At 41.6% G+C, this 72089-nt stretch overlaps 2 pseudogenes across 1 annotated transcript; both read right to left on the bottom strand.

The window, feature by feature from the left end:
• Positions 1-27308: 27308 nt before the first annotated feature.
• LOC128573449 (uncharacterized) lies at positions 27309-61345 on the bottom strand (annotated as a pseudogene). Its single transcript, XR_008376475.1, has 7 exons — positions 61249-61345; positions 52990-53185; positions 37653-37738; positions 37276-37571; positions 28667-28698; positions 27768-27865; positions 27309-27499 (listed from the first exon to the last, which is right to left on the bottom strand). The product of XR_008376475.1 is annotated as an uncharacterized LOC128573449 (transcript).
• A 10681-nt stretch (positions 61346-72026) lies between these two features.
• Positions 72027-72089, bottom strand: part of LOC128573448 (immunoglobulin heavy variable 5-51-like) — a 456-nt pseudogene continuing 393 nt past the window's right edge.

Genomic DNA, 72089 nt, shown 5'->3' with positions numbered 1-72089 from the left:
AGAACACATGGTATAACTAATCCACATGAACAATCAAAGAGCAACAAAAAAAAAACATCAACAGAGGCAATCATAAAAGTCAGTAGTAGTATATTTTGGGGTTTTAAGTCTTTTTTCTTGTATAATCTTAAGAAAACTGCATAATGCAGTAATTATAAATCTATCATAGTTGCTGTACAATGTATAAAAATATTATTTGTGACAATAACAACCTGAAGAGGTGACAGAACAATATATAAGAATTTTTGTCTACTATTGAAAATAAGTTGATGTTAATCTGATTTAGACTGTTACAAATTAAAATGTAAATTGTAAGCAGAAGTACAATTACTAAGACATAAATAATATTGAGTTTTAAAAAAGGGAATTAGGGTGGCGCCTGTGGCTCAAGGAGTAGGGCGCCGGTCCCGTATGCCGGAGGTGGTGGGTTCAAACCCAGCCCCGGCCAAAAACCACACACACACACACACACAAAGGGAATTAATGTGGTTCATTGGAAAATATTTATTTAACATAAAAAAAGACAGCAAGGGAAAAATAAAAAAAACAAAAAAATGCATGAGATAAAAAAAAAAATTAAAAATGGCAGAAAGGAGTACTTTCTTATCAGTAATTACAGCAAATGTAAATGGAATAAACTCTAAAATTAAAAAGCAGAGATTGGCAGAGTGGGTAAAAAACAAGATTCAACTATATCCTGTTTGCAAGAAATTCACTTTCAATGCAAAGAATAATGTAGGTTGAAAGGGAGAGAATAAGAAAACATATTTCAACAAATAGTAACCAAGAAAGCTGGCATGGTAATACTAATGTCAGATAAAAAATAGATTTAAAGAAAAAAATTGTTAAAAGAGAAAAAGTAGTGTATATATAATAATAAAATGTCAATCACTTCAGACAATATAATAATTATAAACATATACGAACCTAATTATAGGACCCCAACATATATTGAACAATAACAGAATTGTGGAGAAATTGCAAACAGAAATATAGTTCAGTAATAATAGTAGACCTTAATACTCCAGTTACAATAATAGAAAGAACAACTGAACAGAAGATCAGCAAGACAATAGAAGCCTAGAGTAATATTGTAAACAAGTTATACCCAATAGGCATATACAGAACACCCCACTCAAGAAAAGAATACACATTCTCCTCAAATGCAAATGAAACATTACCCAGGATTGGTTATATGTTTGGCCAGTAAACATATTTCAATGAATTTTAAAAGATTGAGGTAACACAAAGTTTCATCACTGACCAAAATGGAACAAAATTAGAAATCAGTAGCAAAAAAAAAAATCTGAAAAATTCACGAATACATGGAAATTAATCAACTCAAAAAAGAAATCACACAAAAAGAAATTAGAAAGTACTTTTAGGTGAATAAAAACAAAACACATGATATTAAATCTTACATAAAGGCAGAAAAACCAGTGGCCAGAGGAAACATATGGCTATAAATATCTTATTTAAAAGTCAATAGCCCAACTTTCCCTGTAAGAAATAGATAAAAATTAGTTAAATCCAAAGCAATAGGAAGGGAAGAAATAAAAATTATAGTGAAAATAACAAATAGAGACTAGAAGAGTAGAGGGAATTAACAAAACTAAAGTTGGTTCTTTGAGAAGACCAATAAAATTGAGAAACCTTTAGTTCAATGACCAACGAAAAAACCTGGAGACTCAAATTACTAAAACTAGGAATAAAAGTAGGAATATTACTATTGACCTTACATAATTGAAAAGGATTTTAAGCCAATACCATGAACAACTGTATTCTAACAACTTAGACAACTTGGCAGGGGGAGGGGGAAAATGTACAAAGTCCCTGAAAAGCACAAACTGCCAAAATTGACTCAAGAAGAAGTATAAAATGTGAATAATTCTGTAAGAAGTGCAAAGACAGAATCAAGGAACTAGCAACCAGAAGGTATTAGTGAAGGCATTATCTCATTGTGTAGATTGATGCCATTAGCTTCCTGACATACCCAAGAGCATAGGCATGTTGGGTAAAGTGATCAAGGGATGAAGAAGAAACTTTCTCAACATATAGCACAATGGAGTGTGATTCTAGAATGTTCTGGTGAAGTCTTAACAGAGGCTACAATTAGATTGAGGAAATATGGAGATGCAATAGTTGATGAGATTAAGGTAAAAATTTGGATAAAAATTAAAATGTTTGAGTCTAAAAGTTTCATCATGATAGATAGTATGTCTTGCTGGGGGACACCTCCCTATCTAATATTGTAATATAAAATCCATGTAGTACTTTGGCCATTAGTAATTTGACATGCTAAATTGAAAGCTTCAGAATTGCCTGAGCCCCCACGTGTTGTTAATTTGAAACATCATTGAATAGATGATGGTAAAAAAAAGAGATTGCCACTTTAATTAATGACATGTTATAAGTACAGTAGTGGTGTCCACAAACTTCAAAAGTAGCCTTGTGTGGCCCATAAGAAAGGTAGGTCATTTTCCTACCTTTCTTATGGGCCCCAGATGGGGCTTGGAGCTGGCAATGCTGGTGACAAGGTGGACCCCACCCTGACCCTTCCCACTCTCCCTTGACCAGACCTGGGCAATCTTAGCCCACTCCTTTTAGTCTGATTGCCAGGAACTGAATGAATGTGGCCCCCATCAGAGCTGCCTGGGTGGGGCCTCTCCCACACACCTGCCTCCTGCCTTTCCCACACCAAGTGTGGACTTTCTGGGGCATGGAAACAAGAATTTGAGGGGGAGCAGCGTTTTTATTTTTGAGACCAAAAGACTCTCTTTCTATTTTTCCCAATCAGATTGAACAGGAAACTGTGATGTAAGGACTTCCCTGGGAGCCATGGTGGGGTCTGCCTGGCTGTTGCCACTCACAGCTCTAGCACTGCCTCCCCAGACCCCAAATTCCAGCAAACCCCACCATTTGTTTCCCCAACCATTCCAATTCTGATCATTTCCATCATTATTAAAGAAAAAGGGAATGTGTTGGTGCTTAGGGGCAAGGTCCCCAGATAGAAACTTGAGGCAATGTAAGATCTAGGCACCAAAGAAGGCTGCTGGGTGTGGCCGTAGCTGCAGTGTCTTCTTCTGGGCCAGTCCTGTTCTCTGCTGGCTCCTGCTCCCCCCTGTAGCCCTGGCAGATAGTTCCCATTGGCACTCTGCTCCGAGAACCCCTGTTCTCTGAACCCCAGACGAGCTGACTGGATGGACTTGTGGGCAAAGCCTCCACTCCCACCACTCATGGTCACTTTGCTTGAGGACTGAGCTCCAAGCTCACTGCACCTTGCGACTGGGCGAGCCTGTCTCCATACCCCCCAGGAGAGAATGTGGCAAGACGTGGTCCCTGAGGAAGCTGTAGTTGCTTATGATTAGGGTGTGCAGTTGTCATGTGGTCAAATGAATCACCTGTAACACAAGTGTCACCAGTTCATTTTGCAGAGGCATAAACTCAGAAGAGGGGCAGTAGTGATTGCCCTCCCTTTCCCAGGGACAGGGAATTTGCAGAGTTGCCATCTGCTTCCAGAACCTCCAAAGTGCTTGGAAACTGGTAGCCATCCTGTCTTGCCAACTGTTGGAATTATCTTCTGCTCTAATAAACTACTTGTATACAGAAATAGCCCAAGAATGCATTACAATGGGACATCCCCAGTTGCACGCAGGCTGACTGCTTGCCAATTCTACCACGTGAGATGAGAAATGCAGGTGGGAGGTGCGGAAGGGTGGCAAACACAGCTAGCCAGTGCTAGGCACATCCCCTGGGTGAGGGGACACTTTTAACTGTGACTCGCATGGCACAAAAGCATCTCACGGAACCAAAGTATTGTGCCTCATAATATTCAGGAATTTAGAAAAATTAAAAAATAAAAAAATGAGTAAAACCCTCAGAAATTAATGAAAACAAACTCAAAAAGGAAAATATCATCTTCTAGTAGCCCCGACCTCCCCTCCTACACACTCCTCTCACTATGCTCCTTTTCCTAAGGACCCACTCTGCTCATTTCTAACTCCTTACTCGAACTGTGGCTGGCTATGACCTTAATGCAGAGGAAACAAAAAGCTTGCCACCCAAGTCTCCATTCAGCACTGTGTCTGGAGGCTGCTGTGGTGGTGCCCGCAGCTGTGCCCTGGCCACTTTGCTCTGCAGCTCTGTGTGTTACTCTGTTTTCTGTGTGTGCAGCGATCTGTTAACACATTCTGGAGTTGAGCCACATGTAGGCACCTCTAATTTTTGGTGAACTACAATGAGGCCTGAGTTTAGAGAGAAGGAGAAATTAGTTTGGGTTGAGAAAGTAAAGGTCTGTCGTGCCCTGCATCAGGCTGGCTGGCCACAGGCAATGGCAAAGCCCCACAGAGTTAGGAAAGTAGAGCTCCCCGAGGACTCACAGCAGCCACATGTGTGAGGGCTGTCCTCTTCTCTGAGGCCTGAGCTCACTGTGAGACTCCACCATGCAGAAGTCCCAGGCACCAGGAGCATGGAGGTTGGAAATGACACTGGCAGGATTGACACGTCAATCACCTGCCTGTAGGACCATAGCCACGTTGATGCAGAGATGCAGCCCTAATGCTCAGACCTGGCCTTAAGGGGTTCTGGACACAATGTCCTCCTTTGCTGAGAGACTCATTTAAATTTATGCTCCTGTCTTTCCTGTTAGATCAGGACAGAACTACACATCCTCATTGCCCCTTCCTATGTCATCACTTGTGTGTATGTGCAGGTATGTGTGTGTGTGTATACCTGTGTATACATCTGCATGTATAAGTGTGTGTATACACGTGCATATATATGAGTTTATACACGTGTACATGTATAAGCCTGTATGTGTGTGTACATGCATACATGCATATATGTGTATGAATAAGTGTGTACGTGCATACATGTGTGCATGTACGGGTGTAAATGTATACCTGTGCGTGTATACATGTGTACATAAGTATATATGAAACTGTGCACTTGTATACATGTATGCATGTACATATGTTATATGTATGTGTGTACATGCATGTGTGCATGTATACAAGTGTGTATATGCATGTGCAAGTATACACATATGGTATGTGTGCATATGTATGAGTATGTACAGAGTACACGTGTGTGCATGCAGGTGCGTGCATATATACCTGTGAGTGTATTCATGTGTGCAAGTTCACAGGTGTATATTAGTATATGTGTAAGTGTGTACATATGTGTGTGTGCATATATACATATGTGTGCATATAAACTGGTGTGTGTATAGCTGGTTTTCCCTTTTCACAAATTTATCAAGAAATATTTTATTACAATAAAATAAAAAGGGTTGGGTATGGTAGCTCACAACTGTAATCCCAGCACTCTGGGAAGTGGAGTCTGGTAGATTGCCTGAGCTTAGGAGTTCCAGACCAGTCTGAGCAAGAATGAGACCTCCTCTCTAAAAATAACTAGCCATTGTGGCGGGCACCTGTAGTCCCAGCTACTTGGGAGGCTGAAGCAAGAGAATTGCTTGAGCCCAAGAGTTTGAGGTTGCTGTGAGCTGTGACGCCACAGCACTCTACCAAGGGAGACAAAGTGAGACTCTGTCTCAAAAAATAAAAAAAAAACAGGAGGCTGTCCCATGGCATGATAAATGGAATCCTCCTTTTCAGCCCTTTCTGTAACTATCCTATTCCCTCATTTGCCAGAGATCAGACTCATTCCAGACTTTGTTTTTATTTCTTGTCTTGCTTTATAGTTTCAATAAATAAATTATGAAGTAAATAGGCAATGATCACATAAGTGTGTATATGCATGCCTAATTTAATAAAACTTACATGAACACACAAAATATAAATATAATATTAGTGTATTATGTTTTATACACACACACACACACACACACACACATGCTTCATTGGGTCCCATTTCTTTACTTTTGTTGTTGCTGCGATTGCCAACAGGGTCTTCTTCCTGAATTCTTTCCCAAGGCCGATATCATTAAGAGTTTCCCCCACACTTTTCTCTCTGAAAATAGTAGACCAACACCTACAGGCCCACATGAGAGAAAAACACACTTAAATTCAAGAAGGAAGCGGGGTTCAATTAGCTCCCACCTGTTGGGATTGATGTCCGGGCATAAGGCAGGCTTCCCAGGCGAAGGACTCAACCACAATTAACCTTTGGACTTTACCTGACAAATGGAAATAATGTAACCCAATCATCTGTGCCCTCATACCAACCTGAAATAAAAAAACGAACAGTGCCTGGAAGAGATTGTGCAAGATCACAGGGTGGCGCTCAAGTATCAGGAGTGAAGCAGAAAAAACTTCAGTAAGAGATTTTGTCTGTGTAATAACAGCCATTGTATGCATGGTGAGATGATGTGTGTTGAGGTTTTGATGTGCATTTCCTTGCTGGTCAGTGATGCTGTGCATTTAAAAATGCATTTGTGGACTGCTTGTATGTGTTCTTTTGAGGAAAGTATATTCAAATTGTTTGTTGGTTTTGAAATCAGATTTTTTTTTTTTTTCCCTTGCTGTGGAGCTGTTGAGTTTCTGGTATTTTCTGGAATCCACCCCTTGCTGGATGGATAGTTGGTGAATATTTTCTCTCATTTTCTGGTCTGGCCGATGTGTGACATCTGAGCACAGAGGGCAGGAGGCAAAGACGAGGCCACAAGGAATAAAAACAGCCCGGCAGGTGAATTATTCCTAGTTGGAGCATTTCCCCTCTGCACAATACATTTGAAAGGCCCTGAAATTTAATTTTCTTTTTATATTACAAAATACCTGAGAAATAATTCCTCAAAACTATCACCCAAAGCAGGCAAAGTGAGAAGGGTTGGATCAGGATGGCAGAAATGAGGGGGTGGCTGCTGTCTCTTCAGGGACACAGACTCCCCACACTGCAATCCCAGTGCCCACAGACACACCTGGTCCCCTTGTTGATCTTTCCAGAGCTGTGAAGAAGCTTTTTAGTGTGCTGTGATCACATCTATCTGTTTTAGCTGTTGCTGCCTTTATGTATACCAACAATAACCAAGCTGAAAAAACAGTCAAGGACTCTATTCTGTTCACAGTAGTGCCAAAGAATATTAAGTATTTGGGAATTTACCTAACAAAGGACATGAAGGATCTCTATAAAGAGAACTATGAAAGTCTAAGAAAAGACATAGCTGGAGATGTTAACAAATGGAAAAACATACCATGCTCATGGCTGGGAAGAATCAACATTGTTAAAATGCTCATACTACCCAAAGCAATATAAAATTTTAACACAATCCCTATTAAAGCTCCACTGTCTTACTTTAAAGATCTCAAAAAAATAATACTTCATTTAATATGAAATCATAAAAAACCTCGATTAGCTAAGACATAACTCAGAAATAAAAACAATGCAGGAGGAATTATGCTACCAGACCTCAGACTATACTATAAATTGATAGTGATCAAAACAGCATGGTACTGGCACAAAAACAGAGAGATAGATATATGGAATAGAATAGAGAACCAAGAGATGAACCCAGCTACTTTGACAAGCCAATGAAAAACATTCAGTGGGGAAATGATTCCCTATTTAACAAATGGTGCTGGATGAACTGGCTGGCGACCTGTAGAAGACTGAAACTGGACCCACACCTCTCACCATTACCTAAGATAGACTCTCATTGGAGTAAAGATTTAAATTTGAGACAAGAAACTACAAAAATACTAGAAGAAAGTGTAGGGAAAACTCTTGAAGAAATTGGCCTGGGCAAATATTTTATGAGGAGGGCCCTCCAGGGCGATTGAAGCAACATCAAAAATACACTACTGGGACCTGATCAAACTAAAAAGCTTCTGCACAGCCAAGAACACAGTAAGAAAAGCAAGCAGACATCCCTCAGAATGGGAGAAGATATTTTCAGGTTATATCCCTTTTTTTTTGGTGTGTGTGTGTGTGTGTGTGGTTTTTGGCCGGGGCTGGGTTTGAACCCGCCACCTCCAGCATATGGGACCGGCGCCCTACTCACTGAGCCACAGGTGCCGCCCAAGCAGGTTATATCCTTGACAAAGGTTTAATAACCAGAATCCACAGAGAACTCAAACATATTAGCAAGTAAAGAACAAGTGATCCCATCTCAGGGTGGGCAAGGCACTTGAAGAGAAACTTCTCTGAAGAAGACAGGTGCATGGCTTACAGACACATGAAAAAAAAAAGCTCATCATCCTTAATCATCAGAGAATGCAAATCAAAACTACTTTGAGGCTACGCAGTGACCCGCGACCTGCGATTGTTGCCCTCCAGACCTCCGAAAGAGCTGCACCACAACCCGCGACCCACAACTGCCCAGACTTCCACTGACTGGCACCCCAACCTGCACCCACGCGGCCTCTGCACACCCTGACCAGGAACTCCTTGAGCCACGCAACCCTGGGTCCTCCCTCCTGTACCCTCCCTGCCTCCACACCAGCCCTCTTGTCTGGCCAGGGACTCTGGTAGCTGCACACCCTCTGGAGCCCTCCCTGCCTCTGCACAGAGCCCAGTCCTGGCCAGAGAGTGCTGGAGCCTTGGGCCTCTGTGCTAAAGTCACTGGGTGCCAGGCACCCCCAGAACTGTATGCACCATCCCCAGCCCTGTTGCTGGATCTGGGTGTGTTATACTCTGGAGCTGCTCCCACAACCAGAACTCCCTGGCTGGGGCAGCCCCAGAGGAGCTACACAGGGTCACTCCCTACAAAGATCCAGCAACAATAGAGTGATCCCGCTGGGGTCTAATCTTAGAGAGACACCTCCCCAACTCTGAGGATGGCCAGAGGGTCTCAAGGCTGGTTCAATATATGTAAATCAACAAATATAATTCAGCATATAAGCAAACTAAAAAATAAAGACCATATGATTCTCTCAATTGATGCAGAAAAAGCTTTTGATAATATCCAGCATCCCTTCATGATCAGAACACTTAAGAAAATTGGTATAGAAGGGACATTTCTTAAACTAATAGAGGCCATCTACAGCAAACCCACAGCCAATATCGTATTGAATGGTGTTAAATTGAAATCATTTCCACTTAGATCAGAAACTGGGCAAGGTTGCCCATTGTCTCCATTGTTCTTTAACATTGTAATGGAAGTTTTAGCCATAGCAATTAGGGAAGAAAAGGCAATCAAGGGTATCCACATAGAGTCAGAAGCGATAAGACTTTCACTCTTCACAGATGACATGATCGTATATCTGGAAAACACTAGGGTTCTACTACAAAACATTTAGAAGTGATCAAGGAATACAGCAATGTCTCAGGCTACAAAATCAACACCCATAAATTTGTAGCCTTTATATATACCAACAATAGCCAAGCCAAAAAAACAGTCAAGGACTCTATTCCTTTCACAGTAGTGCCAAAGAAGATGAAATATTTGGGAATTAATTTAACAAAAGACATGAAAGATCTCTATATGGAGAACTATGAAACTCTAAGAAAAGAAATTGCTGAAGATGTTAAAAGGAAAAACATACCATGCTCATGGCTGGGAAGAATCAACATTGTTAAAATGTCTATACTACCCAAAGCAATATATAATTTTAATGCAATTCCTATTAAAACTCCATTGTCATATTTTAAAGACCTTGAGAAAATAATACTTCGTTTTATATGGAATCAGAAAAAGCCTCAAATAGCCAAGGCATTACTCAGAAATAAAAACAAAGCAGGAGGAATCACACTACCAGACCTGACACTGTACTATAAATCCATAGTGATCAAAACAGCATGGTATTGGAACAAAAACAGAGAAGTAGATGTCTGGAACAGAATAGAGAACCAAGAGAGGAATCCAGCTACTTACCGTTATTTGATCTTTGACAAGCCAATTAAAAACAGTCAGTGGGGAAAAGATTCCCTATTTAACAAATGGTGCTGGGTGAACTGGCTGCTGATCTGTAAAAGACTGAAACTGGACCCACATCTTTCACCATTAACTAAGATAGACTCTCACGGGATAAAGGATTTAAACTTAAGACAAGAAACTATAAAAATACTTGAAGAAAGTGCAGGAAAAACTCTGAAGGAATCGGCCTGGGTGAATATTTTATGAGGAGGACTCCCCAGGCAATTGAAGCAATATTAAAAATACATTACTGGGACCTGAACAAACTAAAAAGCTTCTGCACAGCCAAGAACATAGTAAGTAAAGCAAGCAGACAACCCTCAGAATGGTAGAAAATATTTGCAGGTTACACCTCCGATAAATGTTTAATAACCAGAATCCACAGAGAACTCAAATGTATTAGCAAGAAAAGAACACGTGATCCCATGTCTGGGTGGGCAAGGGACTTGAAGAGAAAGTTCTCTAAAGAAGACAGACGCACGATCTACAAACACATGAAAAAAAGCTCATCTTCCTTAATCATCAGAGAAATGCAAATCAAAACTACTTTGAAATATCATCTAACCCCAGTAAGAGTAGCCCACATAACAAAATCCCCGAACCAGAGATGTTGGCATGGATGTGGAGAAAAGGGCACACTTCTACACTGCTGGTGGGAATGAAAACTGATACGTTCCTTTTGGGAAGATGTTTGGAGAATACTTAGGTCTCTAAAAATAGACCTGCCATTCGACCCTAAATTCCTCTACTAGGTATATATACAGAAAACCAAGAATCATGTTATAACAAAGATATTTGTACCAGAATGTTTAGTGCAATCCAATTCATAATTGCTAAGTCATGGAAGAAGCCCAAGTGCTCATCAACACATGAATGGATTAATAAATGGTGGTATATGTGCACCATGGAATATTATGCAGCCTTAAAGAGAGATGGAGGCTTTAGCTCTTTCATGTTTACATGGATGCTGCAACATATTATTCTTTGCAAAGTATCTCAAGAATGGAAAAAAAAAACTATCCAACATACTCAGTCTTACTATAAAACCAATTTATAGCTTTCTTATGAAAGCTATAACCCAATTACAGCCCAAGAAGAAGGGGACAGGGGAGAGGGAGGGCAGGGTAGGGGGGAGGATGGGTGGAGGGAGGGTAATTGGTGGGACCACACTTACAGTGCATCTTACAAGGGTACATGTGAAATTTACTAGGTGTAGAATATAAATGTCTTAACACAATAACTAAGAAAATGCCGTGAAGGCTATGTTAACCAGTTTGATGAAACAATTTAAAATTGTATATAAAACCAACACATTGTACCCCATGATTGCATTCATGTACACAGCTATGATTTAATAAAAAATTTCAATAACTGAAAAAACTGGTGACTTCATGAAACTGCTAATCAAATCAAGGAAAAAAGAACTAAGCACATAAAATAACTGAAGAAGATAAAGTTTGTATGAATTTTATTTGAAACGGCCTTTCTTTACTTCAATATTTTGTTTTTCATATTTAAGACGACTTTCTCTCGGAAGCTGCCCACAGTGGGCTACAGTTTGGTGAAGTGCACTTGTGTGAGCAGAGCAGGAACAGATGCCTTCCTTCTACTTGATTGTTCCAAAATCTGGAGAATATTCGTTGATCATCTCGTTTACTTTGTACAACAATAAATAGTTTGTGGCTATTTGCATACGTTCAGTAAAAACCTACTCTTTCATTGCAGTTAAAATACTGATCATATCACTAAGGGTTTGACTGAAATATCATACTTGAGGATGTGCACAGGGTGCCTGGTTTGGGAGCTCTCCACCTTACTGTGAGTGAGTAAAAGTTGTCAGGCCCTGGAAGGCCCAGAAATCTTAAAACTATAAATATGATCTGAATCTTGCCTTACTCTGACTTCCTGATCTCAAGGTTTTGAAATTATTTTGAACTTACTTTCTAGAAATTCATAGACTTACTTTTCCTCGGCTCTTGCTGGAATGTTGCCTCCTCCACTGGCGGCACCCTGCCCCTGCTCCCATGCTTCCTGTGCCATGCACTGTCGTCCACACCTTTGCTGGACCAATTGCCTCATCCAGACTTCACTTAATGGCTGTCATAGGAAGACAGTTCACCTGCAGTTGGGTCTTACTGTGTCAGGTGGGAAGAATGTGCAGATTCTGGCCCAAGCGAGCAGCATCTGGCCTCTGGGCAGCTTCTCTGGCTGTAGTCAGTGCCAGTGATGGCCATGGGTGTCCAGAAGGCCTGGGTCACAGAAAGCTGTGACAGCAGGCTGTCAGGCTCTATAGTGGTGTAGCTTTTGGTGTCCTTTTATCCCTTTTTTTCTCTCAATGAGGAGATGAAGCCAAGGGGAGCCCTCTCGGTATTGGGTCTGATGCCTCCGACAAGTAGCTGCAGTGGCAGCGGCTCTGGGGTGCAGGTGCTCAGACTGGCTGTGTAGCTAGGACCCTGGAATTGGTTCTTAGGAGCCTGTTATGGATCTAGGCCTGGGAGCAAATGTTTGCTCTTTGTGTTAGGGTTAAGCATATGTTCACAGAATCTGAAACCCTGAAGGACCCCCAGCAACTTAGTGTGGGGGGCCTCATGGTGCCTGTGACTCTGCTCTGTATGGCAGGGAGAATGGGGCAGGCTGCAGCTTAGGAGCCAAAGCCAACAGGGCCCTGTGGTGACTCAGGTCCCAAGGGATAAGCCACCATATAGTGGTGACTCTGGGCCTGGAATGGTGGGACTCAGCAGCACCCCAGGTCTGTGGGAGCAGGTGGAGTGGCAGTTAATTGTCCAGTGGTATAAGCAGAGCTGTTGCTTGGCACTGGGGGTTTCAGCCTCTTAGGCTCTGAGGGGGGCAGTTAAGCTCCAGAGGAATAGGGGCTATTGTTTGGTGTTTTCTTTCCCTGGAAATCAGGGCACTATGTAGACTCAGCCCTGGGATGTACGGATGCTTGGTGTGACCAGGGTGGCAGGCCCTCAGGGAGCACTGAGAGTGCGTGTGCTCTTGGTGGCCAAGCTACCATTTTCCTGGGATACAGGGAGTTTCTTCAGCTTAGGTACAGTGGTGTGTGATTGGTCTTGGTGACTGAGGCACCATTTCTGGGCAGTCACATTGCTGTTTCCAGTTGGGTACTGAGTGGTGTGACTGCTCCAGCACTGCTGCATCCCAGGCACCTGGCACGGCAGGCCTGGGGGGCCCGTGCCCTGTTTCTGTTGGCTACAGGGCAACTCCCCAGCTCTGGCAGTGCTACTAAAGAAACTTGAGGAAGGGTCATTTATAGACTGTCCTGCAGGCCGAGAGGCTCAAGGCTGTGGCCCTGGCTGCTGATGTCCATCCTGGGCCACAACTGGGCAGAGAAGATCAAAGGGGAAAGAGAAACTTGTGAACAGGATAAAACCTAAGGGTGTCCTGGGTCTGTAACAATGCCCTCTCCTGGGAAATACTCCGCCTCTGTGGGAGCTAATCAATTCCTGCCAGAGGAAGAACTGGCCACTGTCGATAAGGGATCTGCCCCATCACACAACACCCCCACTCAGCCCTCCTCTCAACTCTGCCGCCATCTGGAACCAAATTTCAACGCAAGACATTTTTAGGACAAACAAGCCACATGCAAGCTGTCGCAGGGGGCAGAGGGATTGGCTCCCCAAGCACACTTTCCCCAGGAGGCTATGGGCGTTTGCACCCTGGCCCAGAGACACAGGTCACCGCAAACGCTTGGCTGGAGGTTGAGCAGCCCCACACGTGCTATTTCTATAGGAGGTCACACTGTGCTGGAGCTCAGCCTGGGACAGGGAGCATCGGTGACTGTAAGGGTGAGGCAGCAGCTCTGTCTGGGCCTCGCTGCCGGGGGAGGCAGGATGTGGCGTTGGTTCTGACAGGGAGGGGCAGCATGCAGCAGCACCTGGGGCAGAGGGAGCTGCGGGTCAGCTTGGGGGCCTGGCACCACCAGGCCGGGGTAGGCTGGAGGGGCTAAGCCCCAGGGATGGAGGGACACCATGGCCACTCACCCCCGTGCAGGACACGCTCCAGAAGTAGTTCCAGTTGGCAGAGGGCTGAGCACTGGAGCCATGTAGCTGCAGAGGGGAGTGCCCACTGCTCCTCTGGGGAGTACAGCTATACGGGCACCAGGGCTGTCCAGTATGTATGCAAGGTCCCGATGGGGTGCTGGGATTCTGGTCCTCACCCCGACCCTGAGAGGAGAAGCTCCTTACAACTTTGTGCCCACTGTGTTGGGGTGCAGCTGGAGCTGGGCTCCTTCTGCTGCGCGGCTGTCCTGGTCTTGGCTCCTTCCGTGTCCTTTAGTTGAGTTTATCAGACTTAGCATTTTGTTTACTGTTTTGCCGTCTTTGCGCAGAAGACTGAGGCCTCATAGAAGGACCTCTTACTGCCTTGCTTTTTAATTTTAATGTGCCTGTGTCAGGATTTTGTTCTGTGGCTACCATGAGGCTTACAAAAATTCTTATAAACATAACAAGTTATTTTAAACTGATAACTTTGATAGAGGAGAAAAGAATTAAAAAGAAAAAAAAAAACTATACATTAACACCATTCCTCTATTTTGAATTTTTACTGTCATGTTTACATCTATTTATATTGCTTATCCCTTAACAAATTAATGTATTTATAATTATTTTAATAGTTTTGTCTTTTAGTCTTTATGTTAAGTATGATTACAATATTACAGTAAGCATTACAGTAGGTAGAATTTTCTGGAATACTTACATTGACCAAGTTTTATACCTTCATGAGTTTTCTTGTTACACAGAAGCATCCTTTGCTTTCTGTTTGAAGAACTCCCTTTAGCATTTCTTGCAGATCTGGTAAAGGTGGATTCACTCAGCTTTTCTTTGCGTAAAAAAGTAGCTCATTTGCCATGAGCACTGGGACTCTATCATCCTACTCTGTCATGGTCTATTTTGTGTGGTTATAACAGAATCCCCAAGAGGAGGCAATTTATAAAGAAAAGAGATTGAGTTTGCCCATCTGCAGGCTGTAAAGGTCGATGGTACAGCATGCGTCTTCCTGGCTTCTGGCATGGGCCAGGTGCTGGGCGGAAACCAGTAGGATGGCAGAAAGCTCCAGGTCAGAGCAGGTATGTCAGAAGCTAAAACTTGGCAAACAAGGATGTTAGGTAATGACAAAAGGAGAAATTCATCAAGAAGATATAATAATTATAACTGTACAGAAGATTTGAAGAAAGAGACAGGTCACAATACAACAACAGTAAAGAACTTCAATACCCCCACTTTCAACAGTGGAGATGTTATTCAGACAGGAGAGCAAAAAGGTCATGTTGGACTTGAACAACGCATTAGCTCATGCCAAACTAACAGACGTTACAGAGAGTTCCACCCAACAGCAACAGAACACACTTTCTTTTCAAGCACACAGAACATTTTCCAGGATAAATCAACGTAAGGCCACAAGACAAATCTAAACAAATAAAAAAGAAAAGTTATCATATCAAGTATGATTTCTAACTGCAGTGGTATAAAATTACAAACCAATAAAAAGAGGGAATATGGAAACTTCACAAGTATGTGGAAATTAAACATTTTCCCAAACAACCGATATGTCAATGAATAAAATTGGCATAGATGGGACATGTTTTAAATGAATAGAACCCATCCACAACAAGCCCACAGCCAATGTCTGTGAATGGAGTACTGAATGGAGTAATGAATGGAGTAAAACTGACACACTTACACCTAGAACTGGAAGCAGATAAGGATGCCCATTATCACCTCTACTATTCAACACAGTGCTGGGAGTTCTAGCCAATGCAATCAGGCAAGAAAAGAATATCAAGGGCATTCAAATGGGGAAAGAGGAGGTCAAACTTTCACTCTTTGCTGATGATATGATCTTATAGTTAGGAAAATACAAAAGACTCAATCACAAGACTCCTGGGAGTGAGCAAGAAATACAGTAATATCTTGGGATATAAAACTAATGCCCACAAATTAGCAGCCTTTATATATCCCTACAATAGTCAATCTGAGAATCAAATTAAATCAATTCCCTTCACAGTAGCTTCAAAGAAAATGAAATATCTGGGAATATACTTAAACAATGTGAAGGACCTCTACAGAGTGAACTGCAAAACCCTGAGAAAAGAAATAGCAGAAAACCAAAAAGCTACTATCCTCATGGCTGAGAGGAATAAATATTGTTAAAATGTCTATGCTACCTGAAGTGATCCACAGATTTAATGCAGTTCCCAATAAAACACCACCATCATACTTTGAAGAACTTGAAAAAAGTAATTATTCGATTCATACAGACCCAGCCCATCTCCCCACACCCTGAATAGCCAAAGCAATTCTATGAAATAAAAATAAATGTGGAGGCATCATGTTACTAGACTTCAGGTTATACTTCAAGTCTACAGTGATCAAAATAGCATGATAGTGACATGAAAATGGAGACAAAGACATATGGAACAGAATACAGAGCCTAGAGATGAACCAAGCCACATATTTGCTTGATAAACCAAAGAAAAGCACACTCTGGGAAAAAGAATTTCTATTTAACAAATGGTACTGGGAGAACTGGTTAGTCACATGTAGAAGTCTGAAACTGGATCCATACCTCTTACCACTTACAAAAATTGACTTTCCCCAGATAAAATATTTAAATTTAAGGATGGAACAATAAAAATCCTAGAAGAAAATGTGGGAAAAATTCTTGATACCTTCAGCCTGGGAAAAGATTTTATGAAGAAGACCCCTTTGGCAATTGCAGCAACACCAAAAATAAATAAATGGGACATGATCAAGCTAAAAATCTTTTTCACAGCCAAGATGGGAGATGATACTTGCATGCTATGAATCTGACAAAGGACCAATAACTAGAATGTGTACAGAACTCAAATTAATCAACAAGGAAAGAGCAAACTATCCCATTTGTAAGTGGGTAAGAGACTTGAACAGAAATTTCTCTGAAGAAGACTTGATGAATGGCCAACAAACACATGAAAAAATGCTCATCATCCATAATCACCAGAGAAATGCAAATCAAAACCACTCTGAGATATCACCTGAACCAAGAGAGAATAACCCACATAACAAAATCCCAAAGGTACAAATGTTAACATGGATGTGGAGAGAGGGAACACTTTTACAGTGTTGGTGGGATTGCAAAGTAATACATCTCTTTGGAAAGAAGTATGGAGAATCCTCAAGGAACTCAAAGTAGACCTTCCATTTGATTCTGAAATCCCATTAAAAAATAATTTTATCACAAGGACATTTACACTTAAATGTTTACTGCAGCTCAATTCACAACTGCCAAAAACATGGAAGCAACCCAAGTGCCCATCAACGCACGGATGGCTTAACAAACTGTGGCATATGTATACCATGGAGTACTATTCAGTCATAAGAAAAGATGAAGACTTTATATCTTTGGTGTTTACCTGGGTGGAGCTGAAACATATTCTTCTTAGTAAAGTATCACAAGAATGGAAAAGCAACTATCCAGTGTACTAAATACTGATATGAAACCAATAGAAAAATGAAAAACATAAGTATATTCAAGTGGAGGGGGAAGGATGGAGGAAAGCATGTGCAGCTTTGCAGCTTTGTGAAGTAGGCCATTCTCACTGGGGTTAGGTGATATCTCAGGGTGGTTTTGATTTGCAATTCTCTGATACTTAGGGATGATGAGCACTTTTTTGTATATTTTTTGGCTGTTTGGTGCTTGGGAAAAGATTCTGTTCATGTCCCTTGCCCAGTGACAGGTGGGCTTGTTGGTTCTTTTATTGTTGATGAATTTGAGCTCTCTGCACATTCTAGTTATCAAGCTTTTGTCAGACTCATAACATGCAAATATCTTTTCCCTTTCTGAAAGTTCTCCATTTGCTTTAATTTTTGTGTCCTTATCTGCACAGAAGATTTTCTTTAGATTAAATCATAGCTATGTACATTAATGCATTTATGGTGTACAATACACTGGTTTTACACACAATTTGAAATACTTTCATCAAACTGGTTAACATAGCCTTCACCACACTTTCTTAATTATTGTGTTAAGACATTTATACTCTATACTTAGTAGTTTTAACATGTACCCTTGTAAAATGCACCATAGGTGTGGTCTGACCAATTACCCTTCCTCCATCCATCCTCCCGCCTCTCTTCTCCTCTCCCCGCTCTTTCCCCATCATCTTGGGTTGTAGTTGGGTTATAGCTTTCATATGGAAGTGTGGGTACTTATGTATTGGTTTCATAGTAGAGCTGAGTACATTGGATACTTTTTCCTCCATTCCTGAGATACTTTATTAAGCTTAATTAAGTCTCATTTATTTATTTTTGTAGTTGTGATTGTAATGAAGTCTTCTTCATAAAATCTTTTCCCAGGTCAACATCATCAAGAGTTTCTCCCATGCTTTCTTCTAAGATTTTTATCATTTCTTGTCTTGGATTTAAATCTTTTATCTATTTTGAGGCAATTTTTGTAGGTGATGGAAGGGGCATATCCAGTTTCAGTCTTTTACATGTGGTTATCCAGGTCTCCCAGCACTATTTATTGAAGGAGAATTCTTTTCCTTGGGGCATACTTTTGTTTGGTTTATTGAAAATTAAATGGTGATAAGAGGCTGGTTTCATCTCTAGGCTTTCTATTCTGTTCCATTCGTCTATGTCTCTATGTTTGTGTCAATACTATGCTATTTGATCACAGTGGATTTAGAATATACCTGAAGTCTGTTAGAGTGATGACTCTGTCTTTGTTTTTATTACTAAAACTTGCCTTGGCTATATGGTTTTTTTCTGGTTCCACCCCAAATGAAAAACTATATTTTAAAGTTCTTTAAAGTATGATGCCAGTATTTTAATGGAGATTGTATTAAATCTGTAGATTTCTTTGGGCAGTATAGATATTTTAAAAATGTTGATTCTTCCCAGCCACAAGCATGGTATATATTCTTTCGTTTGTTAATGTCTTCTGCTATTTCTTTTCTTAGGGTTTTATAATTCTCTTTGTAAAAATCCTTCACCTCCTTCGTTAGGTATATTTCCAGGTTATTCATTTTCTTTGAAACTATTGTGAAGGATATTGTGTCTTTGATTTGCTTCTTAACTTGACTATTACTGGCATATACAAAGGCTACTGATTTGTGGACATTGATTTTATACCCTGAGATGTTACCTTATTTCGTGATCACCCAAGAGTCCTGTTATTGAGTCTTTTGGATTTTATAAGTTTAAGACCATATCATCAGCAAAGAGTGAGAGTTTGACCTCTTCTGCCCCCATTTGGATGCCCTTAATATCCTTTTCTTGTCTGATTGCATTAGCTACAACTTCCAGAACTATCTTGAATAGTAGTGGTAATAGAGGACATCCTTGTCTGGTTCCAGTTCTAAGTGGAAAAGCTTTCAGTTTTACTCCATTCAGTATGGCTTTTGCTGTGGGTTTGTTATAGATGTGTTCAATCAGTCTAAGAAACATGCCTCTATGCCCAGTTTCTTAAGTGTTCCTGTTAGAAATGGATGCTGAATTTTGTTGAATGCTTTTTCTGCATCTATTGAAAGGATAATATGGTCTTTGCTTTTGCTTTTATTTATGTGGTGAATTACATTTATGCATTTGCATATGTTACATGAAAGTTGTATCCCTGGGATGAAACTTATTTGATTATGATTCATAATTTTTTAAATGTATGGATATAATCTATTAGATGAGATTTTATTGAGTATTTTTGCATTGATATTCATTAGTGAAATTTGTCTGTAGTTCTCCTTCTTGCTTGTGTCCTTTTCTGGTTTTGGAATCAGGGTGATGTTTGCTTCATGAAATATGTTGGGGAAAATATCTTCCTTTTCAACCTTTATGGAATATGTTCTGCAGTATAAGTACAAGCTTGTTTTTGAAAGTTTGATAGAATTCTGCTGTGAAGCCGTTTGGTCCAGGGCTTTTTAAAAATTATTATTGTTGTGAAGTTTTTCATTGTTTCTTCAATTTGAGTGCTTGATTTAGGTCTATTCAGGAGATCAATTTCTTCCTGGTTAAGTCTTAGGAGGTTGGGTGATTCCAGGTATTGGTTCATTTTCTCAACATTGTTGAATTTCCATACATAGTTTTTGGAGTAGTCAGAAATAATCTCTTTTATCTCTGTGGTATCTATCATTATTTCCCCTTTTTCATTTCTGATTGAGGTTATTAGAGATCTTGCTTTTCTGTTTCTAGTTAATTCTTATAAAGGTTTATTAAATTTTTACCTCTTTGAAGAACGAACTTTTTGTTTTGTTATTTTTTTGAATGATTATTTTGTTTTCAATTTCATTTATTTCTGACTTAATTTTGGTTATTTTTTTTCTTCTGCTACGTTTGGGACTGGATTGCTTTTCCTTTTCCATTTCATTGAGATTATTTATTAGGTTGTTGATATGTGCTTTTCTGTTTTTTTTAATATGGGTATCTAAGGCAATACATTTCTCTCTTAGGATTGGTTTTGCAGTATCCCACAGGTTTTGGTAGCTTGTGGCTTTATTATCATTATGTTTGAGGAACTTAATAATTTTTTTCTTTATTTTTATCCTTGACCCAACCGTCATTGAGCATAAGATTGCTTAGTTTCTGTGACTTTGTGTGGGAATGAAAGTTTTTGTTGGAGTTGAGTTCCATCTTTATTGCCTTGTGGTCTGGAAAGATACAAAGTATAATTTCATTTCTTTTAATTTTGTCGAATTTTGATTTGTGTCTTAGGATATGACCAATTTTGGAGTATGATCCATGGGTTGATGAAAAGAATATATACTCATTAGCTCTGGCATGGTATGTTCTGTGTATGTCTATGTATATGTCAGTAAGCCCAATTGTTCTAGGGTCACATTTAAGTCCCTTGATTCTTTGTTTAGTTTCTGTTTAGAGGATCTGTTCATTTCTGTCAGAGGGGCTGTTAAAGTCCCCAGCTATTATTTGGTGTTGTAGAATATCATATTGTTCCAGACCAGTTAGAGGTCATTTCATAGATTTGGGAACATTAAAGTTGGGTACATATTTATTTATAATTGAAATATTCTCTTGTTTATTCTCTTGTTCTCTTTGTCTCTTTGTCTTTCTTAAGTTTTGTTGCTTTAAATCCACTTGTACCTGGAAATAAGATTGTGACCCCCTCCTTTCTTGTGATTTCCATTTGCTTGAAATGTTTTCTAACCCTTCACCCTGAGTCTTGTTTTTCCCTTGAGGTTACATATGTAACCTCAAATGGCTTGTGCTTTTTTTTATCCACCCAGCCAGCCCGAGTTTCTTCAGTGGGGAATTCAAGCCTCTTATATTTATTGACATAATTGATAAGTATGGTGAAGTTCTATGTATCTTATTTTGTGATGGTCCATTGCTTAGTTTTATCCATTTTGCCATTGTGGAAGCTAGGCTTTGTCTTTTAGTTTCTTGGTGTCTACTTTGCTGGAGATCTATTGTGTCCATGTAAAGAATGGGTTTGAGAGTATCTCCTGCAGAGCTGGTACCCTGTGGAGAATTTCCATAATGTTTGCATGTCAGTAAACTATTTGATTTCTCCATCAAATTTGAAGCTTTATTTAGCTTGATATGGAATCCTGGGATGAAAATTGTTTTGCTTACAAAGATAAAAGGTGGATGGCCACTTTCTTCTGACTTGAAAAGTTTCAGCTGAACAGTCTGCTGTCACTATGATGGATCTCTTCCTTTAAGTCAATTGATTCTTACTACTGGCAGCCTGAAAATTTTTCTGTTATTTTGACCTTGGTGAAGCACATTACAATGTGTCTTGGAATGATTTGTTTGTGTTGAGATGAACTGGAGTTTGATATCCATCTGAAAGGAATGTGTCAGAAGTTTTGGTGATGCTTGGGAAATTTTCCTTTATGATATCCTCCAGTGGGTTCTCTTACATTGGTTCATACTTCTTCCCCTTCAGGGATCCCTATAACTCATATGTTTGAATGCTTTATGAAATTCCATAATTCTCTAAGTGATTGCTCTGCTTTTATTCTCTTATTTTTGGCACTTTAAATGCCTGAGTCAGCTCAAGAGCTTCATTCTCTAGCCCTGAGATTCTTTCTTCTCCATAGTCTAATCTGTTATTGATACTTTATACTGTATCTTTAAGTTCTCTGATTGACTTCTTCAATTCTTTAAGCTCTGATGTATCCTTTCTTCCATTCATATCTTTCATTCATTTCTTGGGTCAATTTTAGATTTTCTTTTCCTGGTTTTTCACAGTCCCTTTAATTATCTTCATTGTTTTTGCCATTCATACTTTAAATTCCCTTTCAGTTATTTACATAATTTCTTTATAGGTGAAGTCCTCTGTGGTGGGTACCTCAGGATCCCTTAGTAGGGGTTTGACCTGTTCTGGTTTTTCATGTTGTCAGAATTTCTTTGCTGGTTCATCCTCATGAGTGTTTTATTCTTGTTCTCTTCCTTCCCCTATTTTTTAATCTCACTTCCTACTTCTCTTTAAGTTTCCTAGTCTCTGTGCTTAAGTGTTGGAGTGACATTTTGGTATAGGGATAAAAGGAAGAGAAGAAGAAAGAGCAAGAATAGAGTAAAAAATAAAAAGAAACAGGGTGAAAGAAAAAAATTTAAAGGAGGACAAAATGATGGAAAGAGAAAGATGGGGTAATAGGGGTGTTCAGCAGGCCCCTTGACTTACACTCACAATTTCAGAACTATGGGGGAACCAGGGGCTGAGGTCTGAATCTCCTTACTAGCCGGGGCAAAAGCAAGACTCATCTCCACCTAATACAGACGAAAATCAGCAGTATGTTGTGGTGGACACTTACCAATACAGTCATTTGAAAGGCCAAACTAGAAGAACACCCTAGACCAGGGGCTCAAGCCTTCTTGAGTCAGGTCAATGCTGTGGCTCCCCATCCCAGGCCTCAGATAAAGGCTCTGTCTTATGAATAAAATACAGAATGACATAGAAGAAAACTGACCAGAAAAAAAGAAAAAAATAATAAAGATAGATAAAGAAAATAAAAAATGAAAAAAAGAGGGCTATCTTAGGGTGTTTTCTGAGAAATTATGAGGGAAAGATGAGAAAATTAGATAAATCTCTACAAAAAGAAAGAAAAGCAGAGAGAAATAGAAAGGAAAGAAAAAACAAAGCTGAAAAGTTGTAACAGAAATGGAATCCTTGATATTAAAGAAAGTGCAAATGAAAAAAATAAAAATTTAATAACATAAACCAAAAACAAAAACAAATAAAAATCCCCCATATAGTTATATATTGCAATATATTGCCTGGACACAATGTGATGCTCTGAGAAGATAGAAAAAGAAAAAAGGAAAAAAAAGATATATCATGAAATATACTGCCTGGACACCAGGTGGTGCTTCAGGATTAGGAGGCACAACACACACACTGCTGTATTTATTGTATAAAGTCTGGCTGGAAGTCACAATCTAGTTGCAGAGGAGACTCAGTCCTGTCTTTTTGACCCATTTGTCCTCAATCAGGGAGTGATGGCTTCGCTAGCATTCAGTCCCCACAGGGTTGGAAGCATGAAACTCTTGTCAGACTTATTAGGAGATAAGCCTTGACCTTCCATACAGTGACCTTTGGCCACAAAGGAGCTTTCCTGGGGGTGTGGGAGCTGCCCAATTCACCACAGGAGTGGCTGCCTGAGTTCAGCATGTGGGCCAGAGCTGGCAAGATGCTGCTATTTGAGATGGTTATATGCTATTTGAGATGGCCAGGAAATAGCTGCTATCCTGCTATTCCTCCCAGGTGGCCCTCCCACAATTGCAGTGCTAATAACCTAACCAATAGGAGTTCCACTTCACCTGGTGATTCAACACTGGATGGCAGGCACCATTTAAATTGACTTGCTCTCTTAAGCCCTCTGAGGGCAGCTCAGAAGAGCACCCAAATCTAATAAAAAACTACAGTACAGGCTTTCACTTTCCCCATCTCTAGCCCTCTTCCAGAGGGCCAGCTGGCCTCTGTATGCGCTCATGTGCTAGCCTTCTGTGCTGGTCTTTCACTGCTCCTGACCTCTTTCTTGGCTCCTGGAGTCCCCCTGTGTCATACTGTGCCCCTAGAATGATGTTTCTAGGAGAACATTCTAGCCAGAGGTTGCTGGAGTCCTCTCTCACTTATCTCACTGAGAGTGGCTGGTACAGAGATCTCTCTAGTATGCCATTGTCAAGGGAAAAAAATCTCTTGATTTATTTATTAGATAGTTTATTGTTAGTTTTTAGGAACACTACTGACTTTTGCATGTTGATTTTGTATCCTGCAACTTGATTCATTTATTAATGCTAACAATTTTTTTGCATGGATTCTTTGTGGCTTTCTACAAATGTGTATAAGATCATATTGTCATCAAACAATGAAAAAGTGCTGAATATCAATAATTATTGAAGAAATGCAAATCAAAACTGCAATATGATATAATCCTGCCACACACGTGTCAGATAGGTTTTTTTCTTTGCATTTTTTGGCCAGGGCTGGGTTTGAACCCACCACCTCCCATATGGGGCCTGCGCCCTACTCCTTTGAGCCACAGGCACTGCCCCGTGTCAGATAGTTTTTATAAAAAAGATAAAATAGTGGCAAGTGTTGGACAAGATGTGGGGAAAAGAGCACAATGTTATAGCAATGCTGAGAATACAGATTAACACAGCTGTTATGGAAAGCTGCCTGGAGTTTCATTAAAAACTACAAATTGAATTGCCATGTTCTTTAGCAATCCTACTTCTTGGTAGTTATCCAAAATATTTAAAATCAGTATTTTTAAGAGATATTGTCACTACTATGTTCATTGCAGCATTATTTACAACATCCAAGTTATGAAATCAATCTTAGTTACCATCAACAGGTTAATGGATAAATAAAGTATAGAATATACACACTAAAAATACTATTCAGGCTTAAGAACGAAGGATAGCCTGTTGTTTGTGTAAAAGTAATAACACCTGGGACTTTTTTTCTTTTTTACATTTTAAAATTTTATTTTGTGGCATAAAATATGATATTTGATACATGTATACCTTACAGAAAGTTCAGATCAGGCTAATCAGCCTTAACCATCTCAAATATTTATCATTTCTTTCTGTTGAAAGCATTTAAAATCCCCTGTTTTAGCTACTTTGAAACACGATACATTATTATTAACTGTAGTCACCATGGTTTGCAATAGAATTCCAGAACGTAATCCTCCTATTTAACTGAGTGTTTATATCCATTGACCAAGGTCTCCTCTTCCCCATCCAGCTCCAACCTCAGCCTCTGGTCCCCACCATTCCACTCTTACTTCTCTGTTTGATATTTTTAGTTTCTACATATATGTGAGGTCCTGTGGCATTTGTCTGTGCCTGTTTTATTTTACTTTCCATGATGTCCTGCTGTGTATATATAACACTTTCTTTTGGTAAGTGAAATAAATCACACATGGGAATAAAATACCCTGTGTTCTCACTTCTCTGTGAATCTAAAAAAGTTGAGACCCATAGAAGTAGAGGGTAAAATGATGGTTACTAGAGGTAGGTGGGGGCTGACTGGGGAGATCAAAGGTTACAAAATTTTTCTTTAATTTTTGATGAGATATTCACACAGAAATATGAGGAGGCACTTAGATAAAAATAACAGATTTAAACATTGATCATGTGTTCAGGTGATCTCACCGTGAGTGCATGGTGAACTCGGATACAGGCAGGAGGTTGGCAGGACTGCAAAGTTGGTGCTCACAATGGTCTTTACACAGGACACTTTCTGTGCCTCATTCATGTTTAGCAGAGATGTGCTTTCAGAACCCTACCACACATCATTTGTTGATGTCTTACCTCAAAACCAGTACTGGAAGATATCAAATAGCATGTAATATTCCTACTTTAAGTTCTCCCATTAGTGCTCAACTCGTGGTGAACTCAACTTGGATGGCAGAGCTGACGGCACTTATATGAGCTTCTCCAGGGGCTGAGGACACAGAGAAAACACTCAGACCTCAGGAGTGGTGTGTGACTCTGGGATGTCTGGAATCAAAGGGAGCTTCTAAAATCTACTGGGGACCCTGTAGAAATGGATAAGAACTTGTGACTTGCTGGCACACTCCTACTTCACAGAGAGCTGGTGATTACAAAGGCTGAAGTCAATGCAAAAGGAGATAATAGGGAAGCAAAAGAGGGTGCCATAGCTGTGTGTGCAGCCCTAACCCAGACCATGCTCAGACACAAACATTTGCAGGACAAGTATCTGCAGGGATACACAGTGGCTGCTATGAAATATCAACACTTAGCCCTTGGTTCTAAGCAAAAAAAGGATGGAAAAATAAGGTTTTACACTTAAGTAACCTTTAGAAATTACAGTATGGCATCTTGGTGGCTTCAGATCATTTTAAACAGATGATATTTAAATTTCTCCAGGAAATTCTTGTTATAATGTAGACAGATTACTTACTGTCTTCAATCAACATTTTTTGGGGAGACTTTTTCAAAGGGATGTTTCAGTTATTTTTGTGTCATCTATAACCTGCCAATAATATAACCCAAGAAATACTATGAAGATGGAACATGGCATGGGGCCAAAGCCCCAGGAACCCTTCAGACAACTTCAGATAAATTGTATCTAGCTACCATCCTCCATTGTATTTAAATACAATGTTATTGTATTTCTATTTCTATTTTTAGGATGACTCATTCAATTGCAACGCTGCTTGATTTTGATTTTCCAACATGGTACATAACAACTTTGATATTAAGGTGACTGTGACATACACTTTGCAGGAATGTGTGTGTATCTACCTATTATACACATCTGTGTTCTGTAAGGCACTGTTGTAACTCAGATATTGCAACGTCCTTACTATCCACAATCTTCTGGAAAAGTTGAGTCAAAAGCATCCTTAAAAATTGATAAGCCTGGTGTTTAACAATGAAAGGCAGGATATCAGGAAGTTGGCTGAGCAGAGACATCAGCTGCCAGATCATCTCCGAAAAAAGAAAAAGATTTATTTATTTATTTATTTACTTATTTATTAATTTTTTACTTCAGATTGATATGTGGGTACAAACGTTTAGTTTTTATTGTAGCATTGCTAAGGTAAAGTTCAAGTTGTGACTGAGCCCTTCACCCACGGGGCTGCCGAGCACCCTCACATTGTGCACTTTAGGTAAGAACTTGCCAATCTCCCTCCCTGCTCCCTTTCCCCTCTCCCTCCTTCTCTTCCTCCTTATTTGAATATACTTGTGTTTTTCTTTCATGTGGGGATGTAGTTTATATATTGGTTTCATATTAGTATTGAGTACATTAGACACTTGCTTTGGAAGGAAAAGTTTTAGATGAAAAAGAAAACAAGCATACAAAAAAGACCATCCCATCCTCACAGATCATATATATTTTCCAGGGGGAAAGTGACAAAACCTACATGAGATTCTGTGGGAAGAAGCTGTGGAGCAGAACAAGAAGGGGCAAGGCAGTGGCAGAGGTCAGGGGCAGAGGGTGGAACCCAGAGAAGGGCAGGGGGCAGCTTCTTCCTCCCTCCCTGGCAGTCAGCAGGCTCCAAAGCCCTTCAATCATCAGGAGCCCAGTTTCTGCAGCTGGTGAACTGTGAGCTTCCTGAGGACAAGGCGGCTGCCGTCCCCCCTCTGGAGGCTGCCCTCTCCGAAGGCTGGAGCCCAGACAGCAGGTGCCACAGCTTCTCTGCCCACTGTGTGCCTTTGTCTTCTCCAAGCTGCTTCAGCCTCTCAGCCTGCATGTTGCCTGTTTCCACAAAAACATATCCCAACACTGGCCAGAATGTGAAAGCTATAGCAGGTGGGTGGGTCCTGAGGACACAGAGAAAACACTCTGCATGACCCCAGAGCCTTGACATTCAGGGTGGGCTTTCTTCTGGGAAGAGGGATAGACATGACTGGAATCTCCTCCACCCAGCCTTTTTCCCCCTCTCCCAGGAGAACTGCTTAAGCTGGGCTCTCAGGAGCTGCCACTGCCCCCCCCATGTTGAACTTCCACAAAGAGTGGGGCTCACATCTTTTCCCATAAAGACTGAGGGGTATCAGACAGCCCCTGGTCACCAGTCCTCTGCAGTACTGCTTGCCCAGCTGTTCGATCAGAGCAGCATTCACCCTACAAAGAGAGACATGAAACCCACCTGTGCAGCATGTGGGTCAGCATGCTTCTCTCTAGCATGGTCAGGGATTCATCTGCAGGACCCTGGGACAGTACCATAGGCCTAGATCCTGTACTACTAGGACTTGATAGAGTTGCTCAAGGGCTTTTCAGGGAGATTTGTAAACTAACCTCAGATGGCCAGAGAGCTCATATAGGTAGAACTAAGAGGAAAGCACAGTGTGGTCCTTCCACAGCCCAGGGGCACCCCTCCCCACAGGAAGGCCCTGCTCACAGGCCGGGGTGTTTGGGAGTATCATGGACAGGGAAGCCCCAGCCCCAGTGCTGTCATGTGGGAGCTCAGCCAGCCTGAGCTCCTAACTGCAGATGCATGAGGGAGATCATGGAGCAGGGGAGAAGAGAGAAGAGTAAAAGTTCTCCTTATAGCCAGACTGTGGATCTCAGATGGCCCTGCCCACACAAGCAGAGGTTCCAGACTCCCTGGAAGTCTGGTGTGAACTTTTCCCTGTGCTGAGATCTAGGTAAAAAATTTCTTGCAAGAAATTTAGACATTTCAGGTGTGAGCAGCTTAATGGAAACCTGTGAGATTCTTTGCAAAGAGGACATCACCCAAGACACATAGTCATCAGACAGGCCAAAGTGAACACTACAGAGAACTCCTGTGAGCTGTAAAGCAGAAACACCAAGTAACTGGGAAAGGAAAACACATCAGGCTAACTGCAGACTTCTCAACACAGACATTACAAGCCAGAAGTGATTTGGGCTTCATCTTCAGTCATTTTAAATAGAACTGTCTACCTGTCAAAAAATCTTTTAGAGAAAGAGTCTCTGTCATTTTGGATAGAGTGCAGTGGCATCATCATAGCTCACTGAAACCTCAAATTCCTATGCTCAAGTGATCCTCCTTCCTTAACCTCCTGAGTAGCTGGGACTACAGGTGCCAACCACAATCAGCTAGTTTTTTAAAATTATTATTTGTAGTAGATATTGGGTCTTATTCTTGCTCAGGCTCCCCTCAAACTCCTGACTTCAAGCAATCCTCTCACTTTGCCCTTCCAGAGTACTAGTATTTTGTATTTTCCAAAACTAAGTTTCATATATGAAGTAAAATTCTTTATACAGACAATGATGAATTTTTCCAAACTAGACCTGCCATGCAGCTTAAAACAATAACACAAGAGGTTAGACAAAGCAATAAGGTACTACCCACCAGGATTAACAGAACAGCAACCTACATAGCAATTCTATCAATCAATGTGAACTGATTGAATGTCTCACTAGAGATTCAGGCTGACTGAATGGATAAAAAATATAACCTAAGTATCTTCCATCTCTAGGAAACACATCTAACCAAGAAGGACTTATATAGACTCAAGGTGAAGGGATGGAAAAAAAATTTTCTATGACAATGGGGAGCAGGCTCAGTGGTTAGGGTGCTGGCCACATATACAGGGCTGGCTAAACAACAATGACAACTGCAATAACAACAAAAAAATAGCTGGGCATTGTGGTGGGTGCCTGTAGTCCCAGCTACTTGGGAGGCTGAGGCAAGAGAATTGCTTAAACCCAAGAGTTTGAGGTTGCTGTAAACTGTGATACTATGGCACTCTACTGAGGGTGACATGGTGAGACTCCATCTTAAAAAAAAAAAAAAAAGAAAAGAAAATGGGTAACAAAAGAAAGCATTTTCATATAAGATAAAATTTGTTTTAAATCAACAATAATAAAGACAGACAAAAAACGGTCATTATATTATAGTAAAGGGAGCAATTCAATAAAAAGACATACCAATCCTAGATATCTCTGCACCTAACACAGATGCATCCATCTTTATAAAGCAAACCCTACCAGATAATGCAAAGAGATAAAGAGTGGCATTGCAATTGTTGGGGACTTCTACACCCCACAAAGAAAGTGGATAGATCATCCAAGCTGAAAATATATAAAGAAACATGACTTAAATGGGACTCTAGAGTAAATGTACTAACAGGCATTTACATAACATTTTAGCACATAACTACTAAATATAGATTTTTCTCATCAGCATATGGCACATTCTCCAAGACTAATTACATCTTACACAACAAAACATGTCTCAACAAATTTAAAAAAAAAAAGAAAAGAAAAGAAATCATGCCATGTGTCTTCTCACACCACCATGGACTAAAACTAGAAATCAACTCCAAGAGATACACTCAATTCTCCACAAAGTCCTGGAGATTAAACAATCTGCTACTGGAAGATGATTGTATCAACAATTAAATTTAGGCAAAAATCAAAAGATTCCTCAAAACGAAGGACAAATAGGACCCAAACTACCAAAATCTATGGGATTCAGCAAATGCAGTCCTAAGGGGGAAAATTCATAGCCTTCAATGCCTTGAAGAAAAAGGCAGAAAGAGTCCAAAAGACCACCAATTAATTACCTAATGACAGATCTCAAGGAACTAGAACAAGCCAAAACCAGCAGAAGAAAAGAAATGACTAAGATCGGAGTCAAGCTAAAGGAAGTGGAAAGGAGAATAACAACAACACAGAGGATCAATGAAACAAAAATTTGGATCTTTGAAAAAATGAACAAAATTGACAGACTGCTTGTTAGATTAACCAGGAATAGTAGAGAAGGAACCCACATAAGCTCAATCGGTAATGGAATAAGAGATATTACCACCAAAATACAAAATAGTATTTGTGAATAGTATGAAAATGTCTACACACATAAACTCAAAAACATAAAGGAAATGGACACATTCCTGGAAACACACAACCTCTCAAGACTCAGTCAGGATCAAATAGAATTTCTGGACAGACCAACAATGAGAAACAAGATAGAAGCAGTATAAAAAAATCCTGCAAATAAAAAGCCCAGACTAGATGGATTCACAGATGAATTTTACTAGATGATCTACAAAGAAGAGCTCATATCCACACTGCAGAAATTATACCATGATATTGAGAAGGAGGGAAACTTACACAACTCATTCCATGAAGCCAGTGTCCCCTTGATACTAAGCCTGGAAAGGACAAAAGAAAATTATGGACCAATATCCTTCATGAATATAGCTGCAAAAATTCTCAATAAAAATAGTAGCAAACTGAATTCAACAACATCAAAAATGGCTCGATACATGGAAATCAATAAATGTGATTTCACCACATAAAAAGAAGGGAGAAAAGAAATTACAGATGACACAGACAAATGGAAGAACATATGCTTAAGGAATCAACACTGTTTAATTGTCCATACTACCCAAAGAGATTTACAGGTTCAATGTAATCTCCATCAAAATACCAATGTCATATTTCATAGGCCTAGAAAATGAATTATTCCATGCTTCATTTTGAAGCAGAAAAGGGCTTGAAGAGCCAAAATAATCTTAAGCCAACAGAATAAATTTGGAGGCATAACATTGTTGGACTTCAAAATATACTATAAGGCTACAGTAACCAAAACAGCATGGTACTGACACACAAATGGAGACATAGACCTATGCAACAGAGCACAGAGCCCACATATAAAACCATTTAAATACAAACAACTGCCCTTGGACAAAGCAGACAATAATATACACTATAGAAAAGAATCCATATTCAATAAACAGTGCTGGAAAAATTGGGCGACCATGTGCAGAAGAATGAAGGAAGACCCCTATCTCTTACCAGTCACAAAATTAATTCAAGATGGACAAAATATTTAAATGTAAGGGATGAAATCATAAATATTTTATAGACACAAATGTAGGAAAAACTGTTCTGAATATTCTAGGCAAAGAATTTATAATTAAGACCCCAAAGCAATTACAGTGACAACAAAAATAAGTAAATTGGACTTCATTAAGTTAAATTTAAAAATCTTGTACACAAGTAAGGAAATGATCAACAGAGAAACCTGTCAACCTACAGAATGGGAGAAAATATTTGCAAGCTATATGTTTAATAAAGAGCTGATAATCAAAATCTACAAATAACTCAAGCAGGTAAGCAAGATAAAAACCAGACAATCCCATTAAAAAGTGGCAAAAGACATGAAAAGAAGCTTTTCAAAAGATGAGATAGAAAAATTGTCAATAAAAATATGAAAAATGTTCAACGTCACTAATCATCAAGAAAACACAAAGTAAAACAGTAGAGATATCACCTTACCCCAGTTAGAATGGCTTTTATTAAAAAGTCCAAAAACAATAGATGCTGGCCTGGATGCAGAGAGAAAGGGTGCTTAGAGAGAGAAATGTTGGTGGAACTGCAAATTAGCACAACCTCTGTGGAAAACCATGTGGAGATTCCTCAGAAAACTAAAAGTAGACCTACCATCTGATCTAGCAATCCCACTATTGGGCTTTTACCCAAAGGAAAAGGAGATTTTTCATCAAAAAGACACCTGAACATTCCCAGCACATTTCACAACTGCAAAGATGTGGAATCAATGGAAGTGCTTGTAAATTCACCAGTGAATTATCAAAACATGCTCTTCATGCAATCCATGGGTTCTGAACTAGATATTTTCTGTAGATTTTTCCTTAAGTTGAATTTGTATGTAAGTTGGGACATGTACATTTGCCTTTCTCCTATAAAAGCCTCCCTTCATAAGTGTGAGTTGTATGCAAGAGGGATGTTGTAACTTAGGGACTGCTCACATGTATACTATGGAATACCACTCAGCCCTGAAACAGGATGAATTAAGGCATTTTGCAATAATTTGTATGGGACTAGAAACCAATATCCTAAGTGAAGTATCTAAGCTTAATGGAAACACAAATACTACATGTACTCACTATTAAACTGGAATTATTTGATGAGCACACACATGTACAGAGGGAAGTAAAACTCAGTGGAAATAAAACAGGGGGGACCAGGGAGGAGGGATGGTAAAAACCTACCTAACACGAACAATGGACACTTTATGGGTGATGGAAACACTTACAGCCATGACCCAAGTATAACAAAATTGATGCATGTAACTAAAAACAGTTTTTCTCCCATAATGTTATGAAATAAATAAACATTTTGGAGATTAGGGAGCTTCCATGTCCAAAGATACCCCATAAACACTGATGGCACTATAGGCACTTGCATGTCCCTCTACAATTTGGTAACTGGAAGGCCCAGCATTTCAGACACTATCCTCTGACCGATTACATGTCAATGTGAGAGATATTGGAGGGATTGTGTAGCACACTCAGTCCTGTCACCAGAAGCTAAGGCTTCCTCTTCACTCTGTCTTCCTAAATAGCCTCTCTAGGATCTTTAGTCAGGAGATTTTGTCTAGGTCCTTCAAAAATGAAACTTATTGTTTATGGACAAGTGAGAAAAATGTGATTCTATTCTGCTTTAAGCATCACCACTTGGTGTGTTCATCCGGGAAAGAATAAGAGCATCTCTTGGCAGATGATGGCAAACTTAATGTGCGTCCACACGAGGTCTCCACCCCATCCTGTTGGCATTACTGACTCCCTTCAATCACAACTGGTAGTGAGTTTTCTCTTACATGTGTGTTCATCATATTCTGAGAGGGGCACATGTAAACAGGCTCTCAGGCACAGTTTAGCTAATTTATTTAAAAAGTGAACCAATACGTTTCAGTAAATATAAAAAAATTGTATTACTTGAAACAAGCTATTGCACTGAGTGAACAAACTAAGAAAATAAGCATGTCATTAACTCTAGAAAATGAATAGTCAAGGCTGTGATGTCATGGAGAGAGAATTATCTGCTGCTTTGAGTCGCTCCTGTGATGGTCACACTTTTCCATGATAAAGAAGAGCAGTCACGCTGTCCACATCACTGCTCTGTGCAGAAGGACAGCTGTACTGCTGCCACACACAGCTTGTCCAACAGGTCCTGCTGGTGGCAGCTGCTCCACACTGTGGCTCTCTCCACCTCTACCCCAACTGTGGTGACGGCTCCTTCACAGAGCAGCCTCTTTCAAGCCTTCATGGGAGATCCTCAGGCTGATTTCTGTTTGGCTCTCTTTACTCCAGACTCTGTCAACATCGGGTCTTTGAATAAGATGAGATTTTTCTTAGATAGACACTGGTGCACTTGCCCAAGTCCTTGCACTCTCAGCCAACAGTCATCACATCCTGCTCTACCCAGGAGGACAACTGCCTTCTTTGTCATAAGGTCTAAATTCCTTCCCATGTGCCAAGTGTTCATCCTCCAGTGGTCACCCGAAGGGACCCTACAGCTTCCTGCACCAGGATATGTGCTCACCAATAGCTGAGCTGGGCAGAGTTCATGTGCTGTACATAAATAAAACCTGTTATTATTCTGTCATAATGTTAAACAAAAAGTCCTGGAAACAGCTAAAACAAACAAAATAATTCTTGGGAGCAGTAGTGGTCACGTTTGCCTTGATGGCTCTGTCCCTTCTTCCTCACTCCACAAATCACAATGTGTGTTACCCCTTTACTGTCTGGTTCTGGGCATCTCGGAGCCAGGACCATGGAGGACAGCAGAGCCTCTCACACAGTTCACAGTTCCCTACTTGAAATGAGCGCACACCTGGGTCTCCAGGTAGACAAGGAAGTTACACAGGAACGGAAATCTCTTTGTCGATGAATGATGTGCCTCATTTTCCACAGGGATCTCCCATGATGGAACACTAAATTTTGGAAGAAACTCTTTGAGAATCCCACATGTCTTAGACACAAATCCATGTTCAACAGGTAAAACTGTCTTTGACAATGATGAGTGTGAAAGTAAAATCAAGGAATTTGCTCTTCACAGGAAGCAGGGAGAATACCGGAGAGGGCAGTCAGGAGGAGCAGAGGGATGAGGGAAGGAAGATCAAGACAAATGACCATCAGGGGCAGGCACTTGATCAGGAGGGACTCAACTGCAGGTGTGGAGTCATCACACTGCAGCCACAGGACACCACTCTCAAGGCCTTGGATGCCACCCACAGCTCACAGCTCACTGAGGTTTGTCTTCAGGTCACCTGATGTCATAGATGGTGCCAGTGACTCTGAGAGTCTGCGTGGACACATCCCACTTTGGCCAAACCATCTTGTTCTCTACTAATACTGGCCACTTTCATTTCCAAAGTGAGTCAATTCACAAGTGACAGCAGGAAGGTCCCAGCACTGGAGGGTGAGAAAGTCCCATGAGCCCTTCCCTGGCCCCCAAGAAGCCACAGCCTGCACCACACCTGATGTGCAGGCAAAGGGCCTGAGCTCCAAGGTTTAAACCACAGAGACCACAGCCCCCATTTTCAGAAGGAAGAAGAAGTCAGACTCATTGTCCCCTGCTGTGGGTGGCCCTGTGGTCACACTTTCCCTTCTCTAATGTCCCCACCCCCTGGATTCTACTGACAGTTGATCACTTCACAGCCAGGTTTGCTCTGTGTTGCTCCCTGGAGAGTGACTCAGACCTGAGCACTGTGAGTCATTGTCCCTGGTCACTTGGCCTCCTTAGATATGTGGTTATTGCAAATGTCTTCTCCCGTGTTAGATGAAGTGGAACTAAGTCCCAGACACTGCCCAGGCCTGCGGGACTGTCCTTACCAGCCTCAAAAGGAGAGTTAATGTCCACCAGTGGGGGAACCTTTCCTTTGTTGACATGAGGATCCCAATTGGGGGCATCAGACAAGGCATCAGGTGTGAGGGAACTTATTGTGCCCTAGTGGAGTGATCCTCCATGAACCAGAACTTCTTTTTTTTTTGAGATAGAGTTTCACCCTGAGGAGAGTGCCTTGTCATCACAGCTCACAGCTCACAATCGCTTAACCTTCAACTCTTGGGCTTAAGCGATTCTCTTGCCTCCACCTCCCAAGTAGCTGGGAATATAGGCACCTGCCACAATGTCCAGCTATTTTTTGGTTGTAGGTGTCATTGTTCTTTGGCAGGCCTGGGCTGGATTCAAACCTGCCAGCTTTGATATATGTGGCTGGTGCCCTACCCTCTGAGCTACAGGCAGTGAGCCAGGAACCAGGACTTCTAATCAATCAGCCTCAGATTCTGGCAGTAAGAAGACACATTTCTCAAGTTGTCATCATGGATGTGGAGATAGGAACTAATCTCACTTCTCCCCTTAATTTCCAGACCCAGGTGCCCCAGCACTCTATAGTGCCTGCTGTCCTGGACCACATGCAGTGTCCTTCATGACCAAGGAATCCCTGCCATGGCCCCAGTTTAGGGACTCTGTTGTCTCCTAGAAGATAGTGTGATAAATGTGTGGGTCAGACTCACTCAGAACTGTGTGCAGAGACTTGAATCAGCCCTTTGTTTTTTTATCTGCTTCTGAGATAATCTGAAAGACATGGGAGGACTGCACCCTGTTCTCTGATCCCCATGTAGGCACCTCCTATCCTTCCACAACAAGCGGATTCCTGGTCTCGCCCCACACCCTGCATGGGCTCCTGTCAGAGGTGCAGACATGAGATCCTGGGCAGGGCTCTGGCAGAAGCCCCGTGACAGGGAAAGCAAACTCACATTAGAACACTGCTCACTTCTGGTTTGAACAAATTCCTGCCTCTCAAGAGTGGCCATGGTCTGAAGTAATCAACTTCATACCATGGGGACAGCAGGTGTCCCTGCAGGATGAGGGTTTGTTCAGAAATTGATGTGACGTGTGCTCAGCTCAGCCACTTAGCAGGAGCTGCTTCTTCATGAGAGGCTGTACAAGGTCCAAATCCCTCGATAGTTTTCCCATGAGGGTGAGTCCTCACCTGCCCCACCTTGAAGCTGTTGTGAAAACTTTGAGCCAGACCGCCTTGGTGCTCTGGGAAGCAATTCTGTGCTTCTGGGGACCTCTGCCCTGTTCTCAGCAGACACCTCAATCTGGAGGCATAAACGTTTCCATCCTCATTTATGGCATGTGGCAGCCTGAAGTTCAACATCCGTAACAAACACTAGTGGGGCTGCTTATGTGTTTGTGGGGTGTGGATGAGAGCTGAGGCTGTGAGCTTGGTGTCTGGACACTGAACAGTCTGGGTCTGTCTACTCTTGCTCTAGAGTGCTGACTACTACAGCTCATGAGGTCCTACAATTACTTTATCCTTCTTGCTGGCTACAAGGAGTGTTCAGTTCTGTGTGCTGTGCTGCACTGTTGAGTCCTGCAGAGCATCTGTATAGATTTGGCCGAATTATGCAGAAATGTTGATAATTAGTTGATGTTTATGGACATGAGTAACTGTAGATGAATATCTGCCTTTTGTGGAGTTTACAGTGTTTTACTAATTCACAAAGTTCCCAATTAAGAGACTTCACAAATAAGCACAGAATCCAGCAAATCCCCAGAGGACACTGATTAACGGAGAGGAATCCCGCACCCTGCAGGAAACCAGGCTGAGCCCCGCCTTCCTGCACCTGCCCTGGGTGACTCCGTGCCTGTGTCACAGGCGCCCCCTAGTGGCCTCGCTCTGCAGGACGTTCGTGTCTAGGTTCTCACTGCAGTCCCCTCCCTGTGTCCCTGGAGCAGTAATACATGGCGGTGTCCTCTGCCTTCAGTTTGTTCCACCGCAGGGAAGCCGTGCTGATGGAGTTATCTGTGGAGATGGCGACGTGGCCTTGGAAGGCTGGGCTGTAGTTTGTATCAGAATCACCAGGATAGATTCTCCCCATCCACTCCAGGCCCTTCCCAGGCCTCTGGTGCACCCAGTGCATCCAGTAGCTTGTGAAGCTGTGCCTTGCAGGAGATCGTCAGAGACTCCCCAGGCGTCTCACCTCTGCCCCTGACTGCACCAGCTGCACCTGGGAACAGACGCCTGTGTGGGAGAAGCAGGTCTGAGATCAGGGCCCCTCCTGGCCACCCCTCTTGTGACTCCAGATCCTGAGCCAGGACTGACCTGGGAGAACAGCCAGGAGGAGGGTGAGGACGACAGCAGACCCCCACCCTGGAGCACAGAAAGGGCTGTACTGAGGATCCAGCAGGCTGTGCAGGAGGAGCACTCTCCAGGGAGTTTAAACTGGGTGTCCCTCACTGGAGTGCATATTAACTCCCCGCCCCACAGTGGAGGCTCCCCAGGGTTCACAACCCAGCACCCCAAAGGCACCTCCTAGACTGATGTGCACCTCCTAGCAGGTGCACGAAGGTCCCAATAATCCCTCTCAGCCTCCCACACATTCTGCTCCAGGTACACACAGGACTCAGGCCAGGGCTCCTTCCTGCCCACCCTTGTCTGTGATCCTGTGGGAGAAGTTGTTGGAATATAACTAGACTCACATGATAAAGAAAGAAAAGCAAAACTAACAAACAAACAGGAGTAGAGCCTGGGGAGACTGTGAAGTGAGGATTTCATGCAGAGGCGCCTGCTTACATGAACTGTCACTAGGACTCGGCATCACCACCTGCCCTTTGCACACATGTGTGAACATGGTCTGGGCACCCAGCTGCGGCAGAGGATGATTGCCACAGCCCTTCAGCAATCCTCATCTTATGTAATTTGCCAGACCTTTACTAATGACATTCAGGGCAAGTTTCTAAAAGCCATTTTGCCTTCTGCATTTCCACATTCCTACAAACACAGTAAGTAGGGAACATGTGGTCAGGTCTGTCAGTGTCAACAGCCTTGAGGGGAACACACTGCTCCACCCATGACAAGTAGTGCTATTTTCTGACACGTGTGTCAACCCCACTGATGTCTTCTTCAGCCATTGGTTTCTCCATAAACCATTGAATTGTATCCACCTTGTTGGCGCGAGGGGCTTGCTTCTCCCCTGTGTCTGTTCCATGCACTTTTGGGTCATTCTCATTTCCTCAGTGTCTCTAAGGACCAAAGGGGATCTGAGGAAAAACAGCATTGTACATATCCAAAGTGTTTTGCACAATTAGGGGCCTGCTGTGCAGAACCAAAAGGACCCCCTTCATCGCAGGACTTTCCACATCCTGGGAAAGGTGCATTTTATGTGGTGAACATCCTCACCTTCATAAGGTCAGAGTATCAGGCTTTGGGTAATGAGCCAGTGTCTTCATCCGGACAGTCCACTCTGCCTTTCAAAGAAAGTGATTTCCCTCAAATGACAAGCAGACTGTCCTCTGCTATGGAGGTTCCTTATCCCATCAGAAACAGTCTGCTGTGCTTTAGGATCACCTGCTGCCATGTGTGACTGTCCTGTTGTAAGATGTGGGTCCAGCATCCACCCAAAATGGCATAAATCATGACACAATGTGATAGACCTCTCTCCTGCTACTGCCTGGATTTAGTAGTTTAAAGGGTTTTCCTCTCCACCATACAATGGGACCACCTTCATTGACACTGTGGTTTGTGTTTTCAGGAAAAAAGTGTTCATATTGGGGAGGAGGAGACAAGATGGCTGACTGAAACAGGCTTTCCACAGAGGCTCCCATCCAGAAGGGAAGTTAAAGGAGAAAAACTTAGCAAGTAACCTGGTGGATTTGAGCTGCACCCAAAGAGAAGGTTGAAGAATGCACATCAACCCCACTGAGGTGAGCTGCGACCACAAGGATACAAACAAAAGGTACAATATCCATCACCAAATGGATGGGAGACTGGCTCGGAGTGCCCCACAAACAAACAGGCAGAATTCAAAGGTCCTCCCACTCCACTCCACTGGAGAGACCCTCTAAAAACTGGACATACCTCTCCTACTAGGGTGCCATGGCGTTCTCCTGCCAGGCATAAAACTGTATAAAACTGTGTATATTCTCTGCCTGCAACTCTGAGCTCCCAGAGCTCCCCTCTGCTCTCACTCTGAGATCTGGAGGCCTGTCCCCCAGGAGTTCAGATTCCTGGGTGATTCCTCGAGGGGTGTGGACAGTGCCTCGACTGCGGCTGGTTGGTGCTGACTCTGGGGCACGGGAGCAAGGAGAGGATGGTCGGCTGAGAGGGAGCCCCACCAGAGCGGCATTTCCCTGAGGCACAAAGCAGCAGCCTAAGCAGCAGCCTTCTTTTGGCAGCAAAATGGCCAGGCATAAAACTGTGCGGAACTGTACATATTCTTTACCTGCAACTCTGGGCTCCCAGCACTCCCCTCCACTCTCACTCTGTGGCCTGGAGGCCTGTCCCCCACGAGTTCAGATTCTTGGGTGATTTCTTGAGGGGTATGGACAATGCTGAAACTGCAGCTGGTCAGCACTGACTCTGGGGCACGGGAGCAAGGAGGGGACCGCACCAGAGCAGCAGTTCCCTGAGGCACGGAGCAGCAACCATCTTTTGGCAGTGGTATGGCTGGGCATAGAACTGTGTAGAACTATATGTGTTCTCTGCCTGCAACTCTGAGCTCCCAGCGCTCCCCTCCACTCTCACTCTGGGGTCTGGAGACCTGTGTGGATGGTGCCTAAACTGCAGCTTGTCAGTGCTGACTCTGGGGCACGGGAGTGAGGAGAGGATGGTCGGCTGGGGAGGGGGAGCCTGCACCAGAGCAGCAGTTTCCTGAGGCTCGAAGCAGCAGCCGTCTTCTCCCGGCTATTCTGAAGCCACACCCCCATCTCCCTGGGCAACCAAAGGAGACCAGCAACCACCTGTGAGTAAAGGATTTGCCTGAGGTGGTACCGACTCACAGTCCCAGGAAGTTCCCAGGGCGGGGCTGACCCAGAGGACCACTTTACTGAGCCTAAGACACACCTGGCCCTCAGGGGATTGTCAGCCTATAGACAAAGGAAGGCTGCAGGATAGAACTGACAGGTAACCAAAAACAAACCTGCGGGAGCAAAGATAGGGCTTTGGCATTTAGAACAGCTACTCTTCTGCAGGAGAACTTAGCAGGAACAGACAAAATCCCGCAAAGTTGTTCTGTTCTGTTCTGTTCTGTTCTGCTCTGTCAGTAACATCAATCAGGGGTGGGGCTGGACCTGAATGAACACCCCCAAACCTTCATCAAGCACCCAAGGCTGTCAGGCCTCACCTCCTCCCGCTAGATAGAGGCAGAGCTCAGAGGCCTGGCAGATCTCCTTGTGATTAAGGCAGGTGCAACCCCCTGGAGTATCTGTTCACTACAGGCAACTGGGTCAGCCAACTGCAGGGCTATCAGTGACTGGGTGTGACAGAGGTTCATGGTGGGGAAGGAGGCATCAACCTTCCCAGACTGATCTATTGGCTGGGTGGCTCCTCCTGACTCCACGCAGCACTGGAGCAAGCCATATCAGAGTAGTCACCAGACCCCTGTGATCCAGTTCCCAGAGACCTCTTAAACTCTCCCACCTGAGACAGGTGCTGACTGAGACAATTGATTTGGACCTTTGAACTGAGCCAATCACCTGAGCACTATTCAGGTGGTGCCCTGGGTGTGTGGTTGTAGGAAGGTTTGATTTTCCTTTTCCAATAGTTGCCTGCGGTGGGTAGGGCAACTTAATTGCTGGTATTTCTCCACAGCTGAGACTTCAACTCAGAGTAACTGTTTCACCAGGGTTGAACAGAAACCAGCTGAAAACAAGACAGAACCACTTACCCCACCACAACAAACAGGGCCCCAGTTTATCAGGCCACAGCACTGTATGGGTCCTCGACAAAGCTCCAGGGGAAAAATCAAAGGGAGTAAAACAATCATGGGGCAGAATCACCAGAAAAACTCTAGTAACATGAATAACCAGAATAGATCAACCCCCCCAAGGAAAGATATGGCAGATGTAATTGAAGATCCCATTCATAAACAACTGGCTGAGATGTCAGAAATTGAATTCAGAATTTGGATTGAAAACAAGATTAATAAAGTGGAGGAAAATTTGGAATTAGAACTTCAAGCAGCAATTCAAAAGTCGGAATTAGGAATTCGAGGAGAAACTCAAAAGTTGGCTCAAGAATTTAACAAATTTAAAGACAAAACCACCAAAGACTTAGACACACTGAAGCAAGAATCTGCAGCCCTCAAAGATCTTAAAAATACAGTAGAATCCCTCCGTAACAGAGTGTATCAAGCAGAAGAAAGGATTTCTGACATTGAAGACAAAGTCTTTTGAACTCTCCCAAACTCTCAAAGCGGAAGAGAAATGGAGAGCAAAAACAGATCGTTCTTTCAGAGAGCTCTGGGACAATTTGAAGAAGGCTAATATCCTACTCATTGGAATCCTTGAAACTGATGAAGTGGCCTCCATGGGCACAGAGGCCCTTCTGCATGAAATTATGAAAGAGAATTTTCAGGACATGCCTAGAGATTCTGAAATTCAGATGGCAGACAGCTTCAGAACCCCAGCATGACTCAATCCCAATAAGACATCCCCCAGGCATATCATAATTAACTTCACTAAAGTTAATATGAAGTAGAAAATCCTCAAAGCTGCCAGGAGAAAGAAAACCATTACCTACAAAGGGAAGAATATTAGAATGACTGCAGATCTCTCTGCTGAAACTTCAAGCCAGAAGAGGGTGGTCATCGACTTTTAATCTCCTAAAGCAAAATAACTTTCAAACCAGATCCTGTATCCAGCTAAACTGAGTTTCATTTATGATGGAGAAATTAAATAATTTAATGACATTCATATGTTGAAGACATTTGCCATAATGAAATGAGTCTTCAGGATATTGTTAGACCTATCCTCCATAATGACCAACCCAATCCTCTAACACAAAAGTAAACTCACTCAAAAACTCTTGATCAAACTCCAACTTCCACACTGGTGAAAGGATTAAAAATGTCCACTGGACTTTTGAAAAACTCGACACCCAAAATTTTACCTGACTTATCAATATTCTCCATTAATGTGAACAGCTTAAACTGTCCTCTAAAGAGGCTTAGTTTAGCTGACTGGATACAAAAACTCAGGCCAGATATTTGTTGCATACAACAGTAACATCTTACCATAAAAGACAAATATAGAGTCAGGGTGAAAGGATGGTCATCCATATTTCAGGCAAACGGTAATCAGAAAAAAGGAGGTGTTGCAATTCTATTTGCAGATGCAATAGGCTTTAAACCAACAAAAGTAAGGTAGGATAAGAACGGTCACTTCATATTTGTTAAGGGTAATACACAATATGATGATATTTCAATTATTAATATCTATGCACCCAACCAGAATGTACCTCACTTTGTAAGAGAAACTCTAACAGACATGAGCAACTTGATTTCCTCCAGCTCCATAATAGTTGGAGATTTCAACACTCCTTTGGCAGTGTTGGATCGATCCTCCAATAAGAACCTGAGCAAAGAAATTTTAGATTTAAACCTAACCATCCAACATTTGGATTTAGCAGACATCTACAGAACATTTCATCCCAAAAAAACTGAATACACATACTTCTCCTCAGCCACGGAACTTACTCCAAAATCTATCACATCTTAGGTCACAAGTCTAACCTCAGTAAATTTAAAGGAATAGAAATTATTCCTTGCATCTTTTTGGACCACCATGAATAAAAGTTGAGCTCAGTAGCAACAGGAATTTGCATACTCATACAAAAACATGGAAGTTAAATAACCTTATGCTGAATGATAGCTGGGTCAGAGAAGAGATTAAGAAGGAAATTGCCAAATTTTTGGAACAAAATGACAATGAAGACACAAATTATCAGAACCTCTGGGATACTGCAATGGCAGTCCTAAGAGGGAAATTTATAGCACTGCAAGCCTTCCTCAAGACAATGGAAAAAGAGGAAGTTAACAACTTAATGGGACATCTCAAGCAGCTGGAAAAAGAAGAACATTCCAACCCCAAACCAAGTAGAAGAAAGGAAATAACCAAAATTAGAGCAGAATTAAATGAAATTGAAAACAATAGAATTATATAACAGATCAATAAATCAAAAATTTGGTTTTTTGAAAAGGTCAATAAAATAGATAAACCTTTGGCCAACCTAATCAAGAAAAAAAAAGTAAAATCTCTAATCTCGTCGATCAGAAACAACAAAGATGAAATAACAACAGACTCCTCAGAAATTCAAAAAATCCTTAAGGAATATTATGAGAAACTTTATTCTCAGAAATATGAAAATCTGAAGGAAATTGACCAATACTTGGAAGCACGTCACCTTCCAAGACTCAGCCAGAATCAAGTGGAAATGTTGAACAGGCCCATATCAAGTTCTGAAATAGAATCAACCATACAAAACATCCCTAAAAAGAAAAGCCCGGGACTAGATGGTTTCATGTCAGAATTGTACCAAAGCTTTCAAGAGGAACTAGTACCTATATTACTCAACCTGGTCCAAAAGGTAGAAAAAGAAGGAAGACTACCCAACACGTTCTATGAAGCAAACATCACCCTGATCCCCAAACCAGGAAAAGACCCAACAAGAAAAGAAAATTATAGACCAATATCACTAGTGAATATAGATGCAAAGTATTCAACAAGATCCTAACAAACAGAATCCAGCAACACATCAAACACATTATACGTCATGACCCAGTTGGTTTTATCCCAGGGTCTCAAGGCTGGTTCAATATACGTAAATCTATAAGTATAATTCAGCACATAAACAAATTAAAAAAACAAAGACCGTATGATTCTCTCAATCGATGCAGAAAAAGCTTTTGATAATATCCAGCATCCCTTCATGATCAGAACACTTAAGAAAATTGATATAGAAGGGACATTTCTTAAACTGATAGAGGCCATCTACAGCAAACCCACAGCCAATATCATATTGAATGGAGTTAAATCGGAATCATTTCCACTCAGATCCAGAACCAGACAAGGCTGCCCATTGTCTCCATTGCTCTTTAACAGTGTAATGGAAGTTTTAGCCACCATAATTAGGGAAGAAAAGGTGATCAAGGGTATCCATATAGGGTCAGAAGAGATCAAACTTTCGCTCTTCACAGATGATATGTTTGTATATCTGGAAAACACTAGGGATTCTACTACAAAACTCTTAGAAGTGATCAAGGAATACAGCAGAATCTCAGATTAGAAAATCAACATTCGTAAATCGGTAGCCTTTATATATACCAACAATAGTCAAGTTGAAAAAACAGTTAAGGACTCTATTCCATTCACAGTAGTGCCAAAGAAGATGAAATATTTGGGAGTTTATCTAACAAATGACGTGAAAGATCTGTATAAAGAGAAGTACGAAACTCTAAGAAAAGAAATAGCTGAAAATGTTAACAAATGGAAAAACATACCATGCTCATGGCTGGGAAGAATCAACATTGTTAAAATGTCTATACTACCCAAAGCAATATATACTTTTAATGCAATCCCTATTAAAGCTCCACTGTCATACTTTAAAGATCTTGAAAAAAATACTTCATTTTATATGGAATCAGAAAAAACCTGGAATAGCCAAGACATTCCTCAGAAATAAAAACAAAGCAGCAAAGCAGGAGGAATCACTCTACCAGACCTCAGCCTATACTACAAATTGATAGTGATCATAACATCATGGTACTGGCACAAAAACAGAGAAGTAGATGTCTGGAACAGAATAGAGAACCAAGAGATGATCCAGCTACTTACCATTATTTAATCTTTGACAAGCCAGTTAAAAACATTCAGTGGGGAAAAGATTCCCTATTCAACAAATGGTGCTGGGTGAACTGGCTGGCAACCTGCAGAAGACTGAAATTGGACCCACACCTTTCACCATTAACTAAGATAGACTCTCACTGGATTAAAGATTTAAACTTAAGACATGAAACTATAAAATACTAGAAGAGAGTGTAGGGAAAACCCTTGAAGAAATCGGCCTGGGTGAGTATTTTTTGAGGAGAGCCCCCCAGGCAATTGAAGCAGCTTCAAAAATACACTACTGGGACCTGATCTAACTAAAAAGCTTCTGCACAGCCAAAAACACAGTAAGTAAAGCAAGCAAACAGCCCTCAGAATGGGAGAAGATATTTGCAGGTTATGTCTCCAACAAAAGTTTCATAACCAGAATCCACAGAGAACTCAAAAGTATAAGCAAGAAAAGAATAAGTGATCCCATCGCAGGCTGGGCAAGGGATTTGCAGAGAAACTTCTCTGAAGAAGACATGTGCATGGCCTACAGACATATGAAAAAATGCTCATCATCTTTAATCATCAGAGAAATGCAAACCAAAACTACTTTGAGAATCATCTATCTCCAGTGAGACTAGCCTATATCACAAAATCCCAAGACCAGAGATGTTGGCGTGGATGTGGAGAAAAGGGAACATTTCTACACTGCTGGTGGGAATGCAAATTAATACATTACTTTTGGAAAGATGTATGGAGAACACTTAGAGATCTAAAAATAGATCTGCCATTTAATCCTATAATTCATCTAATAGGCATATACCCAGAAGACCAAAAATCACATCACAACAAAGCTATTTGTACCACAATGTTTATTGCAGCCCTATTCATAATTGCTAAGTCATGGAAAAAGCCCAAGTGCCCATTGATCCACAAATGGATTAATAAATTGTGGTATATGTACATGATGGAATATTATGTAGCCTTAAAGAAAGATGGAGACCTTACCTCTTTCATGTTTACATGGATGAAGCTGGAACATATTCTTCTTAGTAAAGTATCCCAAGAATGTAAGAAAAAGTATCCAATGTCCTCAGCCCTACTATGAAACTAATTTATGGCTTTCACATGAAAGCTATAACCCAGTTACAACCTAAGAATAGGGGGAAGGGGGAAAGGGAGGTGGGCAGAGGGAGGGGGATTGGTGGGATTACACCTGCGGTGCATCTTGCAAGGGTATATGTGAAACTTAGTAAATGTGGAATGTAAATGTCTTGGCCCATTAATTGAGATAATGCCAGGAAGGCTATGTTAACCACTGTGATGAAAATGTGTCAAACGGTCTATGAAGCTAGTGTACGATGCCCCATGATCATATCAATGTACACAGCTATGATTTAATAAAAAAAAAGAAAACGTGTCAAGCGGTTTATGAAACTAGTGTATGGTGCCCCATGATCACATTAATGTACACAGCTATGATTTAATAAATAAATCTCTGCATAGAAGGAGCCTTTTTTTTTTTTTTTTGTAGAGACAGAGTCTCACTTTATGGCCCTCGGTAGAGTGCCGTGGCATCACACAGTTCACAGCAACCTCCAACTCCCGGGCTTAAGCGATTCTCTTGCCTCAGCCTCCCGAGTAACTGGGACTACAGGCGCCCGCCACAATGCCTGGCTATTTTTTTGTTGCAGTTCAGCTGGGACCGGGCTTGAACCCGCCACCCTCGGTATATGGGGCCGGCGCCTTACCAACTGAGCCACAGGCACCGCCCAGAAGGAGCCTTTTGTACACTCAGCAGTGGGGTGGGTTGGGCTGCAAGTGAAGATGAGGCTTCAAAAATGTCCTTGGAAGTTATGCAAACCAAATTGCAAAGAAAAAAGTGAAAAGACAGGAATGGTTATATGAAATTGTAACAGAGATGTGTTTCAAAGTGAACTGAGAAGTTCGGTTTCTTGTGTTCATGACAACACACTGAAATTTCCAAACACACATAATTTTGATAAGAATGTTAAATCCATTTTTGTCCAATATGTGACATTCCCCAAAAAATTCAGTAGATTTTGAGGGGAGTCTCAGGCAAATATATGGTAAAACTTTAATCTCCACAAAAATGCAATAATAAAGAACGAAAAACAGGTGTCAAGGGAAAGGGATTGGATTATCACCTGCATCTCTGAGGAAGGTAATAGTGAGAATAAAATTCAATTGTCCTGATTCTCAGCCCCACAATCACACCCACCTCAGTTCCTACCTCAGACTCAGCAGTCAGGGAAGTCTCTGCTCTTTCTCTGAGTCAGGGTAGTGGTTGTGTCTGGAGGTGACCAAACTTACTCGACTCAAGACTTCTGCACATGGACAGATACCAAGGGATATGATAACCAATTCATCTCACAGTACATTTAACAATCTCTTATGTCGGTGGAAACACTGACCAGGAGAAACTTAAGGAAAAATGCGCCTGCGGTTAATGTGGAAATTGCAATTTTACTCTGCCAATACCCTTCAAAGTGATCATGGACCTTCCTTCATTTCTAACATACTCAACAAGCATGCAAAGCATCACTGATTAGCAGAAAACTACATTCCTCTTGAAACTTCACTGGTGAGACAAACTGAAGAGATAAATCATACTTTGCAAAGAAACATTGGCAAAAAATATCAGGAAACTTATTAGACTGGGGATGAGATGCTACCAATTGCCCTGCTGTGGATTAGAGGCACTCCAAAAGGCAGGCTAAGTTTGAGCCCCTTTAGAACATTACATTGAAGGTCATTCCTGATTCCTGCCTTGGTGCAACAACCAACCAACACATGACGAGATTTACCATTGTCAAATGTGTTATGACTCCAGGCACTGTACTGAACCCTGTTCACGAGTCTGCTTCCAGCAGGACCACTCCTTCACAGGCAGGGCCATACCTTCTCTTTGCACAAGAGGTTGGGCGTCCTGCAGACGTGAACAGGACAACTGCCTAAAGATCAACTGTACTTGGGAACTGAGGACATTTAAAGTGCTGCTCTCATCCCCACTCTTCAGTTAAACTCTCAGATAAAAGCTGTGGGCTGTAACTGGGTTATAGCTTCCATGTGAAAGCCATAAATTAGTTTCATAGTAGGGATGAGTACATTGGATACTTTTTCTTCCATTCTTGGGGAAAGGGAGGGGAGGGAGGGGGGAGGTGGACAGAGGGAGGCGGATTGGTGGGATTACACCTGCGGTGCATCTTACAAGGGTATATGTGAAACTTAGGAAATGTGGAATGTAAATGTCTCAGCACAATAACTAAGAAAAGGCCAGGAAGGCTATGTAAACCAGTGTGATGAAAATGTGTCAAATGGTCTATGAAACCAGTGTATGGTGTCCCATGATCACATTAATGTACACAGCTATGATTTAATAAAAAAATAATAAAAAGCAGCTTAAAGGTGAAAAAAAAAAAGCTGTGGGCTCAGAACACTGAGGTCTAAGAGGCACGTCCAGTAGACTCCTGCCGTGTCTGGAAGCAGGAAGACTGGGGGCTCATGAGCCCTGGAGGACCTGCAGCTGCTCTGTCATGAAGACATGAAAATGACCACCGTTTGCTTGACTTGTCCTTTCAGATTTTCACTTGACTGGAAAAACAGCCCTTTACTTATGATAGCTCAGTGCATTTACCATCCCTAACCTATACCACGGCTGGGTTGAGAGCCTTGGACTCGGCCAGGTCAGGGCCACTGTGATCCTGTGTTTGCTGCTGTGTTCAGTTGTTCCCATATCTCCTCTTACACATTAGACTTAGAGTAGCCAGTTTATCAGAGCACCTGTGCGACCACTGACAGCTCTCAACTTTGAGGCTCTGTGGTTCTCTCTTACTTGGGCTCTGGTGGAAAGAAATGACAAGAACCCACCAGTCTACAGGTGCTCTTTCTACTGGCCAAATTGTCTCCCTAATTTGCCCACCTATTCTGGAGACTCAAACTTCAGTCTTTTCAGAACCTTTCTCTTTATTTTAACTCATTAATAAATTAACTCCTCAAATGGGAACTCTGGGGTCCCTATATGTCAGTTTATGTGTGGTGAGAATGTTACATCAAGGAAAGAATTTCTGAAGAAGACCCCAATAGGAATCATGTCCAGAAAATGGAAAGAAAAGGGACTTCATTAAATCAAAAAACTTCTACATAGCTAAGGAAATAATCAACTGAGCAAACAGTTAATTGACAGAGTGGGAGAAAATACTCACAATCTATATTCTAACAACAATTTGGGAAAATAACCTGAATTTACAAAACAACTCAAGGAAATTAGGAAGAAAAAACACACTGAACAGTGGGGGAAAGATATAAATGGAAGATTTCCAAAAGAAGATGCACAAATGGATAATAAAAATATGAAAAAACACTGAACATTACTGATAATTACAGAAATGCAAAGTAAAACTGCAATGAGTTGTCACCTCCCCCCAGTTAGAATTGCTCTAATTATAAGATGAAAACAGTATAGGCGGTGTGGATGCAGAGAGAAAGGAATGCTTACACATGGTGGGAGGGACTGCACATTAGGACAACCTCTGTGGAATGCAGTGCAGATGCTCCTCAAGGAAGTAAAAGCAGACCTATCATGAATCCAGCAATGTTACTACTGGACTGTACCCAAAGGAAAAGAAATAATTTTATCAGGAAGACTTGGATGTATCTTACAGTCCAATTCACAATTGCAGAGATGTGGAATCCACCAAGTGCCCATCAGCCCAGGAGCAAAGTAACAAAACATGGTATGTGTGTACTACGGAATACTCTCAGCCATGATGAACTGATGCTTTTTACATTGGGTGGAACCACAGATGCTTATCTTTTGTGAAGTATCTAAGGAATGAAAAACAGACACCACATGCACTCGCTATTAGCCTGCAACTTAGCAGTGAGCACAGAAGTGCACGGAGGCAAGTAAGGCTCAGTGGACATCAAGTGGAGGGAGGAGAAGGAGGGAAGGGGTGAAACCCACCAACAGGTATAATGAACACCATTCTTGGGATCAGCACACTTATAACCCTGACTCAAGCATAAAAAAAATTGGTGCATGAGACCAAGAAAATTTGTACCCCTATAAGACTTTGAAATAAAATAGAATAAGTCTTAATAAAAAATGTTTTCTTGGGGCCAGGCCTATGGCTCAGTCAGCAGGGTGCCAGCCCCATGTGCCGAGGGTGGTGGGTTCAAACCCAGACACAGCCAAACTGCAACAAAAAAATAGCCAGGCATTGTGGCAGGCACCTGTAATCCAAGCCACTTGGGAGGCTGAGATAAGAGAATCACCTACGCCCAAGAGCTGGAGGTGGCTATGAGTTGTGATGCCAGGACACTGTACCATGTGTGACAAAGTGAGACTCTGTCTCTAAAAAAAAACAAACAAACTGTTTTCTCAAAGACTAGATGAAGTGAAAGAGAGCCAGCTTCCAGAGGGACATGGTCAACCCCCTCACCCAGACTCCTGGTCCAACAACCTGAACTTTGTTACCCAGAACGCTTCTCTAAACTTTCAGATAGGAGCAGACACTGTTTGTATATCCTCAGGAAAATGTTTGTCTGTGTGGACAATGGAAGTTCCCTTCAGGCAGATGATTGTTTAAAGGGAAAGACAGTGGGGAAAGTTGCTTGTTGGGGACACTCACTACACACTTTTCTGTCCATAACATGCCAGAAGTTGCCTGTTTGATCATCTCCCTAAAAGTATTCGCCAGGGTAGCCTGAGGCCTCCGAGGGGCTATCCCAGTTGCATGTTGCTTTGGTTATGTTCTTCTTAAGTGGGGGTTATGGCTGCCCATTGACACATACTGAGACATGTATCTGAAAGTATAAACATGTCACTAATAAACTGTTTCTGCCCTTGCTGTCTAAAAAGTCGTCAGACTCCTTTGTAACACTTGACACTCACATTACCCTGGACTGTGACTGCAGGGCAGGGAGTCTGTGTGGTCACGGACCTCCTCCTACACTCCTGTTCAGCCCTCCTCCAGCTTAGAGGCCATATTGATACAATCAGATAATAGGGCGCTTGGCCTCAGCAATCTTCAGAGCACCAGGGCATGTTTAATCTGGGCTCCTTCAGGGACTGTCTCCTAGATTTATTTTCTTGGATTCCTATTACATGTAGAATTCCTTACTCATAGGAGACATTCATCACTTAGGCCTTCCTGCCCCTTCTCTGGTCGTGATGACCTTCCCACTAGCAAAACTCATGTGTTATGACCCACAGTTATGCAAGGCTGCCTGAAACTATCGGAGAAAGAGAAGAGATACCTGTGGCCATTGCTCTTAAAGGGACATGAAAGGGTATAATACTATCCAGGTCAAAGGCTTTTCTTCCATAGTCTTCCCAAGTGACCCCTCAGAGCAGGGAGTGTCCAGTTGAGAGATGATGCCTCTCAGTCCCCAGACCCACAAGTTGGTGGAAAAAAATCCCTGGCCACGGTGAAGGGAGGCTTATCCTGACTGAATCCATTTTTCCTCTGAACCCTGTGGTCATATTCTGCAGGTTAACATTTTTTGCTGTGATCTGCACATAGAGCAGCTAATGATAGAAAGAACTAGATTATAATTCAACTTTGAAAAATAAATGGTAATAGCCCAGTCCTGAAACTGTTTCCTAATGGAATAAGGAAGTGCACACACAAGTGATAGTCTCATGGTGAAGACTTGTAGGAACACTTTCTCCTAGATTACAACACCAACAGTCAGGTGATGAAAATCAAACAAATTTCACACCCTTCTCACACTCTTATTGGCTTCTAGGTGTCTGTGACTGTCAGTCATCCCTTGACCTCAACCTCCCCTTCTCCCCCACTTCCCTTAATGCAGGAATGATCCTGAAGTTCACACCACCTTCAGAAGTTTCTTTAGGTTACTTATTCCCGTCTTCTTGGTTGGATGGTTTTCTGAATAAATCACTTTCCGTGCCCCAAAATGTGGTCTTTGAACATATTGGCTGTCATGTGGTGAGTGGTATGGTCTTTAATTCAGTTACTAGGGAAGCAGGAGGTTTGAGAACGTTCAATGAGCCTTTCCCAGGTCCTGCCGTGGCCACAGCCTGAGCCCCACCTGCGCTGCAGGTAAAGAGCCTGAATCCAGGGATTTAGAACATAGAAAGGAACCTCCCACCCATTTTCAGGGAAAACATGGAGAAAGGGGAGTTGAGATAGGGAATCCTAGGTACAAAAAAAAAAAAATAGAAAAATAAAAAAAATGGATTAGCAGAAAAGAGGACAACTGGGTTAGTTCTGAGGAACATGTGCAGTTACACATTAGGGGAAGGATAAACTCTAAACATCAGATTTTCCATTGCACTGATCCTGTCCCAGCTCCCACTGTTCCTAATCAGGAAATCCCACTGAGCGCTGTGCCCTGAACGTGAGTGAAGACAAATCAGATTCCCCTAAACGTCCTCAGAACCCTGTTTCTGGTGACAACTCTGGGGTCATTTTGGCCCCTAAAATGATTTTCTGACTTTTGTGCAGGTGGGAGAGATACAAAATACAATGTTTTGTATTTAGGGATTGTTGGGACATGATTATAACTGTAGAGACATTCTCCAGAGGAAACTGTTATCTGAGGAGGAAGCCCCAGACCCTGGCAGGAAACCAGCTCTTAGTCTCCAGATGCACCTGCCCTGGGCTGAGTCTGTGCTTTGTGGGTCCCAGGCGCCCCCTGGTGGCCTCCTGTGCCCTCAGGAGGTTCTTGTCTGGGCTCACACTGCAATCTCCTTGCTGTGTCCCTCGTGCAGTAATACACGGCCGTGTTCTCGGGTTTCAGGCTGTTCATTTGCGGATGGGTAACACTTTTGGATTCATCTCTTGAGATGGTGAATCTGCCTTTCAGCCGTTCGACCATTAGCTTTGTTTCTAACAACATCAACCCACTCCAGCCCCTTCCCTGGGGCCTGACGGACCCAGTTCATGTAGTAATCAGTGAAGGTGAATCCAGAGGCTGCACAGGAGAGTCTCCGGGACCCTCCAGGCTGGACCAAGCCTCCTCCAGACTCCACGAGTTGTACCTCACACTGGACACCTGTGAACACAGACACACCTGGTAAGATACTTCCACACACACCCTCTGTTCTCTCTCTCACATCCACTCACACTCTCCGAGTCTCCAGTCTCCACAAATCACCTTGTAACAGAGCAAAGAGGAGAAGCCAGCTCAGTCCATATCCATGGTGTGTCGCCTGTGTTCAGTCCTGAGCAGTGAGTGGGAAGACCTGGGAGTCCCGGGGCAGGGGCTCCTCTTCCAGAGCTGCCTTGTCAGGGCTGGGCTGTTTTTCATGAGCAGGGGGAGGCCCTATTTGCATGTCCTCCTGGTACATAGGAAGTCTGAAGAGGCCTCTGGAACATGGCCCAGAACTATTTGTGTTGCCTGTAATGATTACTGATAAAGATAGAATTTGGTGAACTGTGGTTTGTTTTTATTAAATTGTTATGTGATAAACAATTAAAAAATTTCTTACATCATCTCATACATGTTTACACATGAAGATGGATCATGTTATTTACATGCTCCTTTTTCTCCATTTCTCAAATGTAAAAGTAATCCTGGAAACACGAAGAGGCTCAGAGTTGTGTCCAGGAGCTTCTGTCTGGTGAGAGTCTCTGTGTTCCACTCCACTGGATAAACCTGACTAATAAATCTACTCCATCACAGAGCTGGACATGCCTCCTCCAGAAGAAGGGCAGTTTGCCCCTGAAGTCAGTGCTTTGAGAAAGGCATTGGGTAAAAGTGTTCCCTTCCGTCCACATGTATGCCAGCATTTGCAGCTTTGAGATTTTGTGATGTGGGCCATTCTCACCGGGATAAGGGGATATCTCAGGGTGGTGTTGATTGCTGTTTTTCTGTCTTTATTTATTTATTTTTTTGAAACACATTCTCACTTGTTGCCCTTGGTAGAGTGCCATGGTGTCATAGCTCACAGCAACCTCTATCTCCTGGGCTTAAGCGATTCTCTTGCATCAGCCTCCCGAGTAGCTAGGACTACAGGTACCAGCCACAACACCTGGCTATTTTTAGACACTGGTTCTTGCTGTTGCTCAGGCTGGTCTCGAACCCATGAGCTCAGGTGGTCTGCCAGCCTGGGCCTCCCAGAGTGCTAGGATTACAGGCATGAGCCACTGAGTCTGGCCTTTGTCTGCCTTCTTTAGAGAAGTTTTGTGGTATTGTTGGTTCTTTTTTGTTGATTGAGTTCTCTGTAGATCCTAGTTATCAAGCTTCTGTGTGATTTATAACATGCAAATATATGTTCCCATTCTGATGGTTCTCTGTTATCTTTGGTTATTGTCTCAACTGTACAGAAACTCCTTAATTAAGTCCCATTTGTTTATTTTTGTTGTTGTTGCAATTGCGATGGCCATCTTCATAAATTCTTTCCCCAGGCCAATGTCTTCAAGTGTTTTCCCCACACTTTCTTTGAGGATTTTTATTGTTTTATGCCTTAGATTTTAGAATGGATTCACCAGTGTGGTCTGTGTATACCATGGAATATTATTCAGTCATTAAAAGAGATTCATCTTTTGTATTAGCCTGAATTGAGTTGGAATGCATTCTTCTTATGAAAGCATCACAAGAATGTAGAAACGAGAATCCAATGTACTCAATTCTAATATGAAGGCAGTAAATGATCTAATCAATGGCAGGGGGAAGAGAATGAGGGAGCGGGGAGAGGGGAACAGGGAGGCGGCTGGAGGTTCACAGTGTATGACACACCTCTTGGGGGCAGGACAAAATTGTAAGATGGACTCTACCTACTAAATGCAATCAGTGTAACCTAATTCTTTGCACCATCCATGAAACCCAAACAATTAAAAAATATGAAAAAATAAAAAATGTATTGGATATATTTGTAGAGCATTTTGCTTTATTTTCCATTATAAATTATCATACTGTCACTAACTTTTGTAAACTTTTGTAAAGTGCCCAGTCCTAAGATCTTTGTCCTCAAGCTTAGCAAATTCTTCTAGAATGGGAATGAAGATGTCAGCTAATACATGTGAGATAAAGTTTAATCATCTTGATCTTGCGATTTTTTGCGTTCTTGTCTATCCATCAGATGCTTCTCTATCTAAGGAACTAGCCAACGCTAATGATGTAAACAGGCTGTGGAAACAAGCTGCTTACTCCACGAGGGTTTATTAACATGTCTGAAAGAAATGAGTTTCCAGTTATAAAGTTAGTCATTGAATTATAAAGTGTCCTTATGGTAAGCTTGTGAGGCTGCTTGTAAGCATGAAGTGCAATACTCTGAGTCATCCATTACCTGGGACTGCATGTATTAAAATTTCTCAGTATTCTCCCCCAATAGGAGATGGACATCCATGACACAAATTGTGTCATAAGGATGGTCTATCTGGCACAGGTAACTGGAGCTTTTCTGGTTGAATTTTTATAAAACAGGATACAGCATCTCATTGGTCTGTACAAATAACAATAGACATGCAATTTACAAATAGAACATTAGAAGGAAGACAGGGGTCTGTGTGGTGGGTGGAGAGAGGAAACCCAGGGCCTGACAGGAAATGGCACTTCTGCTATACTTCAGTGTCCCGCAAAGATGAGGAGAGAGCACAGCTGAGATTTGGCCTCAATTCTTGTAGTAGAATGACCCCAAGTTTAGTAACTGTGCTCTCTGTGAACAGTAATACATGGCTGTGTCTGCGGGGTCCATGCTGGTCATTGTTAGGACCACCTGGTTTGTGGAGGTGTCCTTAGAAATTGTGAGTCGGCTCTTCAGGCCTGAGCTATAGTACTTACCATCATTCCACCAGATGGTTGTGAGCCACTCCAGGCCCTTCCCTGGAGGCTGGTGGACCCAACTAACACCCATTCCAGAGGTGCTCAGTGAGAACTCAGAGAAGGTGCAGGTCAGTGTCATGGTCTGGGTGGGTTCAGCCCTGGTCCAGCCTCTTTTAGGGTCACCTGTGACAGGACCTCTTTGGAGAAAGCACAGAAGGAGGTTGAAGTTGACTGAGAAAAAAGAAGACCCTTTTTATTCTTATTGAAGTCCCAGACTAGAGCTCTCACAGGAAGGCATAGTGAGCAGCAGGAGAGTGGCACACAGCATGTCCATGGCGGGGCTCAGGAATCACTGACCCAGGCCCTGTGCTGGGCTTTTTATCCCAGGACAGGGTGGAGCTGATGGAGAATTACATTGACCTCACCTGGGTTGCAAACATTTAGGAAGGTCTGAGGTCTCAGGACACAACAGGGGAGTGAGCACTCAGCTTTGAACTGTCATGGCTGGTCTCCATGGGGGTCGCCTGCCTATTTCAGGACTGGGTGTGTCAGGCCACAAAGTCCCCTGCGTGTTCTGTGGCTGGATGCAATCAAGGCTATAAGGCCCCTGTTGCTACAGTCTTTTCCTTGGAGGTTCAGACATTGTAGTTCTCATTCTGGTAAATGGGAGTAAAGGACAAGATAGATGCCGGGTCCTCTCCCTTTGAGAAACAGAGAAGTTTGTGTTTGGAAGAGAGTGGGCACTATACTCCTACATTCAGCTTTTGAACCTTTTTCATTAACAGAGAGCAGAAAAAATTGGTAAAGTAAAAGGGTCACTCCATAAAATTTTTACATTGACTCTGTGTAAATACATATAAGTTGACCAGAGACTCTGTACATGTGTGAATTCCTGTAGAAATAGTCCTTGGATAATAGTCTGTGTTCTTGTGCCCAGTTAGTCCTGTGGGTACAGAGAGTGACACACCTGACTTCCCTCTTCATCAGCCCATGAGCGAGCAGACTGGGAATAGCTGGAGTGGACTTGTAGGGGAACGGCTGGCTGACAGCACGTGTCCTGACCTGTCTCCCCCTGCACCTGTACTGAAGATGGTTCTGTGCACATGGGGCTGTGGAGACATTCTCCATCCTAGACTCCTCATTCCCACATAAAATAGATCCTACAGATTGGACCTATCTGTCACACCATGAAACACACACACACACATACACCCCTTCATATTTGCCATGTGGAACTCCATGAATGTGGAAGTCACTTTACATTGCTGCCGTAGTATATATGAGTATTTCTTACATTTCACTTCTGTGAAACCATGGTCTGACACTAACTAAAGGCTTATCATTTGTGCTGGGCTGTATAGCTATGAGAGTTTGTTGCCAACAGAGGAAACGCACCTGCGAGGGAGTGAGTTCAGACTGTGAGTGTGCACAGTGTCCCCAGAGTTGGAGAGGAGACTGGGGTGAAGCTCCTTCCACATGTGACCAATGATCCCTGGACTTCCCATTACTGTTCCCAGGGAGGCCCAACCATAGCTGACTTTCATTTGCTTTTGGTGCAATTAATGGTTCAGGCCTTTCCTGCGAGTATACTTGGGTCTGGTTAGATACACACTCAGTTGATGATGGGAAAGCAACTGGTTCAAGATGGTAAACAGAGGGCCTTAAACTTACCTGCACAGGTTTCACAAGTGAAATGATTTGATATCATCCATAGTGGAAGGGATGATCAATGTCAAGAAAGGCGTGTGTTCTTTTATGCAGAGAGAAATGCACATGTATTTTTTCAGATCTGGCTTTTAAGTGTTATTCCAAAGAAAATGTAAGTGACTCATGTGCGATATCCACAACCTCCCACACACATTTTAAGCCCCTCTGCAAATGGAAAAATATTTATTTACTGAGACAAAACAGGAGTCCATAGCCCTGTTCACTAATGGGAGAACAGGAATTCTTCTACCACTTCCTTTCCAAGGTGGGGAACTTTACTTCTTTTCTTGCAGAATTGCTCTAACTAGGACTTATAGTATGATGGTGAATTGAATAGGTATGAGCATCCTTGTCTAGTTTCAGGAATTGGAGGCAAATTCTAGTGCTGACACTAATATGCCTACCGTGGGCTTGTCACACTTGTTCTCCATTATGCTGAGGCACTTTCCAACTCCTCCTAGGTTTTTGCTGAGCACATTTTTGTCATTAAAGGTTATTGGACTTTGTCAAAGCTTTTGTTGACTTTAGTGACCACTGCATGAAGAAAAGATGTCTCTATAACAAACACTTCTGGGAAAAAATTCCTAAACATAAATCCTAAAACTATGAAGCCAGTAGAATTACACAGGGAGAAATATTCACAGCATTAGGTTCTGCTATAAATTGGGGGTATGACATGAGCACAGCCTACAAAAATGGATCAAAAAAATAGGGTCATGCTTTGTTTGGAGCTGTTAAAAAGCCTAAGTGGACGAAGAAATTGTAAGCAAAAAAATCAAATCTGGAAGCACCACATTATCACATGTCACACAATACTACAAGTGTGTAGTAACCAGAACAGTCTGGTGTGGGTACAAGAATAGAGACACAGACACAGGCACAAGACAGAGAACCCACATAAAAACAATCCATATACAGCCAACTCATCTTGAAGCAGACAACATAAACTGGGGAAAAGAAGCCCTAGTCAGTAAATGGTGCTGGACAATGGGACAGCCACATGTAGAAGAATGAAACAGGACCCCTACATCTCACCACTCACAAAACTTAATGCCAGGTCAATAAAGATTTAAATACAGGCATGAAACCACAGAATTCTAGTGGAACATGTAGCAAAAGCTCCTACTGTTCTAGGCAAATAATTTACTACTACGACCACAATGGCAATCACTGCAACAAGAAACATAAATGAATGAAATGGGATTGAACTGAAAGCTTCTGCACGACTAAGGAAATAACTGACAGAGCAAACAGGCAGCCTAAAGAACTGGAGAACATGTTGACAAGTTATAAACCTGGTAAAGGGCTAATATTCAGAATCCACTAAGAACTCAAAAAAATCAGCAAGAATATAAAGCAAACCACTTGATTAAAAAGTGAATGAAAACATGAACAAAAGCTTTTCAAAAGAAGATAGAAAAATCTCCCATAAACAGATGAAAGAATGCTCAACATCTCTAACTATCAGAAAAAAACAAATTATTAGTAAAATCACCATGAGATATCACCTTATCCCATGTAAAAAGGCTTTTATAAAAAATTCTAAGAACAAAAGATGTTGGTAGGGATGTACAGAAAAAGAACATCTATACACTGTTGGTTGGATTGCAAATTATTACAACCTGTGTGAAAAACAGTACAAAATTTCCTCAAATAACTAAAGGTAGACCTACCATTCAACCCAATAATCCCACTACTGGCTGCCTACACAAAGGGAAAGAAGTCATATCAAAAAGACACCTCCACTCAAATGTTCATTGTGGAACAGTTCACATCTGGAGAGATGTAGAATCACGTGCCCATCAGTTTGTGAGTGGATTAAAATACACAGTGTATGTGTACTCTGGAGTACTACTCAGCCATAAAAAGGATGAATTAATGCCTTTTCAACAATTTGGATGGAACTGGAGACCATTACTCTATGTCAAGTATCATAAGACTGGTAAAACAAACACCACATGCACATGTTATTTAACTAGAAGTTGCCAATGAGCACACGTGTGCACCGAGGAACGTAAAACGTAGTGGAAATCAAGCCTTAATACTTTAACATACAAAAGAAAAAAGTTAAAGTAAATTCAGAATTCCACACCATCGGAGGACCAACCCAGCTTAGATTGCCATATAGAGAATGTTCATGGATCTTGTGATGCTTCAGATGTTTAAAAGGAGACAGCTGACCTACAACTTGCAGTCTAAGTTGATGATCTTAGATAAGGCACAACATTGGTTTCCAATACTGGACTAACAATCCTGTATGATTCACCATTTTGCCACCATTATTATCACTAGCTCAATTGCAGCAGCTCTTTCATATTCTATAGAGCAAAATCTCCCTTCTTGCACTGTATTCAAAATAGTTTTGAGTAGTCAAACTTCTTTTTTGATTTTTGACTATTTACAATGCAAGGTTCATTCATGCCTCTTATTTCCCCACCCATAGGCATAAGTAAATACAGGCTGTGAGAGTGGGCGGTTCAAGCCTCACTAGCCCTTTCCAGGGAGAGTAAATCCTCACTTAGTCCCCATCACGGATCTATCAACAAACCCTGAGCCCATCTCCTTTCCTGCTCTACAGAGTCATGTTGGACTTTGAGAGGACAACGCTGCCGTCCCCAGCTATTTCAAGAAGTTTTCCACATTCACGGGGTAGTTGAGTGCAGCATCACCAGACTCGACACCCACACTGAGTGTGCCCCTTCTCCGGGTGTCACTAGGATGGGTGTTGGGACCCTGGTGCTGAGACGCTAACTACCCTGGTGTCTCCCTTCTCCTGCTTAGGAAGGCTGGGACTCTTTGCCCCCAGTGTCCAGCAGGCACTTGGTCCTGCTTGCCAGCAGGCTGGCACCTGAAGTTCTGTTTCTCTTTTGTACAGATGAGTTCATCAGAGCATTTTTATGGATTTATCAGCGATGCTGTGAAGTGTTGGTAACTGGTATTGAAGGAAAATAGACCGCAACTGTAAGCCATGTTCTGCCAGTTGTACTAGTGATGACGTCTTTGTCTTATGACAAGAATGTTTCTAATTCAGAGGCTTCAGAGGTAAGCACTAACCCAGAGAATCACAAGAGGAAACAGATTAATGGGTAGGAAGCCACAACCCTGCAGGAAACCAGGTCTGAGCCATCCTGCACCTGCCCTGGGTGACTCCGCGCACGTGTCCCGGGCGCCCCCTGGCGGCCGCGCCACCCAGGAGGTTCGTGTCTGGGCTCCCCGAGGAGTCCCCTCGCTGTGTCCCTCACGCAGTAATACAACCCGGTGTCCTCAGGCCTCAGGCTGTTCATCTGCAGATCCACAGTGTTCTTGCCATTGTCTCTGGAGATGGTGAATCGACCTTTCACAGAGTCCGCGTAGTATGTGCTAACACCACCAGGATTAATTTGTCCAACCTACTCCAGCACTTTCCCTGGGGCCTGGCGGACCCAGTTCATGTAGTAATCAGGGAAGGTGAATCCAGAGGCTACACAGGAGAGTCTCAGGGACCCTCCAGGCTGGACCAAGCCTCCTCCAGACTCCACCAGCTTCACCTCACACTGGACACCTGCAAACACGGAGACACCTGGTCAGACACCTCCACACACACCCTCTGTTCTCTCTCTCACATCCACTCACACACTCCGACTCTCCAGTTCTGCACGAATCACCTTGTAACAGAACAAGGAGGAGAAGCCACCTCAGCCCAGACTCCATGATGGGTCGTCTGTGTTCAGTCCTGAGCAGCGAATGGGCAGACCTGGGAGTCCCGGGGCTGAAGCTCCTCTCCCGAGCTGCAGGGTAAGGGCGGGGCTGGTTTTCATGAGCAGAGGGAGGCCCCTATTTGCATGTCTTCCCGTGATATAAGAGGTCTGGGGTGGGACGCTGAGAGAGGGTCAGAGCCCACAGTAGGTGTGGGTGTTCTGGGGCAAATATTTGACCATTGTAGGATTTGGAAAGTTGTGATTGATTTTTATGAGATTGAGCTGTGATAGAAGTATAGCATACCTGACATGTTTATTTCAAATATTTTTACTTTTTTTTTTTTTTTTTTTTTTTTACAAAATCATAGATGTGTACAATAATGCTTTTATGCTGTACAATGTGCTGGTTTTATATTACAATTTGAAATAGTTACAATAAACTGGTTAACATGGCCTTCACCGCACTTTCTGAATTATTGTTGAAGATGTTTATACTCTCCCCTTAGTAGATTTGACATTTACCCTTGTAAAGTGCACGATATGTGTGGTCTAACCCTACTTCCACCCATCTTCCATCCTTCCCTCCCCCTTTCCCTCCTCAGGCTGTAGTTGGGTTATAGTTTTCATATGGAAGTGTGGTGATTATATATTGGTTTCATAGTAGAGCTGAGTACATTGGATACTTTTTCTTCCATTCTTGAGATATTTTACTAAGAAGAATATGTTTCAGCTCCGTCCATTTAAACGTAAAGGAGGTAAACTCTCCATCTATTTTAAGGCTGCATAATATTCCACCGTGTACATATACCACAATTTATTAATCCCTTCGTGGGTTGATTGGTACTTGGGCTTCTTCCATGACTTAGCAATAATGAATTGGGCTGAAATAAACATTCTGGTGCAAATATCTTTGTCATAAATGAGTTTTGGTCTTCTGGATATTTACTTAGTAGAGGAATTGGAACAGCAGGTCTATTTTAGATCCCTAAGTGATCTCCAAATTTCTTCCCAAAAGGAATGTATTAGTTTGCATTCCCACCAGCAGTGCAGAAGTGTTCACTTTTCTCCACATCCATGCAAACATTTATGGTTTTGGGATTTTGTGACATGGGCTAATCTTACTAAAAAGCTTCTGCATAGCCAAGACCACAGTACGTAAAGCAAGCAGACAGCCCTGAGAATGGGAAAGGATATTTGCAGGTTATGTCTCTGGCAAAGCTTTGATAATCAGAATCCACAGAGAACACAAACGTATTGCAAGAAAAGAGCAAGTGATCCCATCTCATTGTGACAGGCACATGGCCTACAGACACATGAAAAAATGCTCATCGTTCTTAATCATCAGAGAAATGCAAATCAAAACGACCTTGTAGATAAAAGTAGATATTATCTAACTCCAGTAAGAATATTTTTACGTTTAAAAGCAGTTTTATCCAGGTATAATTGGTCCACAAATATTGCCTCTGTTTAATAAAAGCTTGGTACAGGTAACATTTATTTTTTTGCACATGCAGAGGAAACACCATCTGTATATCAGATGTTTTCTATGTGCAGATGCACAGTTTCAAAGAAAGGCTCATATCGTCTTTCTGTGTTCAGAGCTCTCACCTGGGTGGAATGAGCCCCATATTTGGGCCTGTGTTTCTCATGCCTGGACCCAAATGCTCACTGAACCCAACCACCCCAGGACAGACCGAGGTGTCCCTGCAGAACCTCTTACTTTTATGGGAATATGGCTTGATGTCTATTGACTCCTGTTATTACCTCATGAGTGTGAAGAGAAGCAGAATTAAACAGGTGCATTTTCATGTATTGCAGACATTTCTCATGTTATTATCTGTCTTTCCCTTTGTTCTTTTGGACAAAATTGTGCATTTGATTATTTTCAATCCCTTTACTGAGGAATTTAGGCACATTCTAAACATCACAGGAGTAAGGGGTAAAGGTTTGGGAGGGAATCGTGTGGCCCTGGGGACTTTCACTCACCTGCTCTCTGGGTCCAGGCTGGGGCTGAGCAGTGCTCTGAGCACCCTGGGCAGGCAGCCTCACTGCCCCTTCATTCACGCCCGGTGGCCTCTGTAACCTCTCTGTTTTATTCAAGTGGTTTTTCTAGTTTTTCTAGTTTTTTTATTCAAGGGGACAATCTAGTGGAAGGGAGGGTGTCTCCTGGCTGTCTCGGTTCTTCTGAGGAAGCAGAGGCTGCAGCTGCCTCCACTCTCAGTCTTGCCGCTCCCTCCTCAGCCCCTCACTACAACACTCGGACCATCTGCTTCCATTGAACTTAATGTTTTTTTCTAAAATATATTTTCATGATTACTTATGTTCTCATTCCTGCTTAAATTATTATATTTCAAATTTCAGGTTAATATGAGGTACAAATGGTTAGGTTACATTGTTTGTGTTTGTCAGGTGAGGTCTGAGCTATAGTTAGCCCTTCCCCAGGGGGTGTGCTGTGCACTTTTCCTTAACTTGACTGATTACAGATAGTTGACAGAGTAATAAAAAGTAAGTAGAGGCCACAGCTTGGCATGTCCTTACCCCAAATACCCAGAGCACTGTGACTGATAATTAAACTATTTGGATTTCTCTGAAAATTCTATCTGTACTCCTAAACAAAACTTAATCTTTTCTTCATGTCAGCCTGGTAACTTTACATAAGCTTACACAGACCTAATAGGACAACAGGGATCCATGTACGACCTCGCTCAAGCATTAAAAGCTGCTGTCTAACTGCCAAGAGCCCCGTCTTCTCTTACAACTTCTACTTTAAGGTCTCCCATTCAGTTCACATTCTTTTTTATGCACAATAAGCTTTACAATTTTTAAATTTAATCCTGATTTTGTTTGCTGCACCCTGTGCATCTGGGCTCTTCTCACTGGGACATCAGGGAAATTGGGGGAGACCAGTCCACCCAGGCTGTTTGCTCACCACTGTCTGACCCCAAATCCAATGGAATCACCTGCGGTGCTGCCCTGGGGTGTCTCAGCATCATGCCACAAGCTGCATAAAGTGTGTGAGTTGTGAGAGGTGCCTGTGGATCAGCAGCCAGCTGTGCCTGACACCAGGCAGCCCGTCCTGCAGCATCACCTGAGTGCCCTGGAATCCTACCTGTGCATGACTTATGGACTCAGCAGGGAGGCTGAGATGGGATTCAGAGCACCCTAGTGTGACCTGCTCTGGGGTGTCCTCAGATGGGGAGATTTTAAAGTCACCAAGACATGGAGTAGTGTTCCGAGCATTGTCCCTAAACATTTATTGTACCTCTTCTCTGTGCCTTGCGCAGAGCCGGGAGCTGGAAGAAGGAATCAGAGCTCTCACCTCTTGGAGGTCACAATCAATGGACCAATTTGAGTGAGAATTTGTTTGGATTCAACACAGAACTGGATTGGGTCCAGGTAGAGGCCTCAGACAGTCACCTTCTTAGAATGGGTTTCTCTGAATCTAAGTTGCTTTGGACTTTGTTTTCTAGGGCACTGGAAATTTTTACATAAAAACATAACAAGTTCAGAACGTGTGTTTTTTAAAAAATCAGTGTGTTTGTTTAGGTCAATTTATAATTACAGTGGCCACAAAGGAACATGTTATTTGTGATAAATCTGTAAAATTATTTTTGGAATTCTTCTATATTTATGTATCTTTCTATGTTGGGGGGAGATAGAGAGAGCATGAAGTTTTGATGCTATACAAAAAATAGAATGCAATTTTTAATTGTCATGCAGAGGCTTCTAATATAGTGAAACACACGAATATTTAATACACTGAAGGAGTTGTTTCAAAAAGCACATGGGAAATCTTGTCTTTATTTATTTTTATTTATTTTGGAAATCTTGTCTTTAAATCCCTCTACTAGGCATCTACCCAGAAGAAAAGAAAATAATTTTATCTTAAGGACATTTGCACTAGACTGTTTAATGCAGCTCAATTACAATTGCCAAGAAGTGAAAACAGCCTAAATGCCCATCAACTCAGGAATAGATGAACAAATTAAAAAAAGATCAGCCATTAAAAAGCGATGGTGACTTCACATCTTTTGTAATACCCTGGATGGAGTTGAAACACAATCCTCTTAGTAAGGTATCATAAGAATGGAAAAGCATTTATCCAATGTATCAATACTATTATGAAGCCAGTAGACAATCTCATGTATGCCCAGTTATTAGAAAAACCATTTCAATTCAATTTTGGGGGTAATCAGGGAGGGGGAGGCGTTGTTGTGCTCTCAATGAATGGGCATGGGGTGGGGTGTTTGGCACCCCTTTTGTGTGGAAGCCATAAAGAAAAGAGGGACTCCAACTGACAAAATAAAATATTTTGACTGGCTTGTTTGTATCCTCAGATTAACTTGAAATCAAGTTACTTTTATAAAACAACAACAACAACAAAACCCCCCCACGAATGTTTATAAAAAGCTTTAGTTACCTAGGAAAGTAATGTTACACCACTTTCCAAAATAATTCTAATTTCTATTACATTCCTTACAAAAATCCCTCCACAGAATTAACTATTGAATGCAATCCTATTATATTACTGCCCTTTACTTTCCTGCATATAATTTCCCTTATCATTTTTAATATTTGTAATGGCTGTTGTCAAGTCTCAGCTTCTGATGTCCAACATTAGACCTCACTCATAGAAGGATTTTGTTACCTAGAATTTTTGCCTGTCCATTGGTAGGACTTTGTTTTTTTTTCTCTGAATACTTTATAACTTTTGCTAACACTAGAAAGTGAGATAACATATGTTAGCATCTCTGGATACCTACTTCCCCATCCCCTGCTCTGCCCTGGTGCTGTTGTCCACCTGTTCATGTGTTTGGACACTTGTCTTGTCTGATGTAGTGACACTTCTTTCTGCCATAGCCTGATGATCAGGATGTCACCATTAACAGAATCACCCATCAAGTCATTGTGGAGAAGCACTTGGATAGATTATATGTCTTTGCTGTGAACAGAATTGCAGTACACTTGTGAGTGTACTTATGTCGTAATTATTTAGTTTCCTTTGCTTAGATACCCAGTAGAGGGTTGGCTGGATCAAATTCATAGTTCTATTTTTAGTTCATTCAGACATCTCAATAGCAATTCCCATAGAGGTTGCACTCATGTGAGTTCTTTTCATCCATAACTTTGCCAATATCTGTTACCTTGTCTCTTCTGCATTTTAGATACTTGACTACTGGGAAGATAACCATCTCACTGCATTTGTTATTTGCATTTCTCAGAAAATAATTGTTGTTGAACATATTCTCTTAATGCTTGTTGAACATTTGCAAATCTTTTGAAAAGACTTCATTTTAGAAACATCCACAAGGTTTTACCCAATGTATCTTCAAAAAAAAAAAAGAAAAGTGGAAAGAGAAAGTCTATTGATGTGTAAAGCCTGTGTTCTATTGAGATTATTATTATCTTTTTGTTGTTAGTTGTTTGAGTTTCTTGTAAATTCTGGATATTAGCACCCTGTATGATTAACAATCTGCAGATATTTTCTCCCATTCTGTGACTTGTCTGTTCACTATCGTGATTATTTCTGTGGTTGTCTGCAAGCTTTTTATCTTAAGTCTCATGTGTTCGGCTTTGCTGTGGTCACCTGTGCTTCTGAGGTCATAGTCATGGATTCTTTGTCTCAATGTGCCGAAGTATTTTCTGCGGGTTTAGTTATAGTGTCTTCACAGTTTCAGGTTTTACATTGAATTCTTTAGTTTATCTATGGTTGACTTTTATATTTGGTGAGATACAGGTGTACATTTTCATTTTTCTGGATCTGGTGATCCAATTTTCCCAGAACCATCTATTGCGAACACTGTCTCCATGTAAGAAACCCAAGTGCCCATCAACTCATGAATGGATTAACAAACCATGCTATATGTATACCTTCAGTATAGGTATACATGGAATACTATTCAGTACACGTGGAATACTATTCAGCCATGTAAAGGATGGAGACTTACACGTTTTGTATTTACCTGTATGAAGGTGAAACACATTCTTCTTAGTGAAGTATCATGAGAAAGGAAAAGCAAGAACCAATGTACTCAATAGTAACATGAAAGCAACATATAAAGAACTTCATGCACAGATGTAGTAAAAATTCATGTATATTCAAGAGAGAGGGAAGAAGAAAAGAAGGAAAGGAAAAATGGGAGGAGGGAGGTGGGTTGGTAAGTTCTCGCCTAAGGGGCTCAGTGCAGGGTCTACATCACACCCCTGGGTGAAGGGCTCAACTACAACTTGAGCTTTAGCTTAGAAATGCAAACGTTGTAACCATTTGTGCCCTCGTATTGTCTGAAATTAAAAAAGAACATGATGCCTTTCTTCAGTGTATGTTAGTATAGACATCGTCAATGATCAGTTGTTGTAAGTATGTGAACTGTTCCACATCCTCTGTTCTGTTCCCTTGACCTACCTGCACGCTTTTGTGCCAGGACCATGTTGTTTAATTAGTGGATTCTTCTGCTATCATTTGAAGTGAAACAATGTGGTGCTTCAAGCTTACTTTTTTCCCCTTAGGGTTGTTTTGGCTATTCGAGTCCCATTTTGGTTCTACATAAATGCTATAATTGAGTTTTATATTTCTGTGACAAATGATCTTGGCATTTTGGTAAAGATTGGATTTAATCTGTAGATTGCTATGGTTAGTATGGTGGTTTTAGATAGATTAATTCTTCCAATCTATGATCATAGGATATTTCAATATATGTCCATGTAACCTAGCATTCCTTTCATCCTTGTTCTGTTGTTCTCCTTGCAGACTTCTTTCCCCTTATTGGTGAGTGTACTTCTAAGTTTTGCATCTTTGGTAGCTTTAGTTAATGTGGTTTTAGGACAGAACTGCTGTATGGAAATGCTACTGATGCTACTCACGTGTGTCCATGATTTTGTATTTTGAAAATATCCTGAATTCATTGATTATTTCTGAGAACTTTTTTGCAGAATCTTTTGGATTTTCTAGGTATAGAATTTTATCATCAGCAAAGAAGGGAAATTTACTTTTGTTTCTTTTTGCCAATTGGGATCTTTGTATTTCTTTCTCTATGCTAATTGTTCTGGCTAGAATGTTCAGTCCTACACTGAATAAAATTTTTCAAAGTGGGTATTCTTGTTTGTTCCAGTTCATGTAAGGAGGGATTTCCACTTCCCCATTTCGTATGGTCTTATCTGTGGGGTCTGTCATATTTAGGTTTTATTGTTTGGAGGTACGTTCCTTTCATGTCTAGCATGTTGAGGCTTTTAACTAAGAAGCAATGTTGAATTTCAACAATGTCTTTGCGTGTCTATGAAATTATGATATTATTTTTCTTTAGTTATGTTTATGTGGCAAATCTCATTTATTGTTTTGTGAATGTTGAGCCATCATTTTATCTTCCACATAAAACCTGGTTTAATGTTGTGCCTTATCTTGTAGATGTGGCTTTGGACTTGGTTAAGTTATGTTGAGAACTTTTACATTTCTGTCAATCATGAATGTTTTCTTATATTTTTGTTGTTATTGTTGTTGTTGTTGTTCTGCCTTTACCAGGGTTTGGTATCAGGGTGAGCATTTTCTTGTATCATAATTTAGGGAGAATTCCTTACTAAATGTTGAAACTATTTCAAGACAATTGGTATTATTTGTTGTTTCTAATGTGTCATAAAACTCATCTGTGAATTCACTTATTTCTGAGATTTGCTTGGTTGGGAGACTCACTTTTATGGAAGGCATCATGCTACTCATACTTGGTGTGGTAGAATTTTCTTTTCATTTTTCTTTTTCTTTATTTTTTTTTTTTTTTTTGAGACGGAATCTCACTCTGTCACCCTGGGTAGAGTGTTGTGGTATCACAGCTTACAGAAGCCTCATATTCTTGAGTACAAGAGATCTTTTTTCCTCAGCCTCCCTAGTAGCTGAGACTAGTGACACCAACTACGACACCTGACTGTTTTTAAGGATGGGGTCTCACTCTTGCTCACGCTGTGCTCAAACTCCTGAGCTCAAGTAATCAGCCCACCTTTGCCTCCTAGAGTGCTAGGATTACAGGCATGAGCCTGTCTCTTACTATTGTTCAATCTTTAGAGGTTCTATTTAGTATGTTTACAGAACCATATTACTCACAGTTTTCTCCTTTCCTTTAGAAAATCAGGAATAAAGCTGACATTCTGAATGTATCAGTGTGGAAAACTGAGAAAATAAAACTCCTTATGGAATAAACTTTTGAATGAGCCAAGGCTGGAGCTTCTCACATCCAGGTTTCTTATTTCATTAGGTTATTATTTTTCTCACTTTTTATTCAATTCCTATTGTTTGCCTTACTTTTTGCTAAATTAGCTATAAATGATATCCTAGAGGCAATACAATAAAAAATAACTGGTTGTCAAGTAAGAGTGAGTCTCAGGAGAAGTGAGTCAGAGTGTGATTGACAGGCGACATAGCTTATTGCTAAGTGTGGGCCCAGTTATTTTAGCTACATCAGGGAAAGTTTGCTTATATTTTAGATAAGATTCCTCCCGAAGTCCCCAAGGTAATATTATTTATCTACTACTCATACCTCAATAGTACAATTGAAGGTTAATAACCTGTAGTTCATGTCATTAAGCAAATTTTCCATTGGAACATGGTCCCCCACCAGATGAAAAATTAACCCACATTGCAGAAGTCAATTAAATTTCAAGCTTGTCAAGTGGCCCAAAACAGATTAAATTCAAAAGTGTTTGGAATAGCAAGTGAATTTGGGATGCTTTGAAAACAAAAGTGTTTCTTACAATTTCTAGTAACATGAACAAGCTGAGAATGATTTAAATAAACTTTTAAATCCTAGAGACATGATATAACCTTGGAAATTATCCAAAAAAAATAGCATGAGAGCTAAGCAAATGTTGTAGCAGATCATTACACAGAGAAAGCAGCCTCAACCTAGGTTATATCTCATCTACATCTGTAAGACAGTACCGTTACTCATATGACACAGCAGTGATCCATATAAAATCTTCTAAAATGTCCATCAAATTGCCATTATTAGATTCAAGATTTCACAATTTGAAACCCTGTTTGAACTCCTTTGGGCAAGGGCTCTGCCATTAGCACTTGTGGTATCATATTGCACTCACTCAAGGATACATCTGTTATTACCCTAAGGCTTGGTATCTGGACAGATCATACACTTAGACTTTTCCACAAATAGTAGCATTTTAGATATTATATGCAGGACAAAAAGTCTTGAAACTAGTATATGTTTTATACACACTCCTATCACCAACGGAGTCAGGCTACATTTTTACTACATCTTTCTAAAATTCTGTCATGTTCAAGCAAGTAACAGTGTGTACTAGAGGGGATATCAGGTGAACACTGCACAAGAGCCACACTGGACAAATATAATTAAGGACTGTGAAGAAATCATCATAGTAGCGAAATTCCAATGAGGCAGTTCTTGGGTTCATATTTCACAACTAAAGAATCAATAGAGAATTCTAGTCTCTTGGCAGTCTCCTCTGATAAAGGATGCAAACCTGAGAATTCTCACAGAAACTGAGAAGCTTCTGGTGTTTTGAAGCAGATAGGAGACCCAAGACCTACAGAATAAGCTGATAATCGTGAACAGTGAGAAGCTTCCACCTACCATAGACTGAGACCTCTGTCTAACTCTTCACCCTCTCAGTCTCATTATTGTTGTTATTATTATTTGCTCATACTAATAAAATATCTTCTATTTCTCTGCATACATGATTGCTGTCTATCCATCATTTTCTTTTATCTAATTCTGAAACTTGTTTTTCAAAAAATAGTTTTTGAATGGAATAAGAAGTGAGAATCTCTTAGTTGATGTCTGTCTGCTGAAAATTTCAGGGTCATCCCTTCCCCTTCCCTATTTGCCAAACTCAAGGGAATTTTAGTCATGATTCACAGGTGCTGTATCACAATATATCAGTGTGAGGTCCAACCCCCACAAGACCTTTCCTGTTAATGGGAGCCCCATCTGAGCCACCACAGAGCCCTTATGAAAACCATGAGCCAGTCTCCATTTCTGCTCTATCAAGCCACTTTGGGATTTCTTGAGAGACCTTCCCTGCTCTCAGCAGACATCTTAATACTGGACATAATAAAGCTTTCTGTGTTTACCGTGTGTGTGTGTGTGTGTGTGTGTGTGTGTGTGTGTGTGTGTGTGTGTGTGTACTGTAGGCTTGGTATCTGGACAAGCCTCCAGTTTGATGAGCAGAGCCAACATCCACACTAAGCATGGTGGGGGCCTCTCTGACCTTGTGTCATGTCCACTACAATTGATTGTCCTGAGCTTGTTCCTTAGACCTTGAACACCATGGGGGTCTTCTTTCTTTTCCTGAGAAATAGTGTGATTCCCTAGGACCCTGGTAACTATTAGGGTTTTATCCTGCTTTTTGACTAGAAGGAAATTTATGTTCCGGGTTCTGTGCTTCATAGTGGGATCCAAGGAAGAATCTGTATTATTATATTTGGTGACTTATTCAGAAATGTTGCTAATTAAGGTACATTTGGGGACATGATAATGTAACTGCAAGCCTCTCTGTGCCTTTCGTGTACTGGAGACATTTTTTTCTTACTACCAGAAACGTATCTGAATCAGAGACTTTGGAGGGAAGCTCGGAACCATGGATCCACAGACGTTGTGGTAACTGTTCTACAGAGAGAAAGCCACGACTGTACTGAATCCAGTGCTGAGTCCACATGCACCTGCCCTGGGTATCTCCGTGCCTGTGGGGCGGCCGGGCCCCGCAGGAGGTTTGTGTCTGGGCTCTCACTGCAGTTCCCTTGCTGTGTCCGTAGCGCAGAAATACACGGCCGTGTCCTCTGCCTTCAG

Source organism: Nycticebus coucang, chromosome 21 (genome assembly GCF_027406575.1).
Source record: "Nycticebus coucang isolate mNycCou1 chromosome 21, mNycCou1.pri, whole genome shotgun sequence".
NCBI lineage: Eukaryota > Metazoa > Chordata > Mammalia > Primates > Lorisidae > Nycticebus > Nycticebus coucang.
This window is presented reverse-complemented; position numbering and strand designations above follow the sequence as displayed.